General features: G+C 40.3%; 2 protein-coding genes across 2 annotated transcripts; one reads left to right on the top strand and one right to left on the bottom strand.

The window, feature by feature from the left end:
- Positions 1 to 41,130: 41,130 nt before the first annotated feature.
- LOC110934486 (protein FAM133B-like) lies at positions 41,131 to 42,447 on the bottom strand. Its single transcript, XM_022177511.1, has 2 exons — positions 42,276 to 42,447; positions 41,131 to 41,615 (listed from the first exon to the last, which is right to left on the bottom strand). The coding sequence occupies exons 1-2, from the start codon at positions 42,445 to 42,447 to the stop codon at positions 41,131 to 41,133; spliced, it is 657 nt and encodes a 218-aa protein (XP_022033203.1).
- Positions 42,448 to 46,091: 3,644 nt separating this feature from the next.
- On the top strand, positions 46,092 to 47,050 carry LOC110935339 (auxin-repressed 12.5 kDa protein). The gene is made up of 2 exons (XM_022177756.2): positions 46,092 to 46,226; positions 46,839 to 47,050. Exons 1-2 carry the CDS (start codon positions 46,127 to 46,129, stop codon positions 47,048 to 47,050), a joined length of 312 nt encoding a protein of 103 aa, XP_022033448.2. The 5' UTR covers positions 46,092 to 46,126.
- Positions 47,051 to 72,089: the final 25,039 nt, after the last annotated feature.

The following is a 72,089-nucleotide window of genomic DNA, read 5'->3' as shown; positions in this document are numbered from 1 at the left end:
GATCTTCAAGGCGAATACCACCGCACCCAGTTCCAAGTCGTGCGTGGTGTAGTTCCTTTCATGTACCTTCAATTGTCTCGAAGCGTAAGCGATGACCTTCTGGCATTGCATGAGCACGCAACCCAAGCCTTGTCGTGAAGCATCGCAGTATACCACGAAGTCTTCAGTGCCTTCGGGTAATGATAGGATTGGTGCATCGCATAGCTTATTTTTAAGTAGCTGGAAGGCTTCTTCCTGCTTGTCACCCCAGTCGTACTTCTTGTCTTTTTGCGTAAGGGCAGTTAGCGGTTGAGCTATTTTTGAGAAATTCTCAATAAACCGTCGATAATAGCCCGTTAAGCCCAAAAATTGCCGAACTTCAGTTAGGGTTTTGGGGGCTTCCCAATTCTTTATTGCTTCAATCTTGGATGGGTCTACATGGATGCCCTTCTCGTTCACTACGTGACCAAGAAACTGTACTTTGCGAATCCAGAATTCGCATTTTGAGAACTTTGCATAAAGTTTCTCTTTCTTCAGTAGTTCCAAAATGGTTCTGAGGTGTTGCTCGTGTTCTTCTTTCATTCGGGAATAAATCAGGATATCATCGATAAATATAATCACGAATTTATCAAGATATGGTTTGCATACGAGGTTCATCAGGTCCATAAATACCGCTGGCGCGTTCGTTAGTCCAAACGACATCACAAGAAACTCGTAGTGCCCATAACGTGTTCTGAATGCAGTCTTCGGTACACTTTCCTCTTGAATCCTTAACTGATGGTATCCAGATCGAAGATCGATCTTGGAATAGTAGCTTGATCCTTGTAACTGATCAAATAAGTCATCAATCCTCGGTAGCGGGTACCGATTCTTGATTGTGAGCTTGTTCAGTTCTCTGTAATCGATACACATCCGCAGTGTTCCATCCTTCTTCTTTACGAACAATACTGGAGCTCCCCAGGGTGAGAAGCTTGGCCTTATGAATCCTTTATCCAACAACTCCTGAAGTTGTGTAGATAATTCTTGCATTTCGGATGGTGCAAGCCGATAGGGTGCCTTGGCTACAGGAGCGGCTCCTGGAACCAAGTCTATACGAAATTCGACTTGTCGTTGCGGAGGTAGTTGATGTGCTGAAAATGGGTCAAATAAAACTAACTAAATTACCCTAATTCTAGACTCTCTAAGCTTTAAATTTATAAAACTAAGACTCGACCTAAACCCTAAAACACACAACCAGCAAGTGAACCAATCGATGTAGTAAAGCTAAAGTAAGTCCGAGTATCGAACCCACGAGACTCTACTGATTACGCTACGACACTATCTAGACTAAGACTGACACGACATACTAAATTGTTTATTAATTTGGGGGGGGGGGTTCTAAAAAATCCTAAATAAAATAATAAAAGAATGCTAGAAAGCTAGACACGAACTCGAACGAAGGGTTTGACCAGTGACGATGAGGACTACCTAGGCTAGACGCAGGCTAAACTCAGAATGGATTCCTATTTGATAATTTTGTGGTGTGGAACCGGGATCTTTTAATGCTAAACCTATTAAGACACCACTAAGCCCCTCAAACACTCTCGAGGCGATTCTTGCGGCACTACCTAGGATGTTAAGCTCACCGGTTTTCTAGATTTCTTTTCCGTCCTCTAGTTTCTTGAAAGTGCTTATGTAAGACGTTCTACTTTGCCGCGTGAACGCCTAAAGCAACTATGGGTTTAATCTTGGCTTAATAGACAATGGGTTGTTAATTCCTTATAACTACTCCGAGACCTATTAATATCCTCGAGCCTTTCCGCGACGAGTCTAGCGGCACACTTGATTTTAATTAATTACCGAATATTGTTTCTAAGGTTACTTACGCGATTTCACCCTAAAGGATTAATGACCTATTACGTGATATAGACACTCACCTAAATCAAGAACCCTAATCCGACTCTATTATGTGATAAAGACCGTCACCAAGAATCGAATGAAGCAATAAACAATAATCAAATAATCACAAGCACGCATACGCACCAAGATAAACTACCATAGCGTTTACAATACAAGAAAGATCCACAACCATGACAAAAATCAAATAAAAATCCAAACTTTATTATGCCGTAGTCATTAGCCTATGTAGTTAACGGTTTTTAGCCGGAAAACATAATCAAGAATGCAAGTAAAGTCGTATTAAATTCTGAATTCATCATGTTACACATAAAAAACGAACAAAGAACGAAAGATTAGGATGGTAAAACCCGTGGTCTTCACTCCCGAACGCTTCTAAAGTGTACCCGAATGATTCCAAGCTTCCAAGATGCTCCAAACCCTTCAACAGCCTTCAATCAGCAGTCAAAACTTGCCCAAGGTTGTCCAATTTCGTCGATGATCGGCTGTAGACGTTTTTCAATCAATATATAACCCAAAAACCCTAAATTTTCATGCACGCAACTTCTGTTGCCGACACAGGATCTTCAGGCGGCCCGCCTAAAGGAATCTGATGAGTTAACGCGGGTCGCCTAGGGTTTAAAAGATCAGAACCATTCTCCATGTCTCTCGCGGCCCGCGTAGATATGTTGCTTAAGTTGACGCGGGGCGCGAGACATTCAAATTTCCAGAATTCTCTTTTAAGTTCATGCGGGGCGCGTAAAGGGTGATTATAAGTCCACGCGGCCCGCCTGTGAACTCCAGAACTGTAATTTTTGCTTCGTTTCAGCTCCTGACTCCTCGGTTTCCGTGCCAGCCTTCCGCCTTTCCAGATTTCTGCTCGTTTTCGCTCCTTTTGGCTGTAAAGACCTGGAAACACAAATAAATCAAAAGTATGTACATTCTAAACTAAACAGACACTAAAACTAACTAACTAACGACTAAAACCGACGCGAATACTGATGTAATTTGGCAATACATCAAATATCCCCACACTTATCTTTTTTTCGTCCTCGAAAAAGAATAATGCAAACGGAATCATAGTCAGGATAGTCGATCGGGACAAAAGCTTAAGTTATTTTATTAAATCGATACCCGTGTTAGCCGCGATTGCAAGTATAATGATCCTCTAAAACCCAACCCGGTTCCAAGCCCTTATCATGCAATTTAGGTTCAAGTTCGGTCAATCCACCTAGGGTCTCACGCTAAGGATTGCAAGTCCACCTACTCCCCCCTCAAGCTTATAGGACAAAAGGAACCACCACTGGGTTATTTCCTAACCGCCTTATACCAAGATCAAGAGAGTTTAAAATCAAATCTATTCTTCCCATTTTTTTTCATTTTTTTTCACATTTACGAGCGTAGACGTTGCTTTCCCTAATCCCAGAGGTATTCCGGCTGTAGAGTCGCTATCCCCAACCACAGATTACATAGACCTTGGTACTTTTTATTTATTTTGCAAGGTCGATTTCACACATTCTAGCGGTATTCTGGCTGTAGAGTCGCTATCCCCAACCACAGATTACATAGAATGGCTACTTTCATTTAGTTTCTAGCTCGCTTATTTATTTATTTATATTTTTTTTCTTTTTCCAACGAGATAATGACCAAAAACTCTAACAATCTTAGCTTATAACGGCATCCCTTATACTATTATTGGCGGTTTCAATTTCCCCACTTTCCCTAGATGAGAACCCACTAGTAGACCGACAATTAGGTATAATTAATATCAAAGGAACCCGAAACCGAATCAAGCCTACCCGCGCATCCCAAACTAGACACAAGCACGATTTTTTTATCTCATATTATTATTATTTGACCCCGACCAAAAACCCGACTTTTCTATCATTTTCCGTTTTTATTTTGCAAACTTCTTATTTCAAAAGACATTTTTCTATTTTTTTAATTTTTTTTTTTTACTTTTCAAATTTTTTATTCCGACTCAAGACTCACTAACTAGACACACTAAATACTAGCTACCATCCCCACACTTGAATGTTGCATTGTCCCTAATGCAAGGATGGAAACCTGACTCCTAAAACCTAAAAAACAAAAATAAATAAATAAATATACAAGTGTACGACTGTACTAACTCGGACACGCAAACGGAAGCGGCACCAAAATCAACCTAACACTCAAACATACCAAACCAAAATAATATATACTATCAAAGTATCAACCAACCCACAACCCTACCAACCAATATATCATATCAATACAAACCAACTACGAGGATCAAAAACAGCATAAAATAAAACAAAAGATATAAATGCTCCAAGAACTGCTGCACATCCTCACATATCTCCTGCCTAACCCTGCTCTCCACCAGCAGGCTCCTCCTGACCACCAGCTGGACTCTCCTACTGTGGCTGCCTCGATGATGGTGGCTGTATGTGGAAATGATCATAAATAGCCTGAAACCCCTCATGCATCTCCTGCCTAACCTGCTCCACTCTGTCATATAAACCCTCCAATGTCAGCGGCACTGGCCGCGGCTGCCTGACAGGGCACTCACGTGCAGGTAACTGATGCCTCTGCAGTGGCGCCCGAATACGCTGTGGGGTGGCTGTGTGTGCTGCCTCCTCGGCAGTCGGATCCGGTGATGGCGGCGCTGGCAAAACCTCTGTCCATGCTGACGGATCAGTAACCGTGACTATCCTAGCCAGCTGTAAACTCCTCAGCTCCATGAGAGATGGAGCTGGTCCCTCAGTCATCCTCTCAGCTGGAAAATCAGTAAATACGCCCAGATTGGCCGCCAGCATCGTAATATACGGCCCACCATACAATCTGGCCATACCTCCCCCCTTCTTCGGCCTCGCTAGGGACCATGCCAAAATACTCGCCAAGTTGGCTGGCCGCCTCTCTACCATACACATCAAACAAAACAGACTGTGCTGATTCACTTTATCTCCCTCGTGCTTTCCTATCAAAGTAGATGCCAAAATCTTATGCACAAACCTATACACAGGATCCCTGATGTCTGACGCCACCAAATTTTGCGAAAATGGTGAAATAGCAATGGTGCGCCAGAACCTCGCTATATCCTCCTTCAGCACACACGACTCTGCCTCATCTCTCACAACCTGCCTCAACAACCCTCTAAACTCATCCGAACTAACCTCCTGAGCCGAATAAAACCTCGTCGCCTCTGCAAACTGTATCAAACTCATATTAAACACCTGCTTACCCAACGCAAACGAGACCACATCCGACTCGTCGAACCCCCCTGGGTGCCTATAGATAAATGTGGAGTGAAACTCCATGGTAAGCTCAAGATACTGAGGCACCTCGCACTCTAACGCCCATCTGAATTTCTGCCCTAAAAGCTCCTGAATCCTCTCAACCTGTCCCAGCTGATTAACCAAACCCCAATCAATCCGCCTAAATTCTAACAACTTCAACTTTTTTATCGCATTGAATTTCATGTACTCGAACGACCCGATAGTGAAACGCAGCAATGGGCTCTCTACCAACCTGTCACTCTGCCCGTGTGGGACCCCAGCATCCCTGTATATGATCTCCCGAAGTATCGGAGCACCCGACTGCTCCTGTGCAGCCGCCTGAGCTCGAGTATTGCGCCTCTTGCGCTTCACACCTGACGAGGATCCTTCACCTGACATCCTGTTCACAACAAATCAAATAAACATGCAAAACAGGTGAACAGTTAGTAATCACAAGCTATTTTTGGTATTTTTGAATTTTTTGATTTTTTTTTGGAATTTTTCTGTTTTTTTTAAATAATAATATAATAATGTACAATCGGACGACGACCGTATAGCATTTCGTTCGCGGCCGTTGTTCGATACAAGTGCATATCACATAAACAACTCGAAAATAGGCCAACCTCGCCCGAATGGAGATTGAGTACTAGCGAAGCGGCCTAAAATCAAGCGATGCAATAGTACGCGCAAAACGACACTCACAAGACTCAACATGACTCGATACGGACAGAACACACTAAACGACCCTAGACGACGCAAAGACTAGACTAATGACGCAATGACGACACATCGACTCTAAAATCGACACTTTTTGACGCAAAAATACATAACTCTACACTATACCCCCTCTCGGCACCTTGCTCGCCCTCGAGCAATCCTAAGTGCCAAGAAATCATCACATCCCAAAGTGTGGAAGCAATGAAGGCAAATGCGCGCAAAGTATGTGAAAATGGTGACTTTATGTGAAAACCGCTCGAAATGCCTCCCCACACTTAAAGTTTATTACACCTTACATCAATCGTCCACGACGTAACTCATTTAAACCAAAACCAACTGCCCAAAAATTTAATTTGCGTTCAAAAGCTCCCCCCTTTATTTCTCTATCATCGTCCCATGCGCACATCGCTCAAAGCAATAAATTCAAACAATCATATCAAACCAACCCGAGCCGCCCGCACCATGATAAATAATCAATAACACAAACCGACCCGACTGCGGACTCACTGACTCGACACTAACCGGACGCGGACAGACTCATAAAACTGACTGAAACAACAGGAGACTTGACCTAAAGACGCGAACCAAATACGATGCTAAACTACGGACTCGACGACAGACCCCACATAACGAAACACAGACTCGAATCAACAACGAGAACATATATGACTACAGAAATGTTTTGCAGGAAACATACCTTAGCGGCGACGACTCGAACAGTGGTAGATGGCGGTGGTGAGTCGGGAAAAACTGTGAAACGTGTATGGCTGTGAATGAAGGTGGTGACCGGTTATAGGTGACAGGTGGCTGCGAGGTGGTGGTGGGCGATTATCTACGGTCGGTGAAAGGGTAGTTGTGGGTGAATGGACGGGGGCAACTTACCGGAGAACTAAGGTGGTAGTGGTTGGAAGTAACAGTGATGGGAGTGGTGAAGTTAATCGCCGGAGTTTGAAGTGGTGGATGTATAATCGCCGGTCGGGAGGGAAAAATGGTGTTAGGGCTTGAAATGGATCAGATTTGGGGGTTATGGTAAAGGTGCCGACATATGTTAATCACGCGGCCCGCATAATAGATTACAGAAAGATGATGCGGGCCGCAAGCCACCAATTTTTTTCAAAACCCTTTAAAGCCAAGCGGCCCGCGTAAGGTTTAATACTAAGTTAAAGTGGGTCGCGAGCCTTTGTTTTTATTCAAAACCATTTGGGTCCAAACGGGCCGCGTGAACTTAGGAAAGTATGTTACGCGGGCCGCCTGGACAACTGATTACAGCTGAACTTTTGACAGCAGCAGCAGTTTACAGCAGAATTTAGTTTTATTAATGCTCATTTTACCCCCTGCACCTATTTCCGCGTTTTTAAAGTCAAACGTACCTGTGCAGCTGCTCGGTGATCGACCTCGGCCACGTGAAGGCAATGAAACCTGCAAAAATACTCACGACACACACAAGACGCAAAAACACGCAAAACGACATAACCGACGCAAAAAAAAGAAAAACATACAAACACTAAACTAAGGACACGACACGGACAACGACTCAATGTACAAACTCTACACTTGAGTTTTCACTCAAGACCCTACGTGGCGGTGCTAGGCGGGTCCGAAAGAGGAACGGTTTCCTCCTCGGCGGTGTCGATGGGACCCCCTATGTAATGTTTCAACCTATGCCCATTTACCTTCCACACATGCGAACTCGCTTCATCAAACAACTCGACGGTGCCGTACGGGAAAACCTCCTTCACAACGTACGGCCCGGACCATCTCGACTTCAACTTTCCGGCAATCAACTTCAACCTCGAGTTGAACAATAACACTTGATCGCCCACTTTAAACTCCTTCAACTTCCGCAACTTCCTATCATGCAAAGCTTTCGACTTTTCCTTTATACTCCAAGAACGATCATATGCGGCGTCACGAAGCGCCTCTAACTCATGAATTTGGAAAAATCGTCTCCTAGCGGCCTCGGTCAAATCTAAATTCACCGTTTTGAGCGCCCAAAGAGCCCGATGCTCTAACTCGACCGGTAAATGGCACGCTTTCCCATAAACGATCATAAACGGTGTCGTCCCTAATGGCGTCTTATAGGCGGTGCGGAAAGCCCATAACGCATCGTCCAACTTGTCGGACCAATCCTGCCGACTCTTCCCTACCGTCTTCTCTAAAATTCTCTTCACTCCTCGATTCGCGTTCTCCACTTGACCGCTCGTTTGCGGGTGATACGCGGTAGACAAGCGGTGTGTAACTCCATACCTCTCCAACGCCTTCTCCATAACCGCATTGCAAAAATGCGTGCCGCGATCACTAATAATGGCTCTAGGCGTACCAAATCGCGTAAACAACTTCTTCAAGAACCTCACCACCACTCGTGCATCGTTCGTAGGCGAAGCTTGAGCTTCCACCCACTTCGAAACGTAGTCAATCACAACGAGGATGTACCGATTTCCACTCGAAGATGGAAATGGTCCCATGAAATCGATGCCCCAAACGTCAAAGACTTCCAACACTTGAATAGGATTCTGGGGCATCTCATCCTTGGATGAGATGTTGCCGGTCCGCTGGCATCGGACACACTTTCTCACAAACTCGGCCGCATCGTCTACTACTGTCGGCCAATAGAAACCACAATCAAACACCTTCTGTGCGGTCACATGCGCACCACGGTGTCCTCCAGTCAATCCCTCATGCACGTGCCTCAGGATCCCCGCACCTTCTTCTCTACTAACACACCTCCTCAAAACTCGATCACCGCCTATCCTGAAGAGATAGGGATTGTCCCAGATGTACTTCCTAGCGTCCCTCGTCAGCTTCCGCGTCTGCTGCGCACTCAAACTCTCCATCACAAACCCGTCGGCCAAATAATTGGCTATATCGCTATACCACGGGAGGTCCACTGTGACATCTGTGCCTCCAAGACCATCGAACAAATACCAAATCAATGAAATATTGTATTTCATACTTGGAATTTGTATAAATATGTGTATCGTTTACACATATCAATTCTCGTTCGATTTCAAGCTCTAAATCGCTTTCTGGAAGGTTATACGCGATCTGATGCGTAAATATAACCAGTTTAATGCAACAAACACTCCGGAATAGTGACATAGGCTTAACATACCTTAAATAACCTTTACATAACTTAGAAATAAGTTTTGGATGGTTTGGTATGCCGAAATCAAGTTTATTCGATCGCAGGGACTATTTGTGTCAAACTGCGAAACTATACCGATTCGTATGGTGTCGAACAGTCCGAAACTTGATCATAAGTTAAACATACCATATATAACCTAAAAATGGCTTAGAAATAAGCTTTGATAGGTTCGGTGTGCGAAAACATGCTTATATGATCTTACAGGGACTAAAAGTGTCAAAAACGGCGTAAGTTTGCATTTTCGCGCGTATCTTACGTTCTAGACACATCTGGACATCCAAACTTTTTGTACACACTAAAATATTTTTATTTTAGTGATCGCCATGCAAAAATTCCATTCGTCGGTTAATTTGGATCGGTTTTGCGTTCGTTACGACTTCCGTCGTAATTAACCGAACAACGCAATTTTACGATCAAACGAACCGACATCCGAGATATTTTTGAGCATGTTTTGAGTCCCCTATGCTTTAACTTCATTTTAGAGCCTTGAAATGAGGATAACGGGGTTTAAACGCATCGAAAAAGGCTTTAAACACGTGCAAGGACCATTTCTGCCATTTTTGAAATTTTGCTGAACCTGATACATGGTAGCGTAGCGTGAGCACCTACTGCCTATGCCGTCGCGCTACGCGAGCGTCACATCTGGGCAGAAAGTCTGTTTTCAGCAACAGTTTGTAAATTCAGGGGCCAATCTTGCAATTTCTTTGTGTGGTAACCAAGTTACCACCTCTCCAAGGCTTTGCACTTGCTCCTAACAGATGTATGGTTGTGATTTCATGCTTAATGGCTAAGAAAAACACTTGGAGTGATCTTGTTCTTCATGTCCAACTATAAATACCATGCTCCATCAACTCATTTCTTTGCTCATTCACTCATTCCTCTCTTCACATCTGCTTTGGAGCTCTCTCTCAAGCATTTGAGACTTTGTCTTCTTGTAGAAAAGATAGAAAGGACCTTAAGTGAGCTTCTTTCATTCTTTTTCTTGCTTTTTCCTTATGTAGTGCAGAAAGTCAAACAGTTTGGCCAACAGTTTGACTTTCGGTTTTGACCATCAATTGGTCAAGTCAAAGTTCAATTGAACTTTGACACGTGATTGTAATCACGATAGTTATAATCCTTCGCGATTATAACCGCTGATTACCACGTTATCTAGTTGTAGTGTCGAGTCAAAGTTTCGGTCAAAATGCGTTTTAGCACGCATTTTGCAACGGAACTACTTTAGGGTATCAAAACACTTTGTTTTGATACCAAATCAGTAGGTTAGACATATTTTGACATGTCTAACTCGACACTATTAGTTTGTGCTTGTTTAGGGTCGTAAGATATGCGGTCTAAACAACCGCTTATACTTCCGAACCCGACCCGTTTGGTCGATCTTTGGATCCGACCAAGCTTAGTTAGTGATCATAATTTCATAGGGAATAACCACTGAGGTTATAACCTTATGATCACATAGGATTGGTTAGTCATTTGCTAGTTAGCTTGTATGCCCATAGTAAATGACCAAAATGCCCTTTTGAAGCTAAAATCCGTATTTTTGTCTATGTGAACACATTTTTGACAAGTAATCTGAATTAGTAACATGTTTAGGGATAATTGGGCATGTAAGACTTGACATAGCACATAGATTACCATCCGAACATAGTTTTACGCTAACGACGCATTATAGTGGCTTATGTTACCATAATGGGTCGAAACGGGTCAAAAGCACTTAGGTAGGCCTTTCAATCAGAATGATGGGACTATTAAATCATACCACATGAGTTTAATTACTCATTTGATTTATAGAACCTCATTCTATCCTATCTCCCGATTTAGGTGTCGATTTATTTATCTAGCAATCCGATACTAGGTACCACTTGATCCCTTGATTGCCCGTGCATCGATAGTTCACAAAATCAAGGATACCCTACAATCTCAAGTGAGTACATAGTTCCCCTATTTTACTGTTTTCAATTGTTTTGGGGTGAATCATATGTACAAAACGATTTTCAAGGTTTAAACGATGATTTCAAAAACGATTAAGATGGTTTATACAAAACTAATAACGATTTCAATAAGGTGAACAAGACTTGTTGGTTGTAATTACATAACGAATGACATTCATTAGCTCTGATCAAGCCGACCAGTATTAGGTTATGGTACCATAGGATCTGACAAATCCCGTTATCAGACTACACCCATGGTTATGTGTGGGGGTTATGTAGGTAACGACCGAACCTGATGATTGTTAACTTACCCTTTGGTGGTTTGTTAATACGAAACGAGAAACGAGTTAAACGAGCCACGAAGGTTTGAATGTTGTTAACGAGACGACCAAAAGTATTTTTCACTATTAAAACGAATACGATTTTGGGTCGAGTTAAACGATTTGAAACGAGATACACGATTTGAAACGAGATAAACGAATTAAACGATTGGCTTTGGGTAGTGATTAGATAATGGAACGAGTGTAGTATGCTAGAATCATGGTAGATACGCCGCTGGTACTTCTTATATATAAGTGATTCTGTCATATTACATTGCGTGTCATTATTTAGTGCACTTGGGAAAACGATTTGAAACGATATCACACAACGAGGTTTTCGAAACGATATAAACCATACAAGTTTTATTAACGAGCTTTTACGAGATGTTTCCAAATTATTTTACTAAAACAAATGTTTTTGGGTTAAGACTCATGGCTACGAGATTTTATAAACTATAACCAATTTGATTTGAGTTGGTTAATTATGTTGCAATACACTTTTCAAAACGAGGTTTGTATTTTTGACTCTTGTAGTCTAACGAGGTACTGCAACATATAAACGAGCCATGAATCCAATACTCCCACAAAACCTATGTACTCGCCAGCATTTCTTTGCTGACTTTACTTTTTACATATGTTTCAGGTGATATTGCTTGATGTTGCTTGCTAGGAAGTCTTATGTCACATAGGACCTGGACGAGGCCTTAGTGACTTAAAAACAGTCATAACAATATGTAGTTAGTTTGTTTTGATTTAAAGACAATGTACATTACATAATAATTCAATAAAACAAAACATTTGGTTACCATGGTTGTGAAACAATAATTCTGTTGCAACACTCCCCGACGTTTCCGCCACAGTTTGTTGTTTTAACGTGGTCGGGGTGTGACAGAAGAGTTGGTATCAGAGCCAATGGTTATAGGGAATTAGGTTATTAGCATTGCTTTGACCTACACTATAACTTTAGGACCCTAACACAAGTTTACTTGTGTTTAGAAATTTTAAAACAATACTGTCACCTATCCTTAGGTGATAACCACAACAAGAACACAATAACGAATCCGCTTCGAAAATTAATCATCTATCCTTAGATGATTGATTACTAGGTTTTGAACCTTCTATTATAAGGTTTTGAACCCTTCCAGTCTGATTCATCTTTGGCTTTGTGCCTTTCGAGTTTTCAAAATCTCGTCAAAGTTTGGGTTTAAATAATGTGAACACGTGCAAACTGGAAGAGTGAATGCCTGTACCCTGAGTTTTCTGTCTAAGGCTAGAGTGTTCGTACAAATCCGCATTATCGGACCAGTCACTCTTACCTGGGAACTCTTGGGGTGAGTGTTCACTTATAGGCGAGCATGTCTTCGCAATACATTATTTTGACCTATTTACTTTGATTTGTCACTGCGTGTCGTTTGTTTGTTCAAGGTAACGAACAAATGATCGCCTTCCTTGTGTGGTGTCGATATTTTCAATACCTCTTTTGTTCCTCCAATTGTCAACCTCACGCGTTTCCCATGTTTCCTTTTTAGACAATGCCTCCACGACGCAATACTCAAACCGATGCTCGAACTTATACTGCTGAGGAACTCGCAGCCCTTGTCTCTCAACAAATGGCTGCTGTGCTTCCAGGCATTGTGACCCAAATCCACGAGCTATACAATAACAATAATAACAACAACAATGCACCATGTAATTTTAAAAATTTCAATTCTGCGAAGCCGCTTAAGTTTTCTGGGTCACAAGGAGCAACCGCACTCCTGCAATGGTTTGAGAGTATCGAGAGCACATTCAGACATGTGCAGTGTCCGAATGCGCGCAAAGTTGAGTTTGCTTCAAGCGTATTTGAGAAGCGAGCTCTTACATGGTGGAACGGAGTGATGCGTGATAGGGGTGCCGAAGTGGCACTAGCACAGACTTGGGATGAGCTCCGAGCTCTCATGATGAGAGAGTTCTGTCCCCGACACGAGATTCGAGTGTTGGAACGAGAATTTGACGATTTGAAACAAGTCGGGGGAGAACACCGTGCTTATACGGATCGATTTGAGGAGCTTAGTTTGTTGTGTCCCACGATGGTTACCCCGTTGGATAAGGCAATTGAGAGGTATATCGATGGTTTACCCGACTCCATTCAGGACATCCTGACTGGCGTTAATCCTACTACCGTTCGTCAAGCGATCGAGTTGTCTGCTACCCTGACTGAATCTCAAGTCAGGAAGGGTAAACTCACCCGCAAGGGTGATAAAAAGAAGTCAACCGATTCTGAAAAGGGTAAGGGTGAAAAGCAGGATGAGGCATCAAAGAAATCAAGGAAGCGCAAGGCTTCCCAAAACTTTGCTGTCACCAATCAAACTGCTCAGAACCCTCAGAACCCACCGAATCAACCTCCTGCAAAGAAAGCATATGCTGGTACCGCACCTCACTGCACTCGATGTAATGGTCACCATGTTGCCCAACAGGCCTGTAAACAGTGTGCTACGTGTGGTAGGCTTGGGCATTTGGCCAATACTTGTCGTTTGAGTCAAAATCAGACTGCCCAGGTCCCAGCACAAGCTCAAGGGAACGCTGCGAGATTCCCACCTGGTTCATGTTTCAATTGCGGAGAAATGGGTCATTTTCGCAAAAATTGCCCGAGATTGGTAAACGCGAATGCGAATGTTAACCCAAATCCGAACGCGAACGTGAATGTAAATCCCGCTCGTGGACGAGTGTTCAACATCAACGAGGCGATCGACGATGCAGCTTTAAACAATTGTATTTTGTATTTCTTCTGGTTGTTATCTTTTAAACATTTAACAGACAATGCGGTTGTTATATAAATAAAATTTGTGGTTTTATTTTAAACTACTGCAATTGCATGAATGTTTGAAGCAACCTTGTAATGTCAACACAAAGACAAACTGCTCGTGTAGTCCTGTTAATCCCATGATCACTTGTGATCTCCCCTAGAACCTTAAACGCTCATTTCCTTTAAAAAAACCCATTGTTATTTGAGAAAAGGATTCATCTGTCCGAGCTTTTTCACCTTGGGGAGCTCCTGCCCTCTTTGTGAAAAGGAAAGATGGATCTTTTTGTATGTGTATCTATTATCGTAAGCTTGATAAGCTTACCATCAAGAACCGAATTCCTATTAAGATCTTCCTATCTTCATGGTTAGACTCTTGGAAATATTTAAAGTGCCAAATGAAATCCACGGATTGGATTCCTGGCGTACTTTAAATACCCGGGTCCAAAGATAACAAATTAAAGGTCGAATTAATCAATTATGCGATTTTGTGATTATGTGTTTATGTGTTCGCCTTTGTGTTTTGTGCGATCCGATTTTGTTTTCGAAATCCTCATAGAATCTCCCATATCTTCATATGAGGGATTCATAGTAGGATATTCAAAGGTACTACCTTAAATCCTTAATGGGCTTCTACGTGGTAGTTAAGACCCTTGGATTATATAAGTGCCATTTCATATTTCGAAAAAGACCCCTTGAGTGGTCTAGTTAAAGATTGATTCAACATCTGGTCAGGAATGACATGTGATATAGCTGGAAAGACTTCTAGGTAGTCTGTTCTAAAAGATCATTTATTGATCTACAGGACTCAATGATGGTCTAGTCACGCTCATCACAGGTTCGTTCATTTGGTTCTTCCCTACACATTATCAAATACACTGTGTGGACTATGCAAGGAATTACGTAATTATGGACGCGTACATAATTATGAAATTCAGTGCACAGAAACCACAGTAAGATTTATCATGTGTAAGAACTGATAGTGGCAACAATGACGGAATGTGAACGATGTAATGAGGTACGGTGGACGCACCAATGACACTTCATATACTTGTATATAAGTGTCCCTCTTACACTGCAAGCATAATGTTATTAAAGTTACTAGAAGTTCAGAACCCAACCAGTATTGTCTTATCTTTCCGACTTCATGTTTCGAGCTCACACAAGTTTCCTCTGATTAAATTTCGGGACGAAATTTCCTGAAGTAGGGGAGACTGTGACATCTGTGCCTCCAAGACCATCGAACAAATACCAAATCAATGAAATATTGTATTTCATACTTGGAATTTGTATAAATATGTGTATCGTTTACACATATCAATTCTCGTTCGATTTCAAGCTCTAAATCGCTTTCTGGAAGGTTATACGCGATCTGATGCGTAAATATAACCAGTTTAATGCAACAAACACTCCGGAATAGTGACATAGGCTTAACATACCTTAAATAACCTTTACATAACTTAGAAATAAGTTTTGGATGGTTTGGTATGCCGAAATCAAGTTTATTCGATCGTAGGGACTATTTGTGTCAAACTGCGAAACTATACCGATTCGTATGGTGTCGAACAGTCCGGAACTTGATCATAAGTTAAACATACCATATATAACCTAAAAATGGCTTAGAAATAAGCTTTGATAGGTTCGGTGTGCGAAAACATGCTTATATGATCTTACAGGGACTAAAAGTGTCAAAAACGGCGTAAGTTTGCATTTTCGCGCGTATCTTACGTTCTAGACACATCTGGACATCCAAAATTTTTGTACACACTAAAATATTTTTATTTTAGTGATCGCCATGCAAAAATTCCATTCGTCGCTTAATTTGGATCGGTTTTGCGTTCGTTACGACTTCCGTCGTAATTAACCGAACAACGCAATTTTACGATCAAACGAACCGACATCCGAGATATTTTTGAGCATGTTTTGAGTCCCCTATGCTTTAACTTCATTTTAGAGCCTTGAAATGAGGATAACGGGGTTTAAACGCATCGAAAAAGGCTTTAAACACGTGCAAGGACCATTTCTGCCATTTTTGAAATTTTGCTGAACCTGATACATGGTAGCGTAGCGCGAGCACCTACTGCCTATGCCGTCGCGCTACGCGAGCGTCACATCTGGGCAGAAAGTCTGTTTTCAGCAACAGTTTGTAAATTCAGGGGCCAATCTTGCAATTTCTTTGTGTGGTAACCAAGTTACCACCTCTCCAAGGCTTTGCACCTGCTCCTAACAAATGTATGGTTGTGATTTCATGCTTAATGGTTAAGAAAAACACTTGGAGTGATCTTGTTCTTCATGTCCAACTATAAATACCATGCTCCATCAACTCATTTCTTTGCTCATTCACTCATTCCTCTCTTCACATCTGCTTTGGAGCTCTCTCTCAAGCATTTGGGACTTTGTCTTCTTGTAGAAAAGATAGCAAGGACCTTAAGTGAGCTTCTTTCATTCTTTTTCTTGCTTTTTCCTTATGTAGTGCAGAAAGTCAAACAGTTTGGCCAACAGTTTGACTTTCGGTTTTGACCATCAATTGGTCAAGTCAAAGTTCAATTGAACTTTGACACGTGATTGTAATCACGATAGTTATAATCCTTCGCGATTATAACCGCTGATTACCACGTTATCTAGTTGTAGTGTCGAGTCAAAGTTTCGGTCAAAATGCGTTTTAGCACGCATTTTGCAACGGAACTACTTTAGGGTATCAAAACACTTTGTTTTGATACCAAATCAGTAGGTTAGACATATTTTGACATGTCTAACTCGACACTATTAGTTTGTGCTTGTTTAGGGTCGTAAGATATGCGGTCTAAACAACCGCTTATACTTCCGAACCCGACCCGTTTGGTCGATCTTTGGATCCGACCAAGCTTAGTTAGTGATCATAATTTCATAGGGAATAACCACTGAGGTTATAACCTTATGATCACATAGGATTGGTTAGTCATTTGCTAGTTAGCTTGTATGCCCATAGTAAATGACCAAAATGCCCTTTTGAAGCTAAAATCCGTATTTTTGTCTATGTGAACACATTTTTGACAAGTAATCTGAATTAGTAACATGTTTAGGGATAATTGGGCATGTAAGACTTGACATAGCACATAGATTACCATCCGAACATAGTTTTACGCTAACGACGCATTATAGTGGCTTATGTTACCATAATGGGTCGAAACGGGTCAAAAGCACTTAGGTAGGCCTTTCAATCAGAATGATGGGACTATTAAATCATACCACATGAGTTTAATTACTCATTTGATTTATAGAACCTCATTCTATCCTATCTCCCGATTTAGGTGTCGATTTATTTATCTAGCAATCCGATACTAGGTACCACTTGATCCCTTGATTGCCCGTGCATCGATAGTTCACAAAATCAAGGATACCCTACAATCTCAAGTGAGTACATAGTTCCCCTATTTTACTGTTTTCAATTGTTTTGGGGTGAATCATATGTACAAAACGATTTTCAAGGTTTAAACGATGATTTCAAAAACGATTAAGATGGTTTATACAAAACTAATAACGATTTCAATAAGGTGAACAAGACTTGTTGGTTGTAATTACATAACGAATGATATTCATTAGCTCTGATCAAGCCGACCAGTATTAGGTTATGGTACCATAGGATCTGACAAATCCCGTTATCAGACTACACCCATGGTTATGTGTGGGGGTTATGTAGGTAACGACCGAACCTGATGATTGTTAACTTACCCTTTGGTGGTTTGTTAATACGAAACGAGAAACGAGTTAAACGAGCCACGAAGGTTTGAATGTTGTTAACGAGACGACCAAAAGTATTTTTCACTATTAAAACGAATACGATTTTGGGTCGAGTTAAACGATTTGAAACGAGATACACGATTTGAAACGAGAGAAACGAATTAAACGATTGGCTTTGGGTAGTGATTAGATAATGGAACGAGTGTAGTATGCTAGAATCATGGTAGATACGCCGCTGGTACTTCTTATATATAAGTGATTCTATCATATTACATTGCGTGTCATTATTTAGTGCACTTGGGAAAACGATTTGAAACGATATCACACAACGAGGTTTTCGAAACGATATAAACCATACGAGTTTTATTAACGAGCTTTTACGAGATGTTTCCAAATTATTTTACTAAAACAAATGTTTTTGGGTTAAGACTCATGGCTACGAGATTTTATAAACTATAACCAATTTGATTTGAGTTGGTTAATTATGTTGCAATACACTTTTCAAAACGAGGTTTGTATTTTTGACTCTTGTAGTCTAACGAGGTACTGCAACATATAAACGAGCCATGAATCCAATACTCCCACAAAACCTATGTACTCGCCAGCATTTCTTTGCTGACTTTACTTTTTACATATGTTTCAGGTGATATTGCTTGATGTTGCTTGCTAGGAAGTCTTATGTCACATAGGACCTGGACGAGGCCTTAGTGACTTAAAAACAGTCATAACAATATGTAGTTAGTTTGTTTTGATTTAAAGACAATGTACATTACATAATAATTCAATAAAACAAAACATTTGGTTACCATGGTTGTGAAACAATAATTCTGTTGCAACACTCCCCGACGTTTCCGCCACAGTTTGTTGTTTTAACGTGGTCGGGGTGTGACATCCACGGCTCCTGCCGTGACAGCATCAATAGACTCGTGAGGGAATCTATCTCCTATCGCCTCCTCACGAATCTCCTCACGCTTCGGATCCTCTAAGCGGGAAAAGTGGTCCGCCGCCACATTCTCCGCCCCCTTCTTATCCTTAATTTCAATGTCGAACTCGGAAAGAAGCAGAATCCATCGTATGAGACGCGGCTTCGCGTCCTTCTTCTGAAACAAGTGACGCAGAGCAGAATGATCAGTGAACACGACGGTTTTCGAAAGAACGAGATATGATCGGAATTTATCGAACGCGAACACCACCGCCAACAACTCCTTCTCCGTGGTGGTGTAATTCTCCTGGGCATCATTCAGCGTTTTACTAGCGTAGTAAATCGGGTGAAAATGCGTCTCCCGTCTCTGCCCTAACACCGCACCAACTGCGTAGTCACTCGCATCGCACATCAGCTCGAATGGTAAGCTCCAATCAGGCGACACGAGGATCGGTGCACTCACTAACTTCTCCTTCAGAAACTCAAACGCACGAAGGCACTCCTCGTCAAAGACGAAAGGAACGTCCTTCTCCAACAATCGCGTCATGGGGCGAGTGATTTTGGAAAAATCCCTAATGAAGCGCCTATAAAATCCCGCATGACCGAGAAAACTACGAACCGACTTGACACTAGTCGGCGGAGGGAGCTGGCTAATCGTATCTATCTTCGCTCTATCAACCTCAATACCTGCTCGCGAAATCTTGTGCCCTAGCACAATCCCCTCAGTCACCATGAAGTGACACTTCTCCCAGTTCAGCATCAACTTCGTCTCCACACATCTCTTCAACATCCTCTCAAGATTCATCAAGCACTGACCGAAAGAACTACCATACACTGAGAAATCGTCCATAAACACCTCCATCGAAGTCTCGACCATATCCTGAAAGATCGCGATCATACAACGCTGGAATGTAGCAGGAGCATTACATAATCCAAATGGCATGCGTCGGTACGCGTATGTGCCGTATGGACATGTAAAAGTGGTTTTCTCCTGATCCTCTGGTGCAATAGGGATCTGGAAATAACCCGAAAACCCGTCGAGAAAGCAATAGAACTGCTGACCCGCGAGACGCTCAAGCATCTGATCAATAAATGGGAGCGGAAAATGATCTTTACGAGTGGCGTCATTTAACTTTCGATAGTCAATGCACACACGTCAACCCATAACAGTACGAGACGGAATAAGCTCATTCTTCGAATTCAGAACAACCGTCATCCCCCCTTTCTTCGGGACGACCTGCGTAGGACTCACCCAAGCTGGATCAGAAATAGGATAGATCAAACCAGACTCCAGCAACTTCATCACCTCCTTCTTCACTACCTCCTGCATATTCGGATTCAACCGACGCTGCGGCTGCACTACAGGCTTGAAAACATCCTCCATCAGAATGCGATGCGTGCAAAAAGTAGGGCTAATGCCCTTGATATCGGATAGCCTCCATGCAATCACATCACTGTGCTCTCTAAGCACCTCAATCAACCTCGCCTTTTCCTCCTCTGTCAACTTCGAAGAAATGATGACAGGCATACTCGGCTTCTCTCCTAGAAACGCGTACTCAAGATGTGAAGGAAGAACCTTAAGTTCTAAAGGCGGTGGAATCTCTACGGGAGTACTCTCATCACTAATCGCATCGAGCTCTAAAGGCTCAGCACTCAACTCATCGCTCTCATCTAACTGCTCCTCCTCTACCTCATCTACCTCATCCTCAGAATGCTCGTCAACAACTCCCTCGCCTACTAAATCAGCTCCACTAATGTACTCAAGACACGTGTCGACGCAAGATATGAATGAATTGAGAAAGTAAACGGAATGACACGGCCCAACATCATCATCACGGCCACTAGGATGCTGCATCGCTCTATCGATCTCGAATGTGACAATCTCGTCACCCGCACGAAGAGAAATCTTACCGTCAAAGACGTCGATGATCACCTTTGCGGTTCGAAGGAATGGACGGCCTAGAATAATAGGAACTCTCTCATCGGCCTCCATGTCGAGCACAACGAAATCTACTGGGAACACAAACCTATCGACCTTCACCAACAAATTCTCTACTATCCCACGAGGATACTTGACTGATCGATCAGCCAAGGACAATGACATGCGCGTGGGTGTAAGCTCTCCTAGACCAAGTCGCTCATACAACGAGAATGGCATCAGATTGATGCTGGCCCCTAAATCGGCTAAGGCGTGAGAAGGGGTAACGGCTCCCCCAAAGAAACATGGAATCGTGAATGTGCCAGGGTCGGTCAACTTCTCTGGTAGCTTATTCAAGACTACCGCGGAACAACCTCCTGTCAATTGAATATTCGAAAGCTCACCGATTCTCTCCTTACGCTTCAAAAGATCTTTAAGGAATTTCACGTACTTAGGCATAGACTGAAGCGCCTCGATAAACGGAAGATTGATCTTCAACTGAGTAAACGTCTCGAGGAATTTCCCGTACTCCTGAGCATATTTCTGCTGCCTGGCACGGGCGGGGAATGGAAGGCGAGAATAATCAATCACCGGTGCCAGCCGACCCCTCGTCGGCTGCTTCTCCACTCTCTGCTCTACTGGCGACTCCTCGGCGTGTGCTGTACTTGCTGGGGCTAGCCTCGTGTGCACCTTGCCTGGAGCCTCCATCTCGATCTCCTCATCGACTTCATCCTCTCTCTCATCCTCAACTTCTTCTCTCACAACCTCTCCCAAACTCTTCCCACTACGGGTCGTAATCGCCTTCGCTGACTGATTCACGGGATTCGGGAAAGTGTTTCCTGAAAACTGACCCGGTGGGTGCTCCTGTAACTGCTTAGCAAGCCCGCCTACTGTCCTCTGAAGATCGAGGAGGGCGGCCTGCTGATTCTTGAACTGGAGCTCGTTATTTTTATTAATTTGCTCCTGATTTTTCATGAACGCATCGGTCCGCGTCATCATCTGGGCGAACATCTCCTCCAACCTGTTCGTACTAACCTCAGGAGCCTTCCCACTACCCTGACTCTCCTGAGTCGGTCCTCCACTCATAAACTGACCACTCGAACCTGACCCACTAAACTGCCCTGAACCAGAATTCGTGTAAATACCGGGCCCTCTACTCTGATACTGACCAGATGGAAATCCAGGAGGATTTCCAGACGAACGATAACCACTCGAATTACCACTACCGCGCCAGTTGGAATTAGAATTATTGAACGGATTCGTGGGACCCCTAGACTGACCGGCTATGTACTCTACCTGCTCAAGAGTGATCGTAGGACAATCTATAGTATCATATCCTCCTCGACAAACCTCACACCTATCGACTTTCTTCTTTATCTCACTCAACTCCTGCCTCATCTCTTGCCTCAGCTCCTCCTTCGCTCTCTCGACTGCAGCAGCTACCGATGAATCCAAGCTAACTTGGTTTACCCCTCGACAGACCGAGGTGGTACGCACAGGAATGGAAGTCCTGCTGGTAGTACTGTAGTCCATATCGGAGTGGGCAAAACTCTCAAACAGATCATTGCACTCCGTCACTGTCTTCTTTCCCATAAGCTGACCTCCTGCTGAAGTATCGAAACGAGCTCTAATCTCAGGAGTAAGTCCATTGTAGAACTTCTCTACTAACGCCCAGTCAGATAGACCATGCTGAGAACAACGGGTAATCAGGGTCTGAAAACGCTCCCAAGCTAAATGATAAGGCTCATCTGGCTCCATACGAAATGAGTGGATCTGGTCACGAAGGCGAGATGCCTTGGCAGACGGAAAATGCTTGGCTAAGAATGCATCGCGAAGGCCTACCCAAGTAGTGAAAGTGCCAGCAGGCTGGGAATCGAACCAGACGGCTGCGCGTCCAGCAAGTGAGAACGGAAAAACCTGAAGATACCTAGCGTCAAGATTGACACCCTCGATGGAGAAGGTGCTGCAGAGACGAGTGATGCGATTGATATGAGCTGGGGCATCCTCGTCGTCACGACCATGGAACTGGCAGGAATTTGTGATGGCGGTCATAATGTAGGATGGAATCTGCCAAGACCGATCGTTCGGGATCTCGGGAAGGGTGATGGGGGAATTACCACCGGCGAAGCCGGTGGTAGCCTGGTCGTAAACTGTCCTACGGGCCATGTGAGCTACGGGTGGTGGACTAGGTGGGCGGGTGGATGGCGGGGAATTGTGGGGTGAAGACTTTGGTGTAAAATCGAAAGCTGGGGTGGACTGTGAAAATGAAGTAGAGCTAGAAGCACGTACCTCGGACGTAGAAGACGAGAAAGAGGACCTGAGTGCTAACGGAAGCGGCGGCGGTCCCTGCGAGCGCGTATGGGGCATCCACTGCAAAAACCGAGAACAAACAAGTAAGAAGACTCTACTAAACGACTCGACTGACTATAAAAGACACTAAATTAATTAGACTCCTACGACTCAAACAAAATAAACAAATAGCACGTAATATGTCAAGTAAGTCCAAACAGAGTAATTAACGCAATCGCCAAGAGTCCCCGGCAACGGCGCCAAAAACTTGATGTGCTGAAAATGGGTCAAATAAAACTAACTAAATTACCCTAATTCTAGACTCTCTAAGCTTTAAATTTATAAAACTAAGACTCGACCTAAACCCTAAAACACACAACCAGCAAGTGAACCAATCGATGTAGTAAAGCTAAAGTAAGTACGAGTATCGAACCCACGAGACTCTACTGATTACGCTACGACTCTATCTAGACTAAGACTGACACGACATACTAAATTGTTTATTAATTTGGGGGGGGGGGGTTCTAAAAAATCCTAAATAAAGTAATAAAAGAATGCTAGAAAGCTAGACACGAACTCGAACGAAGGGTTTGACCAGTGACGATGAAGACTACCTAGGCTAGACGCAGGCTAAACTCAGAATGGATTCCTATTTGATAATTTTGTGGTGTGGAACCGGGATCTTTTAATGCTAAACCTATTAAGACACCACCAAGCCCCTCAAACACTCTCGAGGCGATTCTTGCAGCACTACCTAGGATGTTAAGCTCACCGGTTTTCTAGATTTCTTTTCCGTCCTCTAGTTTCTTGAAAGTGCTTATGTAAGACGTTCTACTTTGCCGCGCGAACGCCTAAAGCAACTATGGGTTTAATCTTGGCTTAATAGACAATGGGTTGTTAATTCCTTATAACTACTCCGAGACCTATTAATATCCTCGAGCCTTTCCGCGACGAGTCTAGCATCACACTTGATTTTAATTAATTACCGAATATTGTTTCTAAGGTTACTTACGCGATTTCACCCTAAAGGATTAATGACCTATTACGTGATATAGACACTCACCTAAATCAAGAACCCTAATCCGACTCTATTATGTGATAAAGACCGTCACCAAGAATCGAATGAAGCAATAAACAATAATCAAATAATCACAAGCACGCATACGCACCAAGATAAACTACCATAGCGTTTACAATACAAGAAAGATCCACAACCACGACAAAAATCAAATAAAAATCCAAACTTTATTATGCCATAGTCATTAGCCTAGGTAGTTAACGGTTTTTAGCCGGAAAACATAATCAAGAATGCAAGTAAAGTCGTATTAAATTCTGAATTCATCATGTTACACATAAAAAACGAACAAAGAACGAAAGATTAGGATGGTAAAACCCGTGGTCTTCACTCCCGAACGCTTCTAAAGTGTACCCGAATGATTCCAAGCTTCCAAGATGCTCCAAGCCCTTCAACAGCCTTCAATCAGCAGTCAAAACTTGCCCAAGGTTGTCCAATTTCGTCGATGATCGGCTGTAGACGTTTTTCAATCAATATATAACCCAAAAACCCTAAATTTTCATGCACGCAACTTCTGTTGCCGACACAGGATCTTCAGGCGGCCCGCCTAAAGGAATCTGATGAGTTAACGCGGGTCGCCTAGGGTTTAAAGGATCAGAACCATTCTCCATGTCTCCCGCGGCCCGCGTAGATATGTTGCTTAAGTTGACGCGGGGCGCGAGACATTCAAATTTCCAGAATTCTCTTTTAAGTTCATGCGGGGCGCGTAAAGGGTGATTATAAGTCCACGCGGCCCGCCTGGGAACTCCAGAACTGTAATTTTTGCTTCGTTTCAGCTCCCGACTCCTCGGTTTCCGTGCCAGCCTTCCGCCTTTCCAGATTTCTGCTCGTTTTCGCTCCTTTTGGATGTAAAGACCTGGAAACACAAATAAATCAAAAGTATGTACATTCTAAACTAAACCGACACTAAAACTAACTAACTAACGACTAAAACCGACGCGAATACCGATGTAATTTTGCAATACATCAGTAGTCCTGGCATATCTTCGGGAAAGCACCAGGGAATTCCCTCACCACAGGAATGTCTTCGAGTTTCGGCTCCTCAGCCTTCTTATCTACAACGTGCGCTAGGAAAGCGACACATCCTTTCCTTAAGCACTTCTGTGCCTTCATGCAACTGATGATTCGTAGAGGCGCGTCTCGTTTTTCTCCATGTATAATGAGAGTTTCGTCATTCGCTAGAGGGATGCGAATGATTTTCTCGTGACAAATAACTCCAGCTTTGTTTTTGGACAACCAGTCCATTCCGGCCAATACGTCGAAGCTACCTAATTGAATAGGTAAGAGGTCGATGCTAAATCTTCGTTCACCAAGTTCTAGTGTGCAGCCTCTAACAACTTCGCCCGATTCAACGAGTTTACCATTGGCTAGTTCTATGGAATAAGGAATATCTAATCTACTAGATTCTATCCCAAGCGTACGTTTAAATTCCACAGACATGAAGCTAAAATCAGCACCAGTGTCAAATAATATGGATGCAAAGTGATTGTTTACGAGAAACGTACCGGTGACCACATTAGGGTCCTCGCATGCGTTCCTTGCTCCAATCACAAATGCTCGTGCCTGAGCATTGTTTCCTTTCGGACAGTCCTTCATGAAATGATCTTTGCTTCCACAGCTGAAGCATCCTTGGTTTTGCCCAGCTCCATTCCCATTCCGGTTACCATTGCCATTTCCATTTCCACCGTTTCTATTACCCGCACCGTTGCGGTTTCCATTCCCGTTCTTGTTTCCCTTACTCCAACAGTCTTCAGTGCGGTGACCCAGTTTTCCACACTTGTCGCATCTTGGAATGCGACAAACTCCTTCGTGATGACGCTTGCACTGAGTGCATTTGGGCAGAGTGCCCAGGTATCCCTTAGCTGGAGCGTCATTCATTGGCTGCAAGAGATTTCGCCTCCTGAGGCGGATTGGGGTCACGCTTCTTGTTGTTGAAACCCTTGTTGTTGCGTGTTGCTTGGTTCAGGTTTGCATGTTTCCTTTTCTTGTCACCGGACGACTCAGCATGCGTCTCGGTCTTTTCAGTGGGGTTCAACGATAGCTTCTTCATACGAACACAATCTTCAGTAAGGCTGACAGCCAGAGTTACAGCCTCGGTGATTGTTTGAGGTTTGGCCGAAGTTACCATGCCGCGGAATTCTGAGGCCAATCCCCAAATGTAGCATTCAGCGCGCTTAAATTCAGGAGTCACCATATATGGGATCACCCTTGACAGATCGTGGAACCTTCGAGTATACCCAGTGATGTCAGCACCTTCCATAGTCAAATGCCAAAACTCAGTCTCCAACCTTTGGAGTTCAGCACGGGAGCAATACTTCTCTCTCATACGTTCTTTTAGCTCATCCCACGTCATACTGTATGCAGCATCATCACCCAGAGTTTGAACTTGCAAAATCCACCACGTCAGAGCTTCATCGACAAACAACCCAGTAGCAAAAGTGACTTGTTGATCCGCGGTACACTTGCTCATGCGGATAGTGGCTTCAGTCTTTTCCGTCCAACGTACAAACGCCACTGCACCTCCAGTGCCATCGTAGTTCAGTGGTTTGCAGTCGAGGAACTGCTTGAAAGTGCAGCCTGTAATTGATCCAACCAACTCACACGTGAGCAATCGAAGAAATAATGAAAAAAAGATTGTTCATAAATTTCTCCATGCTTAGCAAATTGTCTTAAGGTTACCATGAGCTGCGTTTCCTCCAGACGAATCTCCATGTCCGTTACGTCTAGCATTGCTTGGTCCTCCACTGTCTTCGGTGCTGTTCGCCTCGTACTGGGCAATAGCTGCGGAGATCCTTTCTTCCAACAGAGCGTTCAGCTCTTCAGCAGTCTTTGGCAGTGGGGGAGGAGGAGGTTGATCACGAGCGTTCACTGCTCTTCTGGGTGCCATGTTCTGACAGAACACAACACAATAGGGTTAGACATTTGTTTGATATCGTCATACGAGACAGTAGTAGTATATATGTATACACAGGAATATACCACATAAGTGACATCAAACAATCCGCCCAATGCATAAATCCATTCATACAACAACAAGCATGCATAATTAGGTAAACACCTTACTTCACATTGGCGGTTCTTGTCTTTATACCCTACATGACTACTCCCATAGAGTATTTAATAGTCTGGGGGAGGGGTGTTCACGTTTGCCCTTTTCTTGTGCTGAGGGAAGCTATATGTGACAAGACTTGCTGTGGTTTCTTTGCACTGAATTCCATAATTATGTATGCATCCATAATTACGTAACTCCTTCACAGTTCGTACAGTTCGTTTCATCCTCGTATTACTTCCTTCAGACAGGCCATTGCTTTCAAGCAAAGTCACATATACTGGTGACATTCTACTTCTAGTATATGTATATATTATTAATTACCACACATAATTGCAAGTAATTCGTTAATCAAAAACAAGTGCTACTCCAGTGCACCCCAAGTCTCACAGTGTTTTTTCTTGACTCTTGTAAACAGTTTCAGGTAGTGGATGTGGCGGGAAGTTTTATGCAATGAAAACTTTTTGAAAAATTGTTTTCGTGCAAGGATCCTTAGAGATTGTAGACTAGACTCGAGAAGGAATCCTGGTTCACTACAATCGCAGCTCTGATACCAATCTGTCACACCCCTTTCTAAGGCGGAAGCACGAGGTGTGATCATGAAAGGTTTTCATTGCATACGAATGGTAAACATACTACATGCTCATAAAAATAACTTCAAACGCCATTACCATTACATAACGGAAACATAGGTTAAGTGTTTACATCACGTGACAACATATTGTCTGAAAGTTTACAACTTTATTTAAAGATAAACATAACGACATCCAAGAGCATGGGTAGGACCCCGCGCACATCCACTTTTAGTTACCTGAAATACATGTGAGTTTTGAAAAAAAAAAACGTCAACATAATGTTGGTGTGAATTCATGCAGTTCTTGTATTGAACGTTTGTATACTTTGTATGAAAAACATTGTATGTATCTCGTATAAATCAAGTATTCATGTATAAATCAAGTTTTCATGTATAAATCAGGTTTTCTCGTATAAATCATGTATTCTTGTATAACTCAAGTATTCCTGTATGTATCAAGTTGTTAATGGGTTGCAAGGCCATTAACATGTGACACGACATAGGAAGCAACCAAACCATAGGCATTTTTCTAGTTGTCGATTCACGATGGAGACACAAAAACACTACTCGGTACTAGTTATCACCAAGAGTGGGGCTGCCCTAGTACCCATTAGATCTAACCATTTGTTCTGCGGTCTAAGTATGTACAAGATTAATGGTGCTTATGGTTCCCTATTCGTGACACGATTTCTCGTATCATTTCTCAAAACGCATCATACTTGGTACTAGTTATCACCAAGAGTGCTTCTTGTTTTTGTATCATACCATTTATAAACATTGTAATATTTGTAACATGTATTTCACCCCCGAAGTTATAAAACTGAAAACAGTTAAAAGAAAAGGGGGAGCATGAACTCACAACTTTGCGTTCCTTGCGTCGTAAACTTCACCGGGTTTCGCTTATAATGCGTCGTGACCTAGACGTGTTTTATTATCGTTAGTCACTAGACTTGTATCGCACAAGCACAAGTCACTATTTTTGTATATGTATTCTTGTGTTAAAAATAATTTTTATATTTTTAACTAAGTATCTTACTTATATTATTTTTTCAACAATAAATATAAGTATCTTGTATTTTTCACCCGAATTACGTATTTTGTCTAAATCTTTACTTCATGTTCATAACTTGTCCAAGTTATTTATTCTATCAAGTAATATATTTTCACAAATATATTTTCTTGTATTTGTCCAAGTGTATTGTATGTGTATTTTTGTATCCTTACTTCTTAGAAGCACTTAGTGTATTTTCAAGCCCTAATACACTATCATCTATAATATATACTACATACACTTAGCACAAAATTTGGTGATCAATAAATATATATATTTTTCTCAAAAATATACATACTTAATATCAATTTTAACCTTGAAGAAATCATCATTTCTTAACGCAAAAATTAGGGAAACCTTGGTAAATGATTTTAAATACTTTCTTTTGGGGAATAAGTTTCTCGAAAACTTATATTTTTCTAAGTGTCAAAATTTATAGAAATTTTGACAGAGTTTCCCCTAAAAATGGAGGTTTCCCATGTTTTCAAAACATGTGTTTATTTTCTTTTAAATCATCAATAATATCAACAACACAATCAAGACTTATCATAAGCCAAAATCACTTAAATCACACTATATCATGAACTTGAAGTTTTTTTTTTTTTTTTTTTTTTTGTAAAAACTTGTAGTAACTTACTAGTGTTTTTAGTAAGTCTTGTTACCCCTTTAAAGTGTGGTTGATCTTTTAAAAACATCATTCTTAAAGAATTTCGATCTTTACAACTTATGATCATATTTTCTAAAAATGTTTCTTCATGGATTTTTCTTGTTACTTACATACCTCTATACTTTATTAACCACCAAAAATAAGGTTTATTTGTTTAAGAACCAAGATTAAGTAAAACTTGTATTTTTAACTTGGTTTCTTGAAAAATTCATCCATAAATCTTTAGATCTACAAGTGTTACTACTCACTTTGATCATTATTTTTCAAGAAGTCCATGTATTCTTTCAAGTTCATGCTTCTCATGAGGATGATCCATTAACTTTCATCAAGTTCATCCTCTCATCTTGCTAGATTATGTTTTTAATCATGATCTAGCAAGATCATATGATGATCAACATCAAATACATGAATAAACAACAATCATCAAGCATAACAACATAAACAACATAGTTTCTTCATGATTTAAGCTTATGTTCAAGTTTACTTCTTGTGATTCTTAGTGTTCTTCATGATTAACATTATGATTCCTCTTTTAACCACTTAAAATGGAAGTAAAATAGCAAGATCAAGGTTCTTACCACTAGCACAAGGCTAGGGATGATCAAGAGAAGAAATGAGGTGGATAAAAGCACTAGAGAGAGGTCCTTCTAATTCCGTTGCTTGCAACCTTCCTAGATAGGCTCCATACACCATAGAACAAGCTTGGAAGTGTTGTATGATGGATGCAAATGAAAGTATGGGTACTAGGGGGTGTGGCCGTGAGCTATGTAGAAGGAGGAGAAGTGTTTTGTTGGTTGAAGATGATGAATGATAAATGTATTATTTTAATGGTTTTTATACAATTCTAGTGGCATATGGTATCTAATGTTGGAATATTCCTCAACAAGATCTTATAAAATATAACAAAGAAATCCTATATGGGATTCTTGTCTCCTAACCGTCCAACAAGGGGGGGGGGTAAGTGTAATATTTCAACTACTAGTTACATGATTTAGTTGGAATGAAATGGTATTAGTTAGGTATTTTTAGGTATTTAGTGTTTAGGAGATGTAATAAGATGTTCGGTGACCATAACTAGCCAAGAAATAAATAAACAATGCTTCTAGTAATATTTTTATGTCTCGGGTAGTGTCCGGTTGTTCGGTTAGATACCGGTTCGTTAAAGTGCTAAATTGCACCATTTAGTGTCCTTTATGTACCCTTTTGTAACCCTTTTAATTCCCAACATTTTGGAGGGTATTCTGGATAATAAAACATGAATTCTGCATAATATTTACAAGTTAAAAAGCTGATTTATAGCTGAATTATGCAGAATTCTGCATTTAAAGTGCGTTTCGGGTGCCTTTTAGTGCGTATTTAGCTTCCGGGAAGTCTATATGTTAACCCTTGTATATACTCTTGGGTTTTAATGTATTCTTGTCATTGGACCTACACCTAGGCTCCAATTCTATTGTCTAACTGCTTTCTGCAGAATTGTCGACACAATGTGTCTTACCGGTGAGTTCACTAGTATTTTTGACGCAACGCAGTTCATTAATGCATAAGGTAATTCTTGTAGTATAAAACGTGTATGAATTCACATGTGTAGTACGCAATCAGATAATGTTGACATTAAAGCACATAATTGCAGTCATTAAATAATAATTAAAGTGTACGGAAATTACCGGTTTGGTGCCAGTTGTCACACAACCAACGTCGAAAGGATCAAGTAATTAACTTCAAGATATCCACCCCCAAAAGCAAATCATATAATTAAGCATAATTGGTCATTAAAACGCAATTTGGATAGTGATGTTCATGAATTCCCATTTTCATGGTCGAGAAACAAGGGTCATATGCATTTTGCATGTTGTGACATTCGTTAGCAAACATGCATCCATGAGTTTAGGGATGTTAGTGTCACTTCCTAGCCCATAGGTATGGATGGTGCTCAAGGTGGTATTTACGGAAGGTGACTGACATTGGTACGTGTTAAAAGTATAATATTAGTTATCCATTTTCCAAACTTAAGGGTTGATGAATTATGCATCCATGTGCTAATTTTGGTATGTTTGAGCATTTGTAATCTGATACGAGGGTAGTAGTAAATGTTTTGGAGAACTATTTTTGTGACATTCGTGAAAATCCAGTTAAACCTTTAATTGAAACGCTGTGTGTACACGATTAACGAAACAAAACCCTACGTGCTGTAAACGATTACGGGGATATGAAATAGTGTAAACGTGATCTTTAGACTTTAACATAGGGACTTTGTAGCCTTAACTAGTAGTAAACACGTTAAACGAAGCAGCTTCCAGTTAACGAAACGCTTTCAATTTTAAAGCGCACTGTATCATCAAAACATGCATTACATCATCCGCCAAGCCTATAAAAGACATATAAAACATTGATTTACGATATTTTAAGCAAATACGTGAAAGTGTTCGGGTTTTCGTTATAGTACGATTCATTTTAACACAAAAACCGGGCGAAAAACTGCTCCTTTCACGATTGTTTACCAAACCGGGGGAGCGTTTAAGCTTGAAAATTATCCACAACATTAAAATCCATCAAAATCTATCTTATTTTGTTGAAATTTGTGAAGTCAACAAGTCAAAACGACACATGCCCCCTAGTTCCGATCGGAACCCACCCCCAACAAATACACCTCCTTCTTGATTTTTAGCAATTCATGTCACCCTCAAACCCTTTTTCCATTCCTTCTCTCAAAAGTTCTAACTATTCCCAACAAGAAATTAAGGTATACATAGCCTTATCAATCCATTTTTATGTTCTTTTTGTGCTAAAAGATGGTTATAACCAAAAGAAATATGTTTTGATCCATACACAACTAATGTTTTGGCCATGAGGGTTGTTCAAACTTCTAATTTGTATAACAAGTTCATACATGATGTTTGATGGTGAAAAATTATGGTTTATGGATAAGAAAAAGCCTAAGGATTCGACAAGAAACGCAAGTTGACAACTCTAATCGAAAAAGATAATTTACAAGGCTTGATACGTGATGTTGTATACATGTTTTTGTTGTATATGGTCTGTAAATGTGGTATCTAGTCTTACTCAAAATTTGGAAGCATAGAAATCGCATAAGGACTCGAGAAACGGAAGGTATGACACCAAAAAAACTGAATCTAAGTGCAGTAAACTTTGTTTGAGCATAACCTGTGGCGTGCGTATTGTTAGATCATGAAATTTTACAAGGTGATCACAAACAGTACTAATAGAGTCTCTGCAAAATTTGAGAATTTTTAGAATATCTGATAAAGCTTGGTGAATTTATTGGTATTAAATAGTGTTAATTTGGGAAAAATAGCAAGCGCATTCAATATATATATTCAAAATTTGCAGAGAGTCTGTATTTGGCATAAGAATGATTCACACAAAATTCGGGGTTTATTGGTTAACCCTAGCTATGGTTTTAAAAATCACGTTTTATGAAACTTTCGATAACCGAAAACTCAGTTTAGGAAGCTCGGTTGGTTCTGAAAATTTTACAAGAAGTTTCTGGGCATATTTTGACCATTTTAATAGAAATTTTGGAATTATTTTATGTTGGATGGTATGAATCGCCAATTTATCAGTTAATTTTAAACTAAATTCTTAAGCATGATAAATAATTTTTATTTTTTCCTAAAATAATTTTTCTAAATTATATATATATATATCAGTTAGATCTTATATAAAAAAATTCTAGAAATTTAATAAATTTGGATATGTAGTTATGATAATCATGCGTTAAAAATATTATTTTAACAACTAGCAAAATAATATTTTAACGAATTTGTTTTAACTTTTAAGCATCTTATGACTAATTGGTGATAAGGGGAAAGTCAGGAGTAAATCCGAACTTTTCTTAGGTAAATTGGGTAATTGAGGTGAATTACACGCTTGTTTAGTAAGTCTCCAAACTACAAAAACTAGAACTGCCATTTGAGCGAATCAGACCACTCTAACGCCCAAACTTTCTTTATAAAACAAATCATTTTATACTATTCAACGAGTTTTGACATTGTATGTGATCATTCCATTATCCTAACTCCTAAACGAACAACCGTGACTGGCACAAAAAACGATGCACGAAAGCCAAACTTAATTTTAAAACTAAAATATTCCCCAACGCCATACATTGAGGCTATTAGCCCATTCTCAGATATATATTCACATCTGAGTATGTTATTACTGTTATGGCTTAATTGAGATAGTAATATATATTAATAGCAATTTTAGTGCGTTAAACAATAATTCTACAAAATTGTATTTGGTGTAAAAAGATGTTGCATTTATTGTAGAAAAAGGTTGCCTTGTTTATATTAAAAAGATAATAACGGTTGCATTAAGTATAGAAAAAAGTTGCATTTGAAAGTAGAAAAAGTTGCATTAGAATGTAAAAAGGTTGCATTTGAATAGTAAATGCAACACTTTCAGAAAAAGGTTGCATTAGGCCTTAAAAGGTTACATTAGGTCTAATGCAACCGCGCCTGATGCAACCCCTGACAAAAGGTTGCATTATGCCTAATGCAACTTTTTCAAAGTCTAATGCAACATTTTACCAGGGTTGCAAAAGCTTCATTTTCTTGTAGGACTCTTATCAATGAGTTAGGATGGATTTCCTTACCTCGGCAGATAAGTACCAACCACATTTCGGAATGACACCATCAAGTTAGAAGTGATATCCACATCTTGATGATAATTCCATTTCTCGATTTTCTATCTCTCCAAAGTCTCGGACTTCCTTTTGACAAGGGACATGTAGTAACCGGAAGGGTGAATACCGTTAACTGAAATTTTGGCTAGAGTATTCTACCTAATAGGCCAAAGCATGATTCCCGAACTCGAAAAAAGTTTTGACCACTTTGGGTTAGTCTTAGTTCCGTTCTAGAACATTCCATTTTTTTGAAAAACAAACCTCTTCTATACTTATCCATTTTATGTATTTTATGTTTTAACATTTCTCCTTTCAGCCTCGAATATGTTACGTCATGCTACTCTCGCAACCTAAAACGCTAATATCCGTGAACCAACAAAAATTTAAACTATTTCATTGTTGTCTAGTCTATATTCGTTACATTGTGATGACATGTTTCGTTTAAGTGAAAACTACTTGAACCATACGTGTTGTGACATATAATTATGCTATAATTGTGCAAAATATATTTTTAACCATTGATCAAGTCTCACCATTCCTTCTAATCAACCTTGTAGATGTCTTCCAACTCCTTTGCCAACCGTAACACAAGGAAGAACTCCCGCCAAAACTCCAACAAAAAGGTGATGGCTTTTATGGCTAAGCAAAAGGCATTAGTCATACCCGACATCACCAACAATATTGGCGCCACCTCAAGCCCCAATGGCTTGGTGGAGTCCAAACCCGAAACTACCAAACCCATCGTCTTCTCATACAAGCACTTTAAGTTGTGTTGTCCCGAACCTTTCACGGGCGACAACGTCGCCTCAAAAATGCTCGAATGGTTTGATAGCATTGAGTTCTCATTCATCAATAGCAAGTGTCCCGCTCATCTCTGCATCCGAAGTTCCACTGGTGTCTTTAAGTCTAGGCCACTCGAGTGGTGGAAGAATGAGAGGAACGTTCGTGGGAATGAAGTCGCCTTGGCCCTACCTTGAGACGAGGTGAAACAACTCATGTTAGCGGTGTTTTGTCCGCCACATGTGGTGCAAGAGTTTGAGGAAGAATTTTGGGCCCTCAAACAAGTGGGTAGCGACAACCTCGCTTACACCACCCCCTTTAAGCAACTTAGCATACTAGCCCCCATTTCGTTAGCACACCTGAGCAAGCCCTCGCTAAATACATCAAGGGTCTCCCACCGGTTGTTCAAGATCCCGTGATAGCCGCCAAACCCCAAACCCTTGAACGAGCTATCCATTTTGCCGCTGCACTTTCTGACCACCGTGTGAAAGACAGAACTTTAACCCTAAAAGGCGTATCATAGGTCATCAACCACGCTATCATCGAACACCCTGACGAGCCCAAAGAACCCAAAGCTCCCACCAAAAATAACAACCAAAATGGTAAGAAACGCAAGTTTCAAAACCTTAATTACACCGTGGTAACCCCACCAAACCAAACCCCTATAACATAACCCACGATCCCACCAAGAAGGCCTACACTGGATCTTTCCCCAAGTGTAACACGTGCCACTACCACCATCCAACCACCACCGCATGTCGACATTGCACCGCTTGTAAGTGGTATAGACACATAGCCTCCACATTCCGAAGTGGTCCTAGACCACAAGGTAACCAAAACCAACGACTACCGAAACAATGGTAGTGCTTGTTACAAGTGTGGCGATCCTAACTACCTAAGCCCCCACTACCCACAAAACAACCAAGGTCACGCACAGATGCCTCGTGGACTTGCCTTGAACATCAATGCAAACCAAGCACAAAATGACAATGATGTCGTGAAGGGTACGTTTATCGTAAATGGAATTTATGCTTCATTACTATTTGTTACTGGTGTGGATAAAAGTTTTGTGTCCGTAGAATTTGAACCATTGCTTAAATGTACATGCTCTAAGTTACCAAAATCCTTTATCGTCGAAGTCGCCAACGGAAAATCTCACCGTTGATTCCTTGTTTTCGGTCATTATGCTTCCGTATTATTTGATACTGTTGCTGATATGAGCTTTGTATCCGTTAAATTCCACTTTCTTCTTGATATGCCATCTCGTAATTTAGAAAACCCTTATTACATAGAACTCGTTAATGGTAAGTTGATAACCACTAACAACGTAATCCAGAATTTTACCTTAACCCTTAATAACCAACAATTACACATCAAACTCTTACCCATAGAACTTGGAAGTTTCGATGTAGTAGTGGGAATGGATTGGTTATCGGAGCATAAGGCTGAAATTGTGTGCTTGGAAAGACTGGTTAGAGTTCCGTTGTTGAGTAGAGAAGTAGTCATGGTTCAAGGGGAAGAAACCAGTAGAGTATTACCGCTCGTGTCTCACCTAAAGATGCAGAAGTATCTTCAGAAAGGATGTATGGCGTACATCATGACTGTGGCGGCCAGGGACCCAGAAAAGAAGCATATTAAAGACATTCTTGTGATATATGAGTATCCTAATGTGTTCCCGATGAATTATCAGGGGTGTCACCTCCATGACAAGTCGAATTATAATATAATTATTAAGATTTATTTAAACAGAATAACAAATAAGTTATATAAATTTCCTAACACAATTGTGTAAAATTTAGGTATTAAAAGAACACCTAAATGGCTTAAACCAGTGGCTCTGATACCACCTTCTGTCGCAGGCCCCAACCCCACCCTAAGAGCGGGTTCCGTGAGCCATACTGGTGGTATCGGTGTTTATTAAATTTACAGCGGAATTAAATCATCACGTTCGTAGTTAGAAATTAATTTTAGAGTTTGTAAAACACAAAACTTTTATTATTAAACAAATGGGCTAAAACCCATATTTTATTTAAAATGTATTTATAGGGATAAACCCTAATTGCTAAAAACATAAGCTTCTTCTTTTATTTAGATAACTTATAGCCACTTTATTTAAGCCTTCAGTGCTCCATAGTTGGCTTCTAATAGCTTCACATCAAGTTACCTGAAACGCGTTTTGAAAACATTTTATCAGCAAGAAATACTGGCGAGTACATTCCATTTTATAAAAATATGTTATTATACTTACAGTATTAAGATGATATTACAATGTTTTTATCTACCAAAAACTCAATCAGTATTTGTCATGTTGGCAGTTACGATGACTGTGGTCGTATTGCTATTGGCTAACTCTTTGTCCAATAGCAACGCTTGACTAGTAGTGTATACAAAACCTCACATACCGGCAGTAATTGGAGAATACAAAGACTTAACTATTGTAAGTATAACTAAAAAAACATTTAGGGTTTTGTAAAGCAATTTGGTAAAAAGAAAGAATGACTCACTTTGTAAAAATTAGGTTTTACTATAAGCTTCCTGATAGTAATTTCTGGTGATTTTCCTGAGTTCCTAATAAAATATACAATGCACGCGTATTAGTATAACAACCTAATTCAACTTTATCAATACATCACGAGATCAGAACCCCAACGTAGTTTACAAAGCATGGCCTTTATCAAACAGCGCCTTGACATCCGTTGCTGGGTTCAAGATCGATCGGACAGGGTATCGAATCAGTGATCAGGGGTTAAAACACTTACAATGGGGTAGAGATTTGTGAAATTAGGGGTATTGGGTATATAATTTTCGTTCAAAATGTTAAAAGAAAGAAAGAAAATGAACGAATTGAAACTGCAGACTGAAAGCTCTATTTATAGCTGAAATCTAACACTCTCGCGCCCCGCGACAGCCCCAGGCTAGTCCTTTTGCGGCCCGCGAGACCCCCTAGCTAGGGCTTAGGTGTGACTAGTCACTGGTGTAGGTTCGCCACGTGGATGACACGTGTCCCAAGACGTGACCGGAAAGTTTTATGCCTTTCGCGCCCCGCGAAAGGTTGCCTTTAGTCTGTCGCAGCCCGCGACAGACCTATAATTATTATTATTTTTCATTTTTCAAACAAAATAGCGTTACGTGAGTTCGGTTTTTCGATTACGGAGTGTTTTAGGACATTTTTTACGGTTGTTATACATAAGGCTTTGGTTACGGTCCGTAAGGGGTGCTTAGATGAAGAAAATTGCCTTGATCACCAAGTTTGGCCACCTATGCTCAATTTCTGACACCTAGCACCGAATTTGCCACCATTGCTCCTTCTTATGACACCTTAGATGACACTAATAAGCTTATGATCATCCTTGGCAACAATTTTCATGATTTGGGAGTATCTTGATTAGTATATATAGGTGATCATAGTATTCATTCAAACTTACACCTTCAATTCACTTTAAAATCTATTCTCGAGAGCTTTCCTGGAGTTTGTGAGCAGCTTTAATCTTTCTTAGGAGTCCTTAAGTTCAGTAAGTCTTCCTCCTTTGCTCAATCTCAATTATTTAGCTAGTTTCCTACTGAAAGTCAAACAGTTTGACTTTTCATTTGACTTTCAGTTCTGACCACCTTGGTCAAGTCAAAGTTCAATCCGAACTTTCCTACGTGATGGTAATAATGTTGGCATGATTCTCCTATGATCATACCTTCTGATAATCACGTTCAATAGGCGAAATGATGAGTCAAGCATGTTATATTTAAAAGTCAAAACTAATAAATATGCACTTTTTGATAATTGAACTTTAAAATATCAAAACCAAATATTTCGACATCATATCGGTTTGTATGGACTAATATACCATATTTTAACATGTTTAACTCATCATACTCAGTTTACACCTCAATTCTATATCGAAAGCCAAGCAGTTTGACTTTTGCTTTGACTTTCAATTTCGACCCGTTTGGTCAACCTTAGGATCCGACCAAGCCCATTCATATGACCATAGTAATATAGAGAATAAATCTCTGAGGTTATACCTTATGGTCATTCCATTTGGATAGTCAAATGACGAGTCAACTTTATACACTTTTAAAATGTCAAAAAAACCCTTTTTGCATAAAATAATTTTAAACCTACATGAGCAATAATTTTGACACATAAACTGATCTTACAACATTAATAAACATGTTTTGAGATATTGGACTCGTCATAGGACTCATTCGACCATCCGGACCCATATTTTCGCAAATGGCCCACTGGGGTAAACCACTTTAACAAGTCGTAACGGGTCAAAACACTCCTAGACACTTTCTAATCAGAATGTAAGGTTTAATAAATCATATTACACGAGATCCTTCGCTCATTTAATTTTTAAACCTCATTCTATTCGTCCTTTTGTAATACATGCTAACTATATAATTATCCGATATAATTAGGAAACACTTGAGCTTTGCATACATGATTGAACAAGACATCTACGCAACCTATGAGTACATAGTTCCCCTCTTTTACGTTTTCTAAAATGTTTTGGGGTGATTCATATCTGCCTATCATTATTTTCAAGATTTCAAAACAATATATATATATATATATATATATATATATATATATATATATATATCTGCTTTATATATATATATATAGTACACTTTCCATTTGTATGAAACTTGATGGTGTGTTGAACTCGCCAATGATGCATTCATTAACTTTGATTAAGCCAACCGGTAATAGGTTATAGCGTTATAGAATTGACAGTCCCATTTCCACTTCCTAGGTCTGTTTGGAAGTTCCTCTGGGAATGACTGGATCCAAGAAATCCAAATTGATATACCTTTTTTAAGGATTATCTGACAGTCCACACAGGCTTGAATGTATTCGCCAACAAACCACATTTTAGCTTTATACTAGACAAGACAATTTTGTACTAGACAAGACAATTTTATACTCGACAAGACAATTTGATTTTTAGACAAGACAAGACAAATTTGGTTTACACAAAACAAGGAAAATTGGTTTAGACAAAATGACAAATGGTTTTCAAGTTAAAGATATATAAACCATACAAAGTTTTCCGACGACTTTACAAAACAAACATTTTTGTCAAAGTTCAAGCCTCAAAGATTTACTTACCAAATCAACTTTTGTAGTTGGTTAAACCTTTTTCAATACAAACTTGTAGCCTCAAATTTGACCACAAAACCTATGTTACTCACTATGTGTTACGAGCAATTTGTAATGTGACTCCCTGACATTTACGTCGCGGGTTATTTTTACGCGGCCGGGGTGTTAAATATTCATGTCAATGACGTACGCGTTACCCCTTCATTCGGCTTATATGAGGAGCCACTCATCCGGTATCACAATCCCCGACTTCAACACAACCTTTCTTGGTGAAATGAACTGATAAGCCTTTATCGCACATCTGAGACACACCCAAAAGACTATGCTTCACTTCTGGAACATAATTCACGTCGGTAAAGCTGAGAACCCCGTTGCGAATTCTACCCTTCATGGTAATTCTACCAGTTTCCCCTCCCGCGAAATTGACAAATCCACCATCGAATATTTTTAAGTCATTCAACTAGGAAATGTCTCATGTCATGTTCCTGGAATAGCCACTATCGACGTAATAAAGTCTGATGATAGCCCTCCATAGCCACTCCTGCACATACAACGAGATTAATTAGAAATTGAAACCCATACCATTGTTGATCTGGGTTGACCATCACTGTCAGTATATGAAACCTCGCAAAAAATCATATGATCGTTAGCAATATTAGAGGCTTGTAAAGATGAAGATGATTTTGACGATTGAGAAGTCTGTGATGGAGATCTAGCAATAATTTTAGGTTTCCAGATTTTAGAGTCAGTTATTTTAGAAGAACTTTTCGTTTCAGAAGAGAATAGTTTTATTGGATTGACTCTGAAAACTTTGCATGTTTGAGAATTTTTTATTTTGTTTCTTTGCAAGATTCTAGTCTCCATCAGATGGCTTAGCCTTTGTGAATCGAGCTGTAGTGGGTCGATGAGGCATAGCCGTCTGATGTCGTGCATTGCTTGAGTAGAAAGGCATGTAAGGACAATGAACACACTTTCTAGCTATGTGCCCTGGAATTCCACAATTAAAACAGGTTTGACTCTTCAAGAAAAAGACATTCTGTTCAGCGTGTGTTATTCTAGGGAGCTGATTTCATCTTTTCTGGCTGCTTGGTGCTAAACGTTTATGCGCATGTTTAGACTTGGAAGAAACCTGCTCACAATCATCAGCATAGGAGTGAGTCGGTAAGTTTACCCTCTGATCTCGTTTCAATTGGCTTCTGAATTGGTTGTTCATGTTGTTTTTCAATTCTTAACAGATTTGTTAACAGATTTTGATCTCGTTTCAATTGGCTTCTGAATTGGTTGTTCATGTTCTTTTTCAATTATTTTCTCAACCGATTTGTTAACAGATTTTTCAACTGTCACCCTTTTTGTTCCGTCTTTTGTTTTTACGTGATTTCTTCTTCCTTAGGGGAGTAGTTTTTGGAGAACTATCCATTTTAGAAACCTCCTCTGTGGAATCTGATTCTGTAGAGGTAGATGATTCTGGTTTGTCAGATGATATACAAGCATCATTTATGATTTTTGAGTCCACGCTTGTTTCTAAAACAGGGGATTCTGGTTTAGCAAAAGTAGTTGAATCCTTAGAAAGATTTTGCTTATCATCTGATATACAAGAATCATCAGTCTGATTTTTAGACTCAGTGCAGAAATCAGATGATTCTTCTTTGTCAACTATCCTACTGTCATTCAGACAATCATCAGACAAAACAACATTTTCAACCACATCATTTTCAGAGGATTCTGAATCATCAGATGATGTATCAGACATATTAGAACATTTGTCAGTATCACTTGAACCTGACACTTCTGATTCATTAGAAGATGTAACAGTCTCCTCTGGTAAAGCATATTAATCACAATCAGAATTTAAAACCATAAAAACCATCAGTCTTAGAAAGCATAGAGTTAATGTAGTTCAAAACAAAAATATTTTGTTAAGCATATAAAGATGCATTCGAATCGAAAGTAGCATTCGAATGTGGTTCATCATCCCCTTTCGATTGATCCTCAATAATCATTGACTCTGCACATGAACTTGAACTATTAGTATTATTCACAGAATCACATTTGGATACATTGTCCTAATCATCTTTTTCTGACATCTTAATGGGTTCATTTTCAGGTTTTGATCCATCAACTGATTTATTTAAAACATTTTGAGTTGAATCCATGGGTTTTTTAAAATCCATGGGTTTTTTAAAATCAGTTGACCTGGCATATTTGGGTTCGAAGGGTTTCCAAGACTCAGAAACATAGTCACTCAGTTTACCATACATCATGTATTTCTCATTTTCTAGATCTTGCTCAGTGACCGGGTGCATTCTTGAATAATTATAATTGTATGGAGGGGCAACATGATTGTATCCCAAACCCTTCTTTTTGTTTTCTTTGTATGCCAGTTGCACATCACATATATTTTGAACAACCTTGCTGGATGTATCAAATTTCTTTATGTTTATTTCATTTTGTTGATACTTACCAGTCAAGGACTCTAGCCAGCTCTCACAGAATCAAGTTCCATAATTTTTACATTAAGTCTGTTTTGATAATTATAAACCCAACATTGATTTTGGTTAAGATCCTTGTGAAGCTGAGCTATGTCCTTTTGTGCTTCAACCTTTTTAGAAATTAACTTATGGTTTTCTTTAAGATTGATGCACTTAGCCATTGCACTATTATAGTCGTTAATCAAATTAAAGTTATGAGCTCTAATTTGTGCAAGCTTACTTCTACAAAGATCGGAACAAAAGAGAGTGTTTTCCGTATCAATGAGCGGTTTTGATTCATCAGTCTAAGCCATCATGCAGTGATTTGCCGGTGCTGCTTCAGAGAGTTTGAGTGCTTCCACTTGTGCCATTGCATCCGACCAATTGAATCTATGTTGTTCCTGAGCCATCAAAGCATTTCCTGCTCCACTTCCTCCCGAACTTGACGATGTCTACACAGGTGTGACAAGCACCATTGCTCTTTCAGGGTTTTGAATTGTAGCTACTTGACTTAAGGCGTAACTTGCCAGCGCCTTCTTACAATCTCTAGGAAAATGACCCGACCCATGGAATCTATAACATCTTATCTTATCTTTAGTAGGTCCAGAACACAAATTCAACATTGGACGTCGAGCATACTTCTTCTGGAATTTTTCATCTCTAAAGGAAACAATGGCCATATTCCATGACACGTCCAACTCCTCCACATCTTCTTCAAGAACTTGATCAATGTCAGCAGTTATAAGAGATGGGGGCAAAAGATCACCTGCTAAGAAAGCATGCAAACTGTTAATCATAGAAGCAGCGAGGGCCAGTTTTTCTTCATTTTGCTTTGTCAAAAAATGTTGCATTCAGTGTTGCAGTAGCAGAAGTAGCGCCTTGAGAAGAAGAAGGGGTTACAGGGCTATAAACCACGTTTGGGTACTAAGTTTGGGCTTGGGGTGCAGGGCTACTAACAGAAGTTTGGTTGGTTGGAAGAGGGAGACCATACACATAATTAGGTTTAGGAGTTTGGGTCATTGGGCTAAAGACCAGGTTTAGATTTGCGTTCGGGATTTGACTGCTAACTGGGCTATAAATGATGTTGGGTTTTGTATTCGAAACCCCATGAACTGGACTAAAAACAATATTGGGATTGGTTTGTGAGACTAAGGCAGTATTAGAACTAGTCAATCCTGCAGCCACCATGCTACTCTTATGATTCAAATCTCTCTGATGATTGTCAATCTCATAACGACTTGATAGTAGCAATCATTTCGCTGAGCGTGACGTCATTCAAGTTCTTCGTCTTGTTGATCATGGCTACATCAGCATCCGAGTTGTTTGGCAAAGAGTTCAGCAGTTATCATCTATGAGACCAGCTTGACAAACCTTCTGATCTGATTTTCTATTGTCTCACCATAAATGTGATTAAAAGAGCTAAACTGCTGATTTAGCATGTTAGCCCTACTTTCCTTCATATCCGCATTCCCTTCATACAAAATTTTCAACTTGTTCCACACTTCCTTAGCATTTTGCAATTTCTGACTGTGATAGCAAGATCAGGCCCAAATGCCCAAGATTGCCTCAGCCTTTTTATCCTCTTCACTGATTTTATTATCTTCTGCTGACCACAAATGTTTAGGTTTCGGAAGCTGAGCCAATGGGTCATCCTCTGTTGAATACATGATTGTACGAGGTCCATTCCTAGTACATCTCCAAACACCAAGTTCCTTTACCTTACCATATTGTTCGAATCAGAATTTCCATTCATAGTAGTCATCGCCATAAAGCAGTCTAGGAACTTTAGTGGTTGTACCAATAATTTGATCCAACTCCTGATGAAGTGTCAAGGTCTGTGATTGAATAGCAGCAAGGGTGGCATTGGTTAAATCCTTTGTAGTCATAAGGCCATTCATGTTCATCATTTTTAAAATTACCAAATAAGTTTAAGGGAAATTAAATTTTGGTCAACTGTTAAGTATTTCGAAACATTAGAAATCCAAAAACAGTCCAACAATTCAAAATCTTCTGGCAGATTCGAAAACTATGTCGTTGTTCGAAATTGTAGCATTTTGGAACAGTAGACTCGAAAAGGCAACTCAAAACCCATAGAAACTCGAAATCCTTCCAATGAAATTTGAAATAATGACTTTTTGAAAAACAAATTCAAAACACTAACTTTTCGAAAGGCTTTGTTATCTATTCGAAAACTTGTTCGAAATGTGAATTTTGAAAGAAAACCCGAAAACTCCTGTCGAAAACTCGAAAAACAGAAACCTGTGAGATAATAACAAACTTCCAAAATATCAGGGATTCTGATATAGTCGAAAATTTTAATCTGATCTCCAAATCTGTTATGATTGGCAAAAGTAATCCCGAAAAATCTGCGAACAGTTTTTTCCGAAATCTTCCAAGCAAAACAGGGGCAATCTTCAATGATTTTTACGAAGAACAGCAGTAGATCTTCAATAGCTTGTTCGAAATCAACAGCAATCTTCAACAGTTTTTCCGAAATTCAATGCAATATTCAACAGTTTTTCTGAAAACAGCAAGTCTTCCACGTCAATCTTCAAAAGTAGCAGCACAGAAACTTCCAAAAATCTTTTCAGTTTCATTTTTATATCAATCTGAGCCTAGAAATAGGTTCAATAGGCTCTGATACCAATTGTATGTCCCGAATCTGGATCACTACAACGATATCACAACTAGCTTAATTGTTTGGCGGAATCAAACAACTAAACTTGATTACTGAATAAGAATAAAGAAGAATAAGAAGATGTTGATAATAAACTGAACTTGCATACACAATGGTCTGATACAAGTTCTGCAGCAAAATGATAATCAACAGCCTTAAACCATTCAGCTAATACATGTATTTATAGGGAGCAAAGCCCAATACTCCCCTAAACCCTAGCCCACATGCGCCAAGCCCAATCCCAACCTAACTAGCCCAAGTACAACAAAACACTAAAAACCCATTATAATAACCTATGTAGTAATGTATAAACCTTCAAGGGCCTAACACTTTGATCAAAAGAACTTGAACATAGAGTGGGTGTACTCTGTTTATTTAGGTCTGTTTGGTTTTTTTATGTAGGCCTCTTGATGTTCTCTGATGATAAACATCACGTTTGTTCTTTGACACCATAGTAATCAACCAATAACATAATGATGTTTTCGACACACATAGATACACGATTTAGAGTGAGAGAGAGAGAGAAAAAGAATAGAAATACTGGAAAATAGAACATTTGCATAGAATGTTTAATGCTAAACCTGCTAATATTAACTAATCGGCGTGATGGGGCCGGGGTGAAGGTTTGGAGATAACCGTCGAAGTCTACATTATTGGGATTTAATCGTATCACATCCCACAACTGATACATGGCCTAATGTCACACCCCGCCGAAGGCGGAGACGCGGGAATGCGACGACCAGATATCATAACACATCAATATAAGATAAAAATACTTTTATTCAGGTGTGTCACGACATACGTCTTACACAAGAGTCTACATGTAAACATACAAATGACAAATAAACAAATTATTCTCAATGCATAACGTTTAGGTACAAGTCTTCAAAACAATTCCAAACTATATCAATTACTGTCACATTCTAATGAGTATAGTTGTATGTAAAAACATTTTGTGATTATTGACAAAATGTGTATATTTGTTTACCATTCATAAAAAAAAGTGTTAAAAAGAAATTTGTTGGTGAAAATTGCATGTTTGGGACTTACTATATTGAGAAGATAATTATTGATGAGGCTTGACAGAAGGAGATATTTTAGCAGCATCGATCATCTATTTAATTGTGAATTACGACATACATCATTGCAAATACCTAAACTAAATCAAAACCGAAACAGACAACATGGTTTTGTTTGATCAAATGTGGGATGAGGTTGTGGCTGGACCACAACCTAACCGTGGGCTCGGCAAGCTCCGTAAACTCGCCACCTTTTCCGGCAGAGGTATGTTTTGTGACATACATGTGTTTTTAAGCTAGAGATGCAAACAATTAATTTTAAGAAGATTATTAAATATCTAAACTTCAAATTCTTCATAAATTTGTTGTTGAAGACATTAGCAAACTTGTGAGATGGTGTGTTTGCTTAATTTTTTAAAAGCAATGGGAACGCATCTCATATCTACCCCTGCATTAGTTTTACTAGTATTTTTTAAATGTAAAATGTCATGAATCTGATTCAAAACCGGTTTGTATATGTCTAAATGGTTTGGGTTTAACCTAGGTTTAATGAGAACCATCTGATTCGTTTGTACATTGTGTACTTGAACGATTGTGGCCGAGCCAATTTTAATTAGCAATGCACCTTACATGCTTACGCAAATCTTGTCTTGTTGACGGATATTATACTTACTACACAACGTATACAACAAGCACTGCTAGATGTGGGTAAATAGCGGATTTTTTAAAAAAAAAATATAACCCAAAGGAGGAACGTAATTTCTTTTTTAAACCGGAAAAGATGTACTTAATTTGGTCTCTTATGTTGCAAAGAACATTTAGACAAATCATAGTTTTGGATTTGGTTTTGGTAACATATTTTGTTGTGGAGATGTAGAAGAGGGAAGTAGCAGTCACCCAGGGTCTCTTTCAATGCCATCTAGCCCAACCACACCAGGGACTCCAACAAGTACATCTCCCACAGGTGCGCGTAAGGAAAACGTCTGGAGGAGCGTTTTCAACCCTGGAAGTAATAGTGCCACCAAGGATATTGGATCTAAGCGCTTCGACAATACTAATCCAGGATCTCCCACCGTTTATGATTGGTAATTACTATAGTAGTCACCAATATATACAAAAATCATAACGTTTTCAAGATTTTTTTTTTTTTTTAAACTAAAAATCTTGCAATTGAATTTTTATCACTTGTTATTTTGTGACACTAATAGTCATCATAAATCTGTCATTAACTATAGACATAACCCCGATGTCGCTAATTCTATGACAAATATCGTCTTTTTGGAAGTTCCTTTGCAAATATTTGTTTTTATATCAATGTTATTTTTTGGAAGTTAATATTCACATGTTCCTCTCCTCTATCTCTCTTAATACACATAGATAATATAGAGAGAGATAGAGTGAAAAAAATATGAGAATAAGGGTATACAAAGTGTGGCAAACTTAGTTTGCCAATCGGTAACACTACCGCCAACATAGTTTGCCAAATCAGTGTAGGCTTGCCGAAGTGGTGAAGGGAGGGAAGGAGAGAGAGAGAGTGGGGGTGTGTGGTGGAGTCCAAGTCATCTCAACCAATCACACATTTTTCCTTTTAAAAAAAAAATAGTTTACCACTTCACCAAGTGTCTAACCATTGCCAACACTTTTGAGCATAGTTTACCACTTTGACATGGCACACTCTCATTGGTTGATTTTTTAGTTTGCTACTCTCAAATGTCTAACCACTCCTTATACCCTAAGATATAGAGATGTGAATAGTAAGAGCCTATTTTTTTAATCATGAAAAAGTGTTGAGTCTTACACATTTATTATTTAAGGTTAATTTCAAAAAGAATATAGTTATTGCTTTTCTGTTTTTGATATAATAATACAAATATTTACGAATTACAAGCTATTTTATACTATATTGTGTTAAACATACCATCTCTTTCATTTTTACTGTACGTACGTAAACACCCATCCAGTTTCTTTCAAAGCAGTTGTTATACAGGTCGCATAAAAGAACAAACTATACTTATACGGGCCGTATAAATAATGATAGTCTTATACGGTTGACGGCAATATCCTACATCTTATATTGACTGTATAGAACTTCTTTTTAAAAAATCAGTCCATGTAAATTCAATAGAGGTGGTTCAGTATTTTGAATTGAGGTGGCTTTACATCCAATTTAAAATACTGTATTTACTATTCACGCAGTGAAGAAGGTTAATTAATGTATTTACTATTCACGCAGGCTCTACAGTGGCGACTCAAGGAGCAAGTATCGTTAAGCTGATGACGTCACCGGTCGTCACGTGCTCGTTCAATAGAGTTTTCATTTTCAAAGGACAAGCACGTACCCTCACGAGTCGTGAGGGTTCAATTGAATCTTGTTTATATTATATAATAATAAAATAAATGTTCTTAAGAAGCTTGTTTATATTATACTACTAGGTTAGAACCCCGTATATTACACGGGTTAAATAAATGTAATTTTATATACTAAATAAAAGAACATTATATTTTTAAAAATCTCATTTATTACACGTGTTGAGTAAATATAATTTTATATGTTAAATAATAAAAAAGTTATACCTTTAAGAACCTCGTTAATTGTGCGAGTTGAATAAATGTAATTTTATATACCACACAATAAAAAAGTTATATTTAAAAAAAAAAAAAAACCCTGTGTATTCACGGGTGGAAGAAACATAACTTTATATACTAAATAGTAAAAAAATATTTTAAAAAACTCCATGTATTGTATAGGTTGAATAAATCTAATTTTATATAGCAAATAATAATGTTATATCTTTAAAAACTTTGTGTATTAGAGGGATTTATCTATTATTAAAAAAATCTTTAAAGTTATATCTTTAAGAATCCCTTTTGTTGTGCGGGTTAAATAAATGTGAATTTAAATACCAAACAATAAAAAAGTTATATTTAAAAAAAAAAACCTTGTGTATTCACGGGTTGAAGAAATGTAATTATATACTAAATAATAAAAAAGTTATATTAAAAAAACTTCGTGTATTATACGGGTTGAATAAATCTAATTTTATATAGCAAATAATAAAAAAAATGTTATATCTTTAAAAACCTTGTGTATTACACGGGTTTATCTATTGTTAAAAAAATCTTTCTAAATCAAAATAGATTTTTTTATTATTTTTTAACTTTTATATATTAAATAATAAAAAAAGTTATATCTTCAAGAACCTCGTTTATTGTACGGGTTGAATAAATGTAATTTTATATACCACATAATAAAAAAGTTATATTAAAAAAAACCCTGTGTATTCACGGGTGGAAGAAACATAACTTTATATACTAAATAATAAAAAAAAATATTTTAAAAAACTCCACGTATTGTATAGGTTGAATAAATCTAATTTTATATAGCAAATAATAATGTTATATCTTTAAAAACTCTGTGTATTACACGGATTTATCTATTGTTAAAAAAATTTTTAAAGTTATATCTTTAAGAACCCCTTTTGTTGTGCGGGTTGAATAAATGTAAATTTAAATACCAAACAATAAAAAAGTTATATTTAAAAAAACCTTGTGTATTCAAGGGTTGAAGAAATGTAATTATATATGTCACACCCCCAAAATCCACCATGCGGAATACCACCGCTTGGAGGCGTGACGTGACCAGGATCGAGCCACCAATCATACTGAACAACGTATTTAAGTAAATCAAGCCAACCACAATACGATTTGTGACCAAAAGCTAGATTACCAAGTTTTAATTTAGACAGCGGAAGCATAAACATAAAGTTCAAAACATAAGTTCGCAGTTCATAAGTTTAAAGTCTGACACATAGGTTTAATAAGTTCATAATGATTTAAATATTAAACACTGGACATAACTGTCCGTACACCACAACGACTCCATCCTCGTGCAAGCTCCAAGTAGTTAGCGACCTGTAAGGCATGTAACAACGAGTCAACAACAAAGTTGAGTGAGTTCACGTTTGGTTGTTTAGTTTTTAAGTTGTTTTCCGAAAACGTGGTTTGTCTTTCGTTGGCGTAATTGCCGTGAGGGTTACCCCTTAGTTGAAAGAAAGTTTTAACCAGTTCATTCTTTATTACCCATACCCTGTTCATGATTAGTGGGGGCTTCCCCATGTGAACCACTAGACTGTATGATATCGACTACTACGCAAGTAAGTTGTGCCCTACATCAGTGTCTATCATCACTGATGGTTTGCCATAGTCCATTAGTACACGCCCGTCCGACTGGCACGGTGTGAGGTTTGTTAAACCTAATAGCGCTATTAACTAATGACCCGCTCGCCATTGGCTTCGGCGATTAACTCGATATAAAATGAGGGACTTATGATAGAGTTTTGTCTAGTAAGTTTTAAAGTTGTTGTCCTACCCAAGGAGGACGAACGTACGTAGTTCTACCCAAGGAGAATACGCAGGAATAATATTGGCATCCTACCCAAGGAGGATGGCCGTACATATCCTACCCAAGGAGGATATGTAGATTCAATTTTAAGTTCTTTAACCCATTCCCAAACCACCGGGAATCCCATGCCTTAGAAAGTGTGTGAACTCACCTCGGTTTGCTCGGTTAGATTCTCAAATATAGCTAACAGTCAGAGTCGATCAATCACGTCCTAATATAATTACCAGTTAATCATTTAGTGGTTTTCAAATAGAGCACAAAGTTCCTACACGTATCTATCAGATAACATGCATTACTTTAACGGTTTATGCCCATATAAACTCCCCATCCATTCCCATTCACAAATAAACATACGACATTGCACATAACACTTTTATCGACACATAACATGTTAGTTCATTCACAGATAACATATTCAACATTTGGACACGCAAATCAGTACTTATGTGGTTTTAACTTAATTATCCGAAACTGGGCTGTTTTCGAGCATTTTAATAAAATAGTTATCTTATTTCAAAAATTCCCAACTTTTTATAGAAGATGCTAAACGACCCAAATATTATTGTGTAAAAATCTCGGGATCTAATCCATCACCAATATTTTATTAAAAATCATTTTCCGGTCTGCACTTAGATTTATTATTTTCTGACTGCAGCCCACGGAATAATTCACTAAAAATTCATTGTAAGTCGGATTGACGAAACTCCAGTGGGACAATTACTACGACATCAGTGTCCATCTACTGTACAGATTTCATGGGCTGATCCGACACAGAACTCAAGTTATGACTGAAAACATATCGCCAATTTTCTGCAGAAAAATGCAGCTCTAGCTGCTGTTACGAAATGACACTTTAAAAATAGTAAACGGAGTCCAAAAATTATGATTCCGGTGCCATTAGAACCGTATTTCCTAATATCACATTTTAGACTCAAAATATCAGTTTTTTGTTGATTTATGACCTGTTTAGAACCAACTGAAGTTGTCTGTAAAACCAGGACAGATTCTGTTTTCACTTTCCAACGTACTAACTTGTATTCGATTGATTCCGTTAATCATGTTTAGTGATCACAACAACATCACACATGAATATTAATCAGCAAAACATCAGATAATCCACCAATAATCATAATCACACAAGATCTACATGATTTACACACCTATCTTCCCTTTATTCATCTTATTCATCTTTTATCCAAGACTAATGTAAGTTCTTTTAGAGTTTCATAAGTTTTTAACCATTAATCATCTATTAACCATAAAATACATGAACAATATGAAGATTTAAGAAACTTACTACTAGCACAAGGCTAGGGAAGTTCAAGTGTGGAAAAGTGGTGGTTAAAAGGAAACGAGAGAGGTCCTTCAACTTCCGAACACACCGAGCTTCGTTGTATGACCCGTAGCACCTTTGTACAAGCTTGGAATGGATGATTGAGTGTTGAAGATGGTGGTGATGGGGCTGCTTGGTTGAGCCGAGAGCAAGAGAGTGAGGGGAAGAGGGGTGTTGAGTGAAATGTGTGTGTTATGACCTAGAGGTTCATACTTATAATTTCCAATGAGTTTTTAACCCTTGGGTCCTATGTCTACCAAGGTACATAGCATATCCTTACACAATCTCCACAAATCTTGTAGAATCAAGTGAAGGTCTTGAAATAGGCCATGTGAGCCGATTTCATGCCTATGGGGGAGGGGTCTATGTGCAATTTTTTTGCACCAATTAGTTGTCATGTGTTTCTTGTAGTACATAATCAAATCTAGATCATGATCTTTCTCAATCCAAAAAAAGATTAAGTAATCTTAGGAAGATTATGGAGGATTTATGTGGGGGCCACTACCTTGGGCCGTCCACATGTAATGGGGGGGTAAAGTGTAAATTCCCATGGTAGTGTAAGTAATCTAATTAGTTTTCTAGTATAGTATTGGGACTTTAACATGTTATCATGTTACAAGGGGTGTTATGGTGCTGGGGGACCATAACTGGTTCAGAAAATAAAAACAATGCTTCTAGCATTATTTTGGTGTTCCGGGTAAAGTCCGGTTGTTTGGTCCGATACTGTTCCGTTACAGTGCTTAATTAATTCGTAAAGCGTCCTATATATATATATATATATATATATATATATATATATATATATATATATATATATATATATATATATATATATATATATATATATATATATATTTGTAACGTTTTTAATTTTCAACACTCAGGAAAATATAACGGACTATTTAGTGACCTTTCTGTACACTATTAGTATATTAACAAGTACATGTAAGTATAACACAGATATCAGAAGCAGTTAAATGATTCAGCACAGTCATCAAACACTTTAATTTTCATTAATAAACTGTACGGTTACATGTAAATTTGAGGGTTGTCACATTCTCCCCTTGTTAAGAAAATTTCGTCCTGAAATTTAGCACGTGGTTACTGAGGAAGCTAGTTAAGTTGCGTTGGTTTCCTGGTTTTCCTGGGGTGTCACATCATCCCCCTGTTGATTTGGAATTTCGTCCCGAAATTCTGCAGTAGCTTCAGTCTCAGTAGTATTTGCACTTTTCTTAAACAGCTGGGGATACTTGAGTTTCATTTGGTCTTCTCGTTCCCAGGTATACTCTGGGCCACGACGGGAATTCCAACGAACTCGGACGAGAGGTATTCTGGTGTGCTTGATAATCTTAACGTCTTGATCCGTAATCTCTACTGGTTCCTCAACGAATCGCAGCTTGTCGTCGATTGTGAGCTCTTTGAGAGGAACTATGAGGGTATCATCTGACAGACACTTCTTCAGATTCGACACATGGAATACGTTGTGAACTCCACTGAGTTCTTCAGGTAGGTTCAGCCTGTAAGCGACTTTGCCAATTTTCTCAATGATCTCGAATGGCCCGACGTAACGCGGATTGAGTTTGCCTCGTTTGCCAAAACGAACTACACCTTTCCAAGGTGAGACTTTGAGTAGTACTCGATCCCCAACCTGGAACTCGAGTGGTTTTCTTCGCTTATCGGCATAGCTTTTCTGACGGTCACGAGCTGCCGCCATTCGCTGTCGTATCTGAGCAATCTTTGCTGTTGTATCTACTACTAGTTCTGGGCCAGTGATTTGACTGTCACCAACTTCTGCCCAACAAAGAGGTGATCGGCATTTACGTCCGTACAATGCCTCAAACGGAGCGGCCTGGACGCTGGTGTGGTAGCTGTTGTTATACGAAAATTCCACTAACGGGAGATGCTTTTCCCAGCCGTTGCCGAAGTCGATCACGCATGCCCTAAGCATGTCTTCGAGAGTCTGAATGGTGCGTTCAGATTGCCCATCCGTCTGTGGATGATAAGCGGTGCTCATGTCTAATCGTGAGCCAAAAGACTTATGCATAGCTTGCCATAGTTCAGAGGTAAAACGAGCGTCACGATCAGAAATGATGGAGGTTGGCACTCCGTGCCTTGATACCACTTCTTTTAGGTAGATGTCTGCTAGAGTAGAAAACTTATCCGTTTCTTTGATAGGCAGAAAATGTGCAGACTTGGTCAGTCGATCCACGATCACCCAAATGGTATCATTTCCGCGTTGAGATCTGGGCAGGCCAGTAACGAAATCCATGGATATTTGCTCCCATTTTCATTTTGGGATCTCTGGTTGTTGAAGTGGGCCTGATGGTTTCTAGTATTCGACCTTGACTTTAGCACAAGTCAAGCATTTACTGACATAGGTCGCTATGCTGGCTTTCATACCAGGCCACCAGTATGTAGTCTTTAGATCATGGTACATCTTATCCGAACCAGGATGTACTGAATAACGAGACTTATGTACTTCATCCATCACAAGCTCGCGTAAGTCTCCATATAGCGGAACCCAGATGCGTCCGTTAACATAGTAGGCGTCGTTTTCCTTTTGTTCTAGTCGTTGCCTCGATCCTCGTAGGGACTCAGCCCTGATGTTCTCTGCTTTCAATGCTTCAACCTGAGCATCACGAATCTGAGCTGGAAGGTTGGATTGGATGGTAAGCTGTAACGCACGTACACGCCTAGGTATAGTATCCTTTCGGCTGAGGGCGTCAGCCACAACATTGGCCTTGCCCGGATGATACTTGATCGCGCATTCGTAGTCATTCAAGAGTTCGACCCATCGATGTTGACGCATGTTTAACTCCTTTTGCTTGAAGATATACTCGAGACTCCTGTGATCGGTGTAAATGGTGCACTTGGTACCGTACAGGTAATGTCTCCATATCTTAAGCGCGAAAACAACTGCTCCCAGTTCCAGATCGTGAGTAGTGTAGTTCCTTTCGTGAACTTTAAGTTGGCGTGATGCGTAGGCAATGACCTTGTCGCGTTGCATCAACACGCAACCAAGTCCTTGGATGGAAGCGTCGCAATAAACCACAAAATCATCTGTGCCTTCAGGCAATGAGAGGATAGGCGCGCTACAGAGTCTATCTTTCAAGTGCTGAAATGCGGACTCCTGTGCATCACCCCAACGATAGGTAACACCTTTCTGAGTCAGTGAAGTGAGAGGTTGCGCAATCTTTGAGAAATCCTTGATAAACCTTCTGTAATATCCTGCCAAACCCAAGAATTGGCGGATTTCTGTTGGTGTACGGGGTGCAGGCCAGTTCTTGATTGAGTCACCCTTGGATGGATCAACATGAATCCCATCCTTGTTTACCACATGGCCCAGAAAATGGACTTCGCGAAGCCAGAAGTCACATTTCGAAAACTTGGCATACAGCTGCTCTTTACAAAGTAGTTCCAGAATAAGCCTCAGGTGTTGCTCGTGTTCCTCCTGACTCTTAGAATAGATCAGGATGTCGTCGATGAAGACTATGATAAATTTATCCAAGTAAGGCTTGCACACTCGGTTCATGAGGTCCATGAAGACTGCAGGTGCATTCGTCAATCCGAAAGGCAGAACCAGAAACTCATAATGGCCGTAACGAGTCCTGAATGCTGTTTTGGAGACGTCCTCCTCTCGGACTCTCAGCTGATGGTAGCCTGACCTTAGGTCAATCTTAGAATAGAAGCTCGACCCTTGCAACTGGTCGAACAAGTCATCAATGCGTGGAAGAGGATAATGATTCTTCACGGTCACCTTGTTGAGTTCGCGGTAGTCAATACACATCCTGAAGGTATCGTCTTTCTTCTTCACGAATAACACTGGAGCTCCCCATGGCGAAGAGCTAGGATGTATAAAACCCTTTTTCCAGAAGTTCTTGTAATTGCGTAGACAGTTCTTTGAGTTCTGATGGAGCAAGTCGATAAGGCGCACGAGCTATTGGTGCTACTCCAGGAGCTAGCTCGATTCGAAACTCGACTTGTCGATGAGGCGGAAGGCCAGGTAATTCCTCAGGAAATACCTCGGGAAAGTCGCGTACAATAGGAATGTCTTCTATCTTCCTTTCTTCTGCGGATGCATTAGTAACGAGGGCTAGGATAGCAGTGTGGCCCTTTCGTAAACACTTCTGGGCTTTAAGGAAAGAGATGATGCCTACAACAGCACCACTCTTGTCGCCACGAATCACGAGCGATTCTTTACCAGAACGAGGGATACGGACGATTTTCTCCTTGTAAATAATCTCCGCTTGGTGTCGAGATAACCAATCCATTCCAATGACAACGTCGAAACTACCCAGAACGATAGGAATAAGATCGATGGAGAAGGTCTGACCAGCTAGGACGAGGTTACAGCCCTTAACTATGTGTATGGCTTCAAGACTTTTACCGTTTGCTATTTCTACCGTGTGCTTGGTGTTCAAAAGTGTTGGAGTGCGCTTAAGCATTTGGCTAACTTTTAAGGACACATAGCTAGTATCGGCACCCGAATCAAATATAACAGTAACAAAGAAATCATCCAGAAGAAACTTACCCATCACAATGTTGGGGTCGTTCCTTGCTTCTCCCTGACCAATCACGAACACTCGACCTTGGGCGCTATTGCCATTATTGTTACCTCCGTTGTTGTTTCCATTGTGGTTCCCATTCCTTTGGTTGTTGTTCTGATTCTGATTCAGCTGGGGGCAGTTCCTCTTAAAGTGGCCTTCAGCGCCACACTGAAAGCATCCTTTATTTCCCTGCTGATGCTGCTGCTGGTGGTTCTGTGGAGCTTGTTGTTGTTGACGATTCTGAGTCGCAGGACGTGGGCTCCTGCAATCTTTGGCTTCATGACCTAGCTTATGACATCTCTGACAACGACCCTTGTTGCATTGGCCGCTGTGGTGCAGATTACATCGATTGCACTTAGGGTGATTTCCCTTGTACCCACCCTGATCTTGATTTCCAGATGACTGCTGACTGAGGCTCCTGTACTCATCTGTCTTTCGCTGCTGAGATTGAGCTGAAGCAGAACCCTTGCCCAGATTTCCATCCCACTTGCGCTTATTGTCGTTGGGAGCATCAGAAGTAGTGGCGCTAATACGTTTGGGCAGTTTGTTCTGCTCAACTGCCTGATTAGTGAGGCGATGAGCCAACTTGACGATTTGTTGTATAGTGCCAAGGTTAGCTGAGGTTACGTGGCTTTGAATTTCTGGCACCAAGCCCTTAAGGTACAGCTCAATGCGTTTGTAGGGAGGGTCCATGTGACAACTCGAGTTTCCGTCTTTCACTCTTGCATTTATTGCACGTTGACTTCGATCGTTGACTTTGACTATTGGTTGTTTGTCTCGTAATGCACATGTTGTGATATAATAAAGTGTTTGTGATTTTATGAATATGTGTTTGGTTGGTTGTGTTTTAGGTAACATGAAATTATAACTGATTAAACTATTCAAACTATTTCGACCTAAGGCTCATTAAGGACCCGCCGAATCAAATGTGATTCGCTAACTCGTTCTTGACGAAACTGATTGTGATTCGTCAACCCATACTCGACGAAACTGGCTATGTTTCGCCAATTCTAGTCTCGCCGAATCTAATTCGCCGGCCCGCGATTCGTAAAGCCCAGTAAGGGCCCAAATATGATAATTATTAGATATTACGGTTCCATTCGAGACATTATAAGCAAACTGAAAACCCTATTCCTCCACCATTGCGTGACGGCAATTGCAAGACTCCAAACCCCTCCATTCGATCAGTCTAGCGACCCTCCTTTTCGGTTAGTGCACTATTGTTTGAATAAAGGCAATTGTGTAAGCGATTTGTTTATTATCACTATGAACGTAAGATTTGATGATGTTATGTATGTATATACATGTTATTGTTCACAACTGTTATGTTTAATGGATGAAGTGGTCGGCCGTGTGTGTCTGCTAGTGATGACAGGAATGATATTAATGTGTTAATGAATGATCTACGAATTTGTTTATAATCTTGGCCATACAATGATTAAATAGTTTACATATATATTTTCATATCACCAATTTGAATAAATGGTTGTGTGTCATTGGTCCATGTATCGGCTGGATCTAGGGTGGTCCAATCATCAAATGGTGGCACACTACACAAATATTAATAACATCATAAGTCTACAAACAGTGCATGTGAGTTTAAGCAAGTGTCAGCCAACATGTTTTCTTTTGAATTGCGTGTGATTATATGAATATGCATGTGGAAATGTCGGCTAGTATATATATGTATTTAGGGTGCACAAAGTTCCATGAATTATTTGATTGGTAGTGGTGGACGGTCAAGCATGTGATGGGTGATTGTTTTCAAACTTGATCTTTGTTTATTGGGATGATGATGGAACCGACATCAGATCATACAAACATTGACTCTTTAGTAGGTGTTGATATGGGAGGTCCAATGGGGAATTAGTTATGCATTATGGTCCAATCAAAATAAATCACCTCTCACACTTGTTACATCAAAATTCAGTACATGTGATTATTTATACAAATTGAAATCGGGAAAGGGTCAAACGGCGGAATGAATCTTGCGGCCCAATGAGGGTTGGCGGTGGGGGATAGGTGTCGGCCACTAGGGCCTCTAGGTTGTTGTGATGTTGATTGTTTCTTGCTAGATCAGTTAAGGTTTCGACGAAACAAAAGTGTGTTTCGCCAAAGGGGATCTTGACGAAACAGAAAGTGTTTCACCAAGGATATGTTGACGAATCAGAGGGGGTGTTTCGCCAAGGGTAGTTGGCGAAACAGAATGTGTCTCGTCAATTATGTGTTTCGCCAAAACCTGCGTTTCGCCAATTTGAATACTTTGCACAGTAATCTGATTTAACTCTGTAAAATGTTAACTGGATTATTTAACTGCTGTCAAGTGAGGTGCATGACTTATGTGATAACGGATACATGCTAGTACTTCTGTGATTATGCCTAATCGTGAACAACTTGGATATAAACTGATTATGCATACGTGCGTATTTAGGATGTGATTGATTAACTGTGAGCACTTACTTAGCATACCGAGCAAACCAAGGTGAGTTCACACACTTACTAAGGCATGGGATTCCCAGGGCATGGGAATGGGATTTGGAAGGATAAGGTTGAATAGATTCATACGGACACTATTACTAGACTACCATACCATCGTCCTCGGTTGTGCAGGATACATACGTAAAACCTACGTATACTTATGCTACTCACTGTCCTCGGGTTGCGAAGGACACTCACGTAAAACCTACGTGAACATATACTCACTACTGCCTCGGTTGTGTCAGGCACTTACGTAAAACCTACGTAAACCCCCGCGTACCCCTATCCTCGGTTGTGAAGGATACTTGCGTAAAACCTACGTAAACTTGTACGTATTACTGTTCTCGGGATATGTAGAACACTTATGGTTACGAATAGTCTAGTGGATATACAACATGGGAAGCCCCCACTAATAGAACACACTATTGGCCCAGCAGAGCCACATGTTACAAACGAACTTACTATTACGCATTTACTTTCTGTGAACTCGCTCAACTAGTTGTTGATCCTCTGTTACAAGCCTTGCAGGTCGTTAGGTACATGGAGCTTGCACATGGAGGAGCTGGCCGTTGTGGGCTTGGATCGTGACTATCTTATTTAACATTTATGACATTTAGTACTCATTTATGTTGGGTTTTAATCATACGCTTCCGCTAAACAGTAATAACATACTTATGTTTTGGAACACCTTTCATATGGATTTGGTTTGACTTAATTGCAATAACTTTTACTTTATACAATGTTCTATATGATTGGTGGCTTGATCCTGGTCAGTCACGCTCCCAAGCGGTGATACTCCGCAGGTGGATTTTGGGGGTGTGACAGTCCACCATAGTGGGGCACAGGATGGCCAGCTCGTTTGACCTCTTCGTGTATGCCTCTGATGTGTGTAAAATGCAACATATAAAACACATCAATTAAGGCATAAAACTAACCCTTTTTAAGTACTAATGTTGGAAAAAGAGTGTTTTTGTCTTCCTTTTGTATTTTCAGGATGAAATGAGCTCAAAATCACAAAAGAAGCAAAAAGACCACTAATTCTATCATAAATACAAGAAAAGGAACAAAAGTAGACTGCCCGGACCCTCAACGGCACCTCCCAAGACAAAGAGAAGAGAACAGAAGTCTGAACACGCCCCGTGTCCAGTGAACACGGGGGCGTGCCCAGGAAGCAGCAGAAAAGACAAACCAGTAGAAGCTTCCATTGCTCACCACGGGGCCGTGCCCAGCGGACACGGGGGCGTGTTGAAAGTACAGCAGGCGCATTAATTGTAATTCGCAATTACAATTAATGCAGAGAGAGAATGTCAGACGGGCACGGGGCCGTGTCCAGCGGACACGGGGCCGTGTCCAGCGTTCTGTTCAGCCTATAAATAGAGGAGCTTGGTTTCATTCTCTCTCATCCCTTGGCACACCACCTCTCTCACACTTCATCCACCACCCATCACCACCATAACACCATCATCCACCACCATCATCCATTGTCCATCATAGAGTGTGTGAGTCGTCTCGGGATCCAAGATTGATCGTAAGAGTTCTTGACAATCAAGGCCATGTTTGCCTAAGTCTCTTACATCACTTGGTGAAGACAAGTGTTTAGTATAATACTTTTTATTTTTAATCTTTTGCACTTTTTATTTGGTTTTGTATTAATGACTTTAATAACTAGTTACTTATGTTGAAGGTGATCTTTCCTTATCGTTTGTCCGTGGTGTCTTGGCATTATTTTACTGTCTATATAAAATAAAAGATTTTCACCATTCATATCTCCACGGTCTATATGGAGGTATGTTGACTACCTGGTCGGGGGTTAAGGGAACGGTTTGGTAAAGGTCTTGCCCTTGTTCAGCGTTTAGAGGTCCTGCTTGGGACCTGGGTCAAATTTAGTAGGATCTCCTTCAATGCCCATAGGTATTGGATGGCGGGGATCCAAACTCTTTGACCCCCTCATAAGCTAACTACTATTAATACTATAACCCGGCTATTTAGGACTGTATCCCTGCTGACTCAGACTACTTAGCCGAGGGTAACGTCACCGCCGAAAACGGGGCCTACCATAATTTGCATTAATAACTTAATTCATTATCTTTCAATAATCCGACCCTTTAGGATTGTATCCTTGCTGACTCAAACTACTGGGTTGAGGGTAACGTCGCCTTCGAAAAAGGGGCCTACTACAATAACTAAGATAATCTCTTAAACAAGTGCAAAAGTGCGAAAATAATCAAAGGTTATACTAATACACGTGTCGGATCCAAGTGATTCATCTTGTCTATCTGTTTTTATTTTATTTTTATTTTTTTAGTTTTTATTTTTCTTAGTTTAAAACATTTTTCTAACTTTTTGATTTGATTAGACGTTGAGGATAAACCGGTATTAAAAGCTCTTGTGTCCTTGGACGACCTCGGTATCTTACCAACACTATACTACGTTCACGATGGGTGCACTTGCCCATATGTGTGCTTAGTGTTAGTAAATATCGTGTTTTATAAATATAAAACTTGGCTAAAAGTGTAAAAAGGGCTTAAATAAACATCTAAAAACATATATACACTAACACGCATCAAGTTTTTGGCGCCGTTGCCGGGGACACAAGGATTTTAAGAAAGTTAGGAATCAACGGCCTAATCATCTTTTTATTTTTCTTTAATTTTTAGGATTTTTTTTTAGATTTTTCAGCTTCTGCAGAGCTCAGCACGGGGCCGTGCCTGGTCGGACACGGGCCGTGCTCAGCAACATTACTGGCAGTTTTTGTTTTTCAAGTTAACAGAAGGCTGACCACGGGGCCGTGTCGGTGCAACACGGGGTCGTGTCCAACTTCCAGTAACTGGGATCTGAAAAACAACCACTGTACCTCCGACCACGGGGCCGTGTTCGCTCGACACGGGGCCGTGGTGAACCTTCTGACCAACATTCTTTTCTGTTTTTATTGCAGGACTTGGAACCCGACGCCAACCTCGCGTAGTGTATGAGCTCCAGTTCCAATAAAGACATAAAGGAACCATTAGAAGAACCCGAACGCTTTCTCAGAAAAAGGTTAAAAGCCAAAAACCAAGAGAAAGTTTCGGGTGACCCACCCCCAATGGCGGACCAACGTACCCTCATGGATTACTTACGGCCCACCGTAGGTAATCTCGGCGCCGCTATCAATGCCCCGAATGTCGAAGCCAATAACTTCGAACTTCGACCGCACTTGATACAAATGCTCCAAAACTCCGCAACCTTTCACGGGCTCGCGGACGAGGATCCCCATCTACATATAACTAATTTCTTAGAAATATGTGATACATTTCGGATCAATGGAGCATCGAACGATGCCATCCGCCTTCGTATGTTTCCATTCTCACTAAAAGACCGAGCAAAAGCTTGGCTAAACACCCTCCCAGCTGGATCGGTAAACACCTGGGATGAACTAGCCCAAAAATTTCTATATAAGTATTTCCCTCCTTCCAAAACTGCTAAATTAATGGCTGAAATTAACACATACTCACAAGAGGACGGGGAATCCTTGTATGAAACTTGGGAAAGGTTCAAGGAGCTATTACGCAAGTGTCCCCATCACGGCCTCGCAATATGGCAACAAGTATCCACTTTCTACAATGGGTTGTTGCCACATACTAGGCAGACACTTGATTCTAGCTCCGGGGGACTTTTAGGTAATCGACGCCCACACGAAATATATAATCAGATTGAGGAAATTGCTCAAACCAATTTTCAATGGCACACTCCCCGGGGAAATAAAACTATCGCCCCGGGCGCCCATAAGGTAGACGAAAGCACCTCGTTACAAGCCCAAATCGAGGCCCTTTCTTCAAAAATAAAAAAATTAGAAATGACAAAAACAGTCTCGGTTATGGCTTGTGAGGGGTGTGGTGGGTCACATGAAAATTGGAGTTGCATGAAAGAAACGGACGATCAACAAGAAATGGTAAACTACATTGATAATAGACCTAGGCCGTCGGGTCCTCCAACAGGGACTTTCAACCAAGGATGGCGAAACCACCCAAACCTTGGTTGGAGGGAGCCCGGCAATAGTAGTAACCAACAACCACAACGAACAAACTTTCAGCAATCAAGAAATGAGTCACAAAATTTCACTCAACAACAAAGTGGAAGAGAAAGGCTCGAAGATACTATATCTCGCCTCGTCTCTGACACTGACAAGAAAAATTCGGAAAGATTCCTACAATTAGAATCAAACTTTAGGAATCAACAGGCTAGCATTCAAAACATAGAAAAACAAATAAATCAACTAGCTCAAAATTTTTCCGAAAGACCACAAGGCGCATTACCCAGCAATACCGAAACCAACCCGAAGGCGCAAGTTCACCTCATCACGCTACGAAACCGGACCGTAGGGCCTGCAGAAGTACCTCCAGCCATGGAAGAATCAACGCCAACAAATCTGCAGGAGAAGGACCCTCCCCCATCAACAGAGCCTACCAAGGCTCCTCGGGTTCCGTACCCCGGTAGGTTAATTCGTCAAAAAACCAACGAGCAATTCGCAAAATTCGAAAGTTTGCTAAAACAATTGCATGTCAATATTCCTTTTATCGAAGTCCTAACCCAAATGCCCAAATACTCTAAATTTATGAGGGACTTCCTTACACATAAAAAGAAAATTGAAAATTTGCAATTAGTTAATTTAGGCGAAGAATGCTCTGCCCTCGTGCTCAATAAACTACCCGAAAAAAAAATCGATCCCGGAAGTTTCACGATTCCGTGCTCAATAGGGGAATCTCCCGTTCGCAATGCCTTGGCCGACTTAGGGGCTAGCATTAACCTCATGCCCTCTTCAATGTTCAAAAGGCTTGGCTTGGGAACCACAAGCCCCACAAAAATAAGCATACAACTCGCGGATCGATCGGTCAAGTTCCCGCAAGGTGTCATCGAGAATGTCTTGGTAAGGGTAAGCAGATTCGTTTATCCTGTTGACTTTGTCATACTCGACATGGAGGAAGACACCGAGGTCCCTCTTATTCTAGGGAGACCTTTCCTTGCCACTGCACAAGCAGTAGTGGACATGAATGACGGGACACTAACTTTGAGATATGGGGACGATGAGGTAAAGTTCGGAGTTGGGAAAAGAATAGAGGATGACGACCCGATCCACTACATGAAGGTTATCGACTCAAGCTTGGATGCCGCTCTCCGACGGTGTAACTTGGGAGGCAAGGCACCCCAATCAAAAGACGTGTGACCGGGAATTGGGTCTAGCCAAGGACCCTTATAAACGTGGCGCACCACGGAGGCATTCCGCGGACCTATCCTTAGTTTAGTTTAATCTTTTAGTTTTTGCAGAATAAATCACACTCATGGTAGTAATGGATGAAAAAAGGGAACGAGAAAAAATGGAACCATGCAGAAGAACAGAACAAACCGACAAAAATCTCCATAACAGAAGGCTCCACACGGGCCGTGCCCAACCAACACGGCCCCGTGCTGAGCCCCCTGCAGGAAATCACCCAGTTCAGGTAACTGGACACGGGCCGTGTTCAGCGAACACGCCCCCGTGTCCAGGCTTCTGTTTCACTTCTATAATTTTTGTTACTGGCACTTGACCACGGGGCCGTGCCCGGTCAACACGGGGCCGTGTCCAGAGCGCCAGTAACACAAATCTTTGTTTTTAAACACACTTTTACATATTCTAATCAACCAAAAACTTTATTTTTGGACACATTGAGGACAATGTGTAAATTAAGTGTGGGGGGGATGCTAAAACCTTGGAATTTTGCAAACTCCTAAAACAAGCCTTACACAAAACTCTATTGGAACCGCTAAACACCCCAAATTTTTTTCAAAAACTTTTTCATTTTTTTTTATTTATTTACTTGTCTTAGTTTAAGTTGGGAATAACAAGTTATAAAAGGGTTATATTTTTACAAACTTACAACCGATAACGTCGTGATAAAAAGAACTAACATAAGAAAATTATGAACCGGTATAACAAGTCTAGCTAAAATTCGATTATATATGCTTGGTCACATTAAAAACCCATTCCCACAAAAAGTGAGTTTTGAGCCTTTATTGAGCATAAAAATACACATATTTAGATTAAATGCTCATTTTTCGTTTCTTGTGTGAATAGCCGCTCGGTCTTTACAAATCTAGAACTTGCCACGACGATACATTCCCGGTCCTTACCAACTTAAACCCAAGTAAGTAAATGATGGAGGCATTAGGACTAACTATTTTCTTTCAAAACCATTATTTTTCAATTTTTTCTACCTACCCAAAACCCCCCTAGAAAACCCCTTTGAGCCTAAACCTCTCATTTCATTACCCCCAAAACAATTTTTTTTTACCCACCAAAAACCTTTTTCATTTTTTTTTCACCTTTATTTTAGTAACAAACTCGGTTTTTCATAAACATACCCTTTAAGTGACGAAAAAAAAAAAAAAAAATGAATGAAGTCAAAAACAAACTTAAGCTACAAAAAGCTTGTTTGGAGAAATACTTCAAAAATAAATGTCACCAAAAATAAGGTATTTCACGAAAACCGACACTTGTTACGATTTTCGCCCTTTTTACTAACCACTAACCAACCACCCACCTTTAAACCCAAGCCTTCACCCCAAAAGACCTCTTGATATTTACAAAGGTAAAAAGTTAAAAAGGAGGAGGATTGATCGCTTGGCAAGCATATGGAGAATGTAAATCCGTGCCGCTCTCGAGCGATTCACTTAAATATACACCTTCGGCCGAGTGATTGAGTGATCTCCCGTGAGGTATGTGAACTTGTATATAAATGGAATTTTAATAAGGCATGCTATGCCCAAATAAGTAGTTTATCTTATGAAAAGTTCAAAATAAGCCACGACGAATAAGATTGTAAATAAAATAAAAATAGAACCTATACAAACCTTGGATTCCCGACACTCTAGGACAAGTTAAAAACTTCTCTTCTACCTATTCCATTTGGGAGTGTAAGCCACATTAAAAGAGTTTTGCTTGAGGACAAGCAAAAGTTCAAGTGTGGGGGTATTTGATGTGTGTAAAATGCAACATATAAAACACATCAATTAAGGCATAAAACTAACCCTTTTTAAGTACTAATGTTGGAAAAAGAGTGTTTTTGTCTTCCTTTTGTATTTTCAGGATGAAATGAGCTCAAAATCACAAAAGAAGCAAAAAGACCACTAATTCTATCATAAATACAAGAAAAGGAACAAAAGTAGACTGCCCGGACCCTCAACGGCACCTCCCAAGACAAAGAGAAGAGAACAGAAGTCTGAACACGCCCCGTGTCCAGTGAACACGGGGGCGTGCCCAGGAAGCAGCAGAAAAGACAAACCAGTAGAAGCTTCCATTGCTCACCACGGGGCCGTGCCCAGCGGACACGGGGGCGTGTTGAAAGTACAGCAGGCGCATTAATTGTAATTCGCAATTACAATTAATGCAGAGAGAGAATGTCAGACGGGCACGGGGCCGTGTCCAGCGGACACGGGGCCGTGTCCAGCGTTCTGTTCAGCCTATAAATAGAGGAGCTTGGTTTCATTCTCTCTCATCCCTTGGCACACCACCTCTCTCACACTTCATCCACCACCCATCACCACCATAACACCATCATCCACCACCATCATCCATTGTCCATCATAGAGTGTGTGAGTCGTCTCGGGATCCAAGATTGATCGTAAGAGTTCTTGACAATCAAGGCCATGTTTGCCTAAGTCTCTTACATCACTTGGTGAAGACAAGTGTTTAGTATAATACTTTTTATTTTTAATCTTTTGCACTTTTTATTTGGTTTTGTATTAATGACTTTAATAACTAGTTACTTATGTTGAAGGTGATCTTTCCTTATCGTTTGTCCGTGGTGTCTTGGCATTATTTTACTGTCTATATAAAATAAAAGATTTTCACCATTCATATCTCCACGGTCTATATGGAGGTATGTTGACTACCTGGTCGGGGGTTAAGGGAACGGTTTGGTAAAGGTCTTGCCCTTGTTCAGCGTTTAGAGGTCCTGCTTGGGACCTGGGTCAAATTTAGTAGGATCTCCTTCAATGCCCATAGGTATTGGATGGCGGGGATCCAAACTCTTTGACCCCCTCATAAGCTAACTACTATTAATACTATAACCCGGCTATTTAGGACTGTATCCCTGCTGACTCAGACTACTTAGCCGAGGGTAACGTCACCGCCGAAAACGGGGCCTACCATAATTTGCATTAATAACTTAATTCATTATCTTTCAATAATCCGACCCTTTAGGATTGTATCCTTGCTGACTCAAACTACTGGGTTGAGGGTAACGTCGCCTTCGAAAAAGGGGCCTACTACAATAACTAAGATAATCTCTTAAACAAGTGCAAAAGTGCGAAAATAATCAAAGGTTATACTAATACACGTGTCGGATCCAAGTGATTCATCTTGTCTATCTGTTTTTATTTTATTTTTATTTTTTTAGTTTTTATTTTTCTTAGTTTAAAACATTTTTCTAACTTTTTGATTTGATTAGACGTTGAGGATAAACCGGTATTAAAAGCTCTTGTGTCCTTGGACGACCTCGGTATCTTACCAACACTATACTACGTTCACGATGGGTGCACTTGCCCATATGTGTGCTTAGTGTTAGTAAATATCGTGTTTTATAAATTTAAAACTTGGCTAAAAGTGTAAAAAGGGCTTAAATAAACATCTAAAAACATATATACACTAACACGCATCAAGTTTTTGGCGCCGTTGCCGGGGACACAAGGATTTTAAGAAAGTTAGGAATCAACGGCCTAATCATCTTTTTATTTTTCTTTAATTTTTAGGATTTTTTTTTAGATTTTTCAGCTTCTGCAGAGCTCAGCACGGGGCCGTGCCTGGTCGGACACGGGCCGTGCTCAGCAACATTACTGGCAGTTTTTGTTTTTCAAGTTAACAGAAGGCTGACCACGGGGCCGTGTCGGTGCAACACGGGGTCGTGTCCAACTTCCAGTAACTGGGATCTGAAAAACAACCACTGTACCTCCGACCACGGGGCCGTGTTCGCTCGACACGGGGCCGTGGTGAACCTTCTGACCAACATTCTTTTCTGTTTTTATTGCAGGACTTGGAACCCGACGCCAACCTCGCGTAGTGTATGAGCTCCAGTTCCAATAAAGACATAAAGGAACCATTAGAAGAACCCGAACGCTTTCTCAGAAAAAGGTTAAAAGCCAAAAACCAAGAGAAAGTTTCGGGTGACCCACCCCCAATGGCGGACCAACGTACCCTCATGGATTACTTACGGCCCACCGTAGGTAATCTCGGCGCCGCTATCAATGCCCCGAATGTCGAAGCCAATAACTTCGAACTTCGACCGCACTTGATACAAATGCTCCAAAACTCCGCAACCTTTCACGGGCTCGCGGACGAGGATCCCCATCTACATATAACTAATTTCTTAGAAATATGTGATACATTTCGGATCAATGGAGCATCGAACGATGCCATCCGCCTTCGTATGTTTCCATTCTCACTAAAAGACCGAGCAAAAGCTTGGCTAAACACCCTCCCAGCTGGATCGGTAAACACCTGGGATGAACTAGCCCAAAAATTTCTATATAAGTATTTCCCTCCTTCCAAAACTGCTAAATTAATGGCTGAAATTAACACATACTCACAAGAGGACGGGGAATCCTTGTATGAAACTTGGGAAAGGTTCAAGGAGCTATTACGCAAGTGTCCCCATCACGGCCTCGCAATATGGCAACAAGTATCCACTTTCTACAATGGGTTGTTGCCACATACTAGGCAGACACTTGATTCTAGCTCCGGGGGACTTTTAGGTAATCGACGCCCACACGAAATATATAATCAGATTGAGGAAATTGCTCAAACCAATTTTCAATGGCACACTCCCCGGGGAAATAAAACTATCGCCCCGGGCGCCCATAAGGTAGACGAAAGCACCTCGTTACAAGCCCAAATCGAGGCCCTTTCTTCAAAAATAAAAAAATTAGAAATGACAAAAACAGTCTCGGTTATGGCTTGTGAGGGGTGTGGTGGGTCACATGAAAATTGGAGTTGCATGAAAGAAACGGACGATCAACAAGAAATGGTAAACTACATTGATAATAGACCTAGGCCGTCGGGTCCTCCAACAGGGACTTTCAACCAAGGATGGCGAAACCACCCAAACCTTGGTTGGAGGGAGCCCGGCAATAGTAGTAACCAACAACCACAACGAACAAACTTTCAGCAATCAAGAAATGAGTCACAAAATTTCACTCAACAACAAAGTGGAAGAGAAAGGCTCGAAGATACTATATCTCGCCTCGTCTCTGACACTGACAAGAAAAATTCGGAAAGATTCCTACAATTAGAATCAAACTTTAGGAATCAACAGGCTAGCATTCAAAACATAGAAAAACAAATAAATCAACTAGCTCAAAATTTTTCCGAAAGACCACAAGGCGCATTACCCAGCAATACCGAAACCAACCCGAAGGCGCAAGTTCACCTCATCACGCTACGAAACCGGACCGTAGGGCCTGCAGAAGTACCTCCAGCCATGGAAGAATCAACGCCAACAAATCTGCAGGAGAAGGACCCTCCCCCATCAACAGAGCCTACCAAGGCTCCTCGGGTTCCGTACCCCGGTAGGTTAATTCGTCAAAAAACCAACGAGCAATTCGCAAAATTCGAAAGTTTGCTAAAACAATTGCATGTCAATATTCCTTTTATCGAAGTCCTAACCCAAATGCCCAAATACTCTAAATTTATGAGGGACTTCCTTACACATAAAAAGAAAATTGAAAATTTGCAATTAGTTAATTTAGGCGAAGAATGCTCTGCCCTCGTGCTCAATAAACTACCCGAAAAAAAAATCGATCCCGGAAGTTTCACGATTCCGTGCTCAATAGGGGAATCTCCCGTTCGCAATGCCTTGGCCGACTTAGGGGCTAGCATTAACCTCATGCCCTCTTCAATGTTCAAAAGGCTTGGCTTGGGAACCACAAGCCCCACAAAAATAAGCATACAACTCGCGGATCGATCGGTCAAGTTCCCGCAAGGTGTCATCGAGAATGTCTTGGTAAGGGTAAGCAGATTCGTTTATCCTGTTGACTTTGTCATACTCGACATGGAGGAAGACACCGAGGTCCCTCTTATTCTAGGGAGACCTTTCCTTGCCACTGCACAAGCAGTAGTGGACATGAATGACGGGACACTAACTTTGAGATATGGGGACGATGAGGTAAAGTTCGGAGTTGGGAAAAGAATAGAGGATGACGACCCGATCCACTACATGAAGGTTATCGACTCAAGCTTGGATGCCGCTCTCCGACGGTGTAACTTGGGAGGCAAGGCACCCCAATCAAAAGACGTGTGACCGGGAATTGGGTCTAGCCAAGGACCCTTATAAACGTGGCGCACCACGGAGGCATTCCGCGGACCTATCCTTAGTTTAGTTTAATCTTTTAGTTTTTGCAGAATAAATCACACTCATGGTAGTAATGGATGAAAAAAGGGAACGAGAAAAAATGGAACCATGCAGAAGAACAGAACAAACCGACAAAAATCTCCATAACAGAAGGCTCCACACGGGCCGTGCCCAACCAACACGGCCCCGTGCTGAGCCCCCTGCAGGAAATCACCCAGTTCAGGTAACTGGACACGGGCCGTGTTCAGCGAACACGCCCCCGTGTCCAGGCTTCTGTTTCACTTCTATAATTTTTGTTACTGGCACTTGACCACGGGGCCGTGCCCGGTCAACACGGGGCCGTGTCCAGAGCGCCAGTAACACAAATCTTTGTTTTTAAACACACTTTTACATATTCTAATCAACCAAAAACTTTATTTTTGGACACATTGAGGACAATGTGTAAATTAAGTGTGGGGGGGATGCTAAAACCTTGGAATTTTGCAAACTCCTAAAACAAGCCTTACACAAAACTCTATTGGAACCGCTAAACACCCCAAATTTTTTCAAAAACTTTTTCATTTTTTTTTATTTATTTACTTGTCTTAGTTTAAGTTGGGAATAACAAGTTATAAAAGGGTTATATTTTTACAAACTTACAACCGATAACGTCGTGATAAAAAGAACTAACATAAGAAAATTATGAACCGGTATAACAAGTCTAGCTAAAATTCGATTATATATGCTTGGTCACATTAAAAACCCATTCCCACAAAAAGTGAGTTTTGAGCCTTTATTGAGCATAAAAATACACATATTTAGATTAAATGCTCATTTTTCGTTTCTTGTGTGAATAGCCGCTCGGTCTTTACAAATCTAGAACTTGCCACGACGATACATTCCCGGTCCTTACCAACTTAAACCCAAGTAAGTAAATGATGGAGGCATTAGGACTAACTATTTTCTTTCAAAACCATTATTTTTCAATTTTTTCTACCTACCCAAAACCCCCCTAGAAAACCCCTTTGAGCCTAAACCTCTCATTTCATTACCCCCAAAACAATTTTTTTTTTACCCACCAAAAACCTTTTTCATTTTTTTTTCACCTTTATTTTAGTAACAAACTCGGTTTTTCATAAACATACCCTTTAAGTGACGAAAAAAAAAAAAAAAATGAATGAAGTCAAAAACAAACTTAAGCTACAAAAAGCTTGTTTGGAGAAATACTTCAAAAATAAATGTCACCAAAAATAAGGTATTTCACGAAAACCGACACTTGTTACGATTTTCGCCCTTTTTACTAACCACTAACCAACCACCCACCTTTAAACCCAAGCCTTCACCCCAAAAGACCTCTTGATATTTACAAAGGTAAAAAGTTAAAAAGGAGGAGGATTGATCGCTTGGCAAGCATATGGAGAATGTAAATCCGTGCCGCTCTCGAGCGATTCACTTAAATATACACCTTCGGCCGAGTGATTGAGTGATCTCCCGTGAGGTATGTGAACTTGTATATAAATGGAATTTTAATAAGGCATGCTATGCCCAAATAAGTAGTTTATCTTATGAAAAGTTCAAAATAAGCCACGACGAATAAGATTGTAAATAAAATAAAAATAGAACCTATACAAACCTTGGATTCCCGACACTCTAGGACAAGTTAAAAACTTCTCTTCTACCTATTCCATTTGGGAGTGTAAGCCACATTAAAAGAGTTTTGCTTGAGGACAAGCAAAAGTTCAAGTGTGGGGGTATTTGATGTGTGTAAAATGCAACATATAAAACACATCAATTAAGGCATAAAACTAACCCTTTTTAAGTACTAATGTTGGAAAAAGAGTGTTTTTGTCTTCCTTTTGTATTTTCAGGATGAAATGAGCTCAAAATCACAAAAGAAGCAAAAAGACCACTAATTCTATCATAAATACAAGAAAAGGAACAAAAGTAGACTGCCCGGACCCTCAACGGCACCTCCCAAGACAAAGAGAAGAGAACAGAAGTCTGAACACGCCCCGTGTCCAGTGAACACGGG

Source organism: Helianthus annuus, chromosome 1 (genome assembly GCF_002127325.2).
Source record: "Helianthus annuus cultivar XRQ/B chromosome 1, HanXRQr2.0-SUNRISE, whole genome shotgun sequence".
NCBI lineage: Eukaryota > Viridiplantae > Streptophyta > Magnoliopsida > Asterales > Asteraceae > Helianthus > Helianthus annuus.
This window is presented reverse-complemented; position numbering and strand designations above follow the sequence as displayed.

Excerpts from the sequence above, each read along its gene's own strand:
- LOC110935339 (XM_022177756.2), top strand. The coding sequence starts at position 46,127 with ATGGTTTTGTTTGATCAAATGTGGGATGAGGTTGTGGCTGGACCACAA. Across the intron at positions 46,227-46,838 it reads CGCCACCTTTTCCGGCAGAG|AAGAGGGAAGTAGCAGTCAC; the intron begins GTATGTTTTGTG and ends GTGGAGATGTAG.
- LOC110934486 (XM_022177511.1), bottom strand. The coding sequence starts at position 42,447 with ATGGCTAAGTGCATCAATCTTAAAGAAAACCATAAGTTAATTTCTAAA. Across the intron at positions 41,616-42,275 it reads ACTTGATTCTGTGAGAGCTG|AGGAGACTGTTACATCTTCT; the intron begins GCTAGAGTCCTT and ends ATGCTTTACCAG.